Source organism: Gadus chalcogrammus, chromosome 10, assembly GCF_026213295.1.
Source record: "Gadus chalcogrammus isolate NIFS_2021 chromosome 10, NIFS_Gcha_1.0, whole genome shotgun sequence".
Lineage (NCBI taxonomy): Eukaryota > Metazoa > Chordata > Actinopteri > Gadiformes > Gadidae > Gadus > Gadus chalcogrammus.
This window is the reverse complement of record NC_079421.1, coordinates 19,661,067-19,732,852: the sequence shown is the minus strand read 5'-3', so window position 1 is coordinate 19,732,852 and position 71,786 is coordinate 19,661,067. Positions and strand designations below refer to the sequence as shown.

The window sequence follows — 71,786 nt, the reverse complement described above, 5'->3', positions numbered from 1 at the left end:
TCTTCAGGTGATCAAGGACCTCTGTGGCGATCAGGGAGCAGGCCAGCAGGGTGTTCGGGGGGTCCTTCATGAGCCCGTCCTTGGACAGGCACACACCGGGCAGGGGCCTCTCTCAGCCTATCCTCAAGGACCCAGCGAAGCTGCAGACCCAGTTTCTCCTGTTGAATGACGTGACCTTTAATCCTTCTATCCGAATTATAAAATCACATTTCTACACAAGTATTCTATGCATTTGACCAAGTCGTCCTTTCTACATAAAACAGGACCACAATATACTGTACAGCATTAAGTCATGTTTTATGAATTTTATTACTTTTCTAAGCAAATTGCCAACTTCACCTTGCAGGCATTTATTACATTAGGAAAACCATGCAGGTTAACAATGCATCGATGTGATAGAGAGCGAACCGTTGTAATGTACAGTTTACTTTACGCTGGATCACAACCGGGTCCTGTTCTACAGAGGAAGACCCCTGGACTGCTTAGCTTGTCTAAAACTAAATCAGTGGTTCAATCCTACTTTGATTTTATTATCTCGTGTTCTTGAGCTGCTGTTATGCACATGTATGTGGTGCTAGACTTGCAGCCTTGGTTTGTTGTGTCATGATAAACCTACGGTTGTGGAGACGGAGTTAGTCTCTCCGTTCTCTGGCTGAGCTGCTGGAGGAAGGAGATCTCCAGTGACGCGTCCACAGCTACTGTTCTCCATCACAGACGGATCACAACGCCTGTGGCTGTCGGGCTGCTCCTTCTGAGGGGCGTCCAGACCGGGGTCCAGAGCGACAGGGTCCTCACCCAGAGTGTTGCTTTTGACGGCTGCGTCCCCACCTCTGAGCTCCTGCTCTGCGGTGCTCATCGGTGGGAGAGCCCTGCCAGAGAGTTTTCCGTGTTGGACCCACGTGCCAAACGTCCCGTAGAGTTGCTCCCTGAGCTGCTACGAGCCACCAGGTAGACGGCGTAATGCTGGAAGATGTGTGGCGCGGTGAGCAGAGCCTTCTCCAGACCGTTCCAGGGGATCAACTGTTTCTCCAGGCGGGCCATGATGTATTTAGCCAGCTGGAAGAAGGACCCAGACGACATAAGCATGCTGCCACTTAGCATTCACACAGGACCTATTTGTCATTTTGATGTTGTTATGTTCCTCTGTGAAAGCATTTGGTTAATTTGCCAATTGATTCTATGGGTTGAATTTGTGTTTAGCACAGTCGGGATGCAAATTACACCATTAAAGGGTCAAGCAAATATTACAATATGGAAATTAAGTATGTTGCTAAAGTAGCTACAGTGCAAAATGTCTTATTTAACTTTGTGCATTCAGAATACAAAACAATGTTTTCAAATCAGCTTTTTTCTCTTAAAAAACATACAAGTCACCAATATGAAGCATCTTATTCAACAATAGAGACCTTGTGTTGAGCTATGGGCTGCAGAAGACAGTTGGCCTGTCCAACCTCACCCTGACCCAGGGGAAGGAGGACCGGAGGAGGCGGTGGGCCTCCTGGAAGATGGTGAACCACCACACAGGAGGGTGGGACCCAGGGCTGACCTGGAGAGCACAACACCAGTAGATACCTGTTTAGACCGTCTGTGGTAGACACAAGTCAACCTGGGGTTTCAGGAGTTGTTGCAGAGCTCCTCCTCAGCTTTGATGGAAAATGAGCCTTCCTTTGAACCACAGCTACCTGGCTCTAACTGAATACCTCCTGCCATATCTCAGTGAATGACTCTATCGTTGCCACGATACTGGATTCTCTAACTTCGATACAATACCTTGAAAAAAACAATATGGGATACTATTTTCGATACCACGGGGAAAACCTCAGAAAATCACGTACCCAAAGAAAAAAAATAGAGTATATCTCCACAACTGTAATGGCTACAATATTTCATCTTGGTGTGAAAAGAAAGATTGCTGTGCAAATATTCAATGCGGATACCGCTTGGTTAGAGTGAATAAAGCTGGAACACAGCATAAGGGGAAGATTACATTTCCACCTGAAATAACTATCAGTTGGTAGCCCTGAAGTAATATGAGACACAAACAGTTAGATATCCTGAGAATAAAATATACAATTTTGACACTCGACCCCTCGATTGAAAGTTCAGGGCAAATTTAATTGAATGACGCCAAGCAGAGCCAAACACTCGCAAATACACCAGATTACCACCAGATGGCGATAAAGGACATGTATTCGGATTAAAGGAAATTGTCCTTTTTGATTCATTGATTGTAAAAATCATCATGTTTAGATGCAAACCAAGACACTGGATTATTTTATTGTGGTTTTATGCGATCAAATCAAACTCAAATTCGGGAACATAAACAACAATGGTAAGACATAATTTTTGGTTGTTAAACGATAAGGGGAAGTATTTTCTTCAATTGTTATTTGCGAGCTGTATTTTGTGCAGGTCAAATTTCGTGCAAAAGATAGCTATTGTTGTGCATTTGCACATTTATGAAACACAAAATCTACTTCTGGCATACGGGTGCTAGCCTGGCAAGCCAGACCCATATCGGAAAGATATTGGGTCTGGTCTCGTACGGTGGCAGGCAGTGTGGGTGGGATAAACGGTTGTCTTTCAAGTTCTCCCTGCACGCACTAGGACAGAGCTACAACCAATCAGAGCAACGAAGAAGTTGACGTAGTCAGAGCGACGGAAATTTCCATGGGGAAGTGTTGCGAATGGTGGATTGAGAGAATGGAGACCAACGACGAAACTTTTACCGTATCCGGTCGGCAAAACTCTGAATACATCTTTCTTTTCCAGGAAAGACTTCAGTGCAGTTCTTTGTTCATTTCTCAAAGAAAATGATAACTTCAAGTCTTGAAGAGTCGCGGCAAAAGCCGAGTCGAAAGACTGCTGCTGGCTGTTCGCCAGCAGCAGCAGCCATTATTGTTTACCTTTAACACGGAACCGTCGCAGCTCTGTCGTCATTCGGCTCGATACCGCCCCTCACGATCTGATTGGACTGTCCCATTTTCTGTTTCCAGCAGCGAAAAACGACGACAGAAGGCTAGACCTCCCTGGCTGCAAATTAAATTAGCTGCCGCTAGGGGCGTCTAGATTACTCCGTCTTTGACAATTCTTGGGTATTCAAAAGTCAAAGTACTTCTAAAAAGCACTCCTTCTCTATCGAAAACCGGTCACGGAGTCGCTCCACTTGACATGCTAGCTGTTGATTTATGGCTAACTTTGAGCTAACACCGTCTCACAGAGCATTGAGATATGTATCTATTTAAAAAATTATATTTTTGACAACACTACTGTAGACAGACACTGTGTGGGACAGTAGCCTGCTGACAACTTACCTGAGTCAGCAGCTGGGAGATGACTGCTCTGAGGGAGGAGCCAGACACCACCACCCGCCAGGGCGGGGCCGAGGCAGGGGTGAAGTCGACAGTGGCCATGACCTCAGAGTTGGACGTCCGGAGGGAGGGTCCAGGGTCCGGTTGTACTCCAAGATGACCTGAAGGCCAATAGAATTACAAAGTTTAGTTTTTCCAACATACATTCTACCCTCCAACATCACGGCTCTTTGCGGTAATGGTGACCTTGGGTGTTTTGAAAGGCGCCTCTAAATTAAATGTATTATTATTATTATTAATGGTACAGCTGATAAATTGAAGTAACTAACAAATATTTACCTTCACAGGGTCTTGGAGAGGGTGGTGAGACGACAATGCAATGCATGTTGGAAAAGCAGAAGCCAAGAAAAGGCACGGAGAGAGCAGTGAAAAACACGACGTACTCGCACGGTACCAGGTAAACTGATGAAGAACAGAGGAAACCACGGAAACCAGTCAACATAGCATATGGATTCCATCACTGGGCATGGTGACATCATGTCAAAGAGCCTGATGGCATAAAGTGTGAGTGTCAACAAGTTATGTTACCATAGTGACAATAATGCACATTATACATTTTAATGCCTAGCATCCTTTTTTCATCCTTGAATGGATGAAAAAATGTAAATATTGCATGGTTTTTCAATAGTACGTTCTACAATATTTATTACTGTAACATATGAGGTTATTTTAGCTGTTAGAAATACTCATACTCAAAACTTGTACTTACCTACTTAAAATATTAATGTTACTGCAAGGTTGCAAAAGCTGTTATACTGCTCAAAAATGCTAAAGAAAAGGTCCCTTATGAAATGTCATTATTCTGGATTATTATTTTTAAGATAATTATAGAAATGGCCATATATATATATATATATATATATATATATATATATATAGTTACACCAAAAAAAACTGATGCTGCCATCTTTTCCATTTCTGTTGCCCGTGTATTTGAGTACTGCATTCAAAATTCGCAAGTAATGACATTCTGTACCGAACTGAACCTACGCTTCAGAAATTAGCTGTATTCAGTACTGTTTGACGACATATACTGAACAATGGCTTTTCAAACTGTTATGTGGGCATTCTCGCTTCCATCCTTTTTTAATAGTTGTGTCTGGCATGGTTTACTGATTGGTGTGAAGTCTATAATATATATATATATATATATACAGTATATATATACAATATGTATATCTTTTGAATATTTTCGTCTTTCGGTTTATTCGTATCAGAAATCTTGTTAATAGCTTAGCTTTTTTAAATCTCTTGTATGTGCATTGGGAATTTGACAATTTTCATTACAACTGTATTCACATAATAAATAAAATAAAATCCCTTGAATCTTGTATGTTGAACTACATAATCCCGACATCAATTTTGTACAATATCTTGCATGCAATCTGCTCTAGCATCAGTAGAGGCTACTGCTCCCACTGTTTAACTGATCTGGGACAAGCCCAGTCAGCAGTGAGCTCTCTTTGCCCCTTCATCGCCCGTATAATTGTACCATTGATCTGCTCACAGGCGCTCCCTTGTCATTCAGCAAAAGCAGCTTCTGGCCTTTGTTTATGTCTACAGGAGGTTTGTCATAGACCTCTGTTGTGTGGCAGCGCCTCTGACCAACCTAACCACTTCAGCTACCCCCCGATCCATGAACCCTAAAGCAGATTCCTCACTTTAAATCAGCACCCTATGTTCACCTGTCCAATCAGTCCCTTCACGTCAATTAATTGTTGAGTGAATGAGTCACCCACTGGGGTCTGAGTTGTTCTGTCCAAGCACTCAGCGTCTGAACAGAAACTATGCACAACTGATACAACACAATTGCAATTAAAACACACATGACGCACACACACACACACACACACACTGACACACAAATAGTTATGGGCCCCATGCTTCCTTCCCAGGGACTACAGATGTAAATGTTCCTATATAACTCTGGTACTGCTAATGAGCTGTGCATTGTCCCTGTCAAATAAATAAATTAATAAACAAACAGTGAAGAAAAAGCATAGATTTAGATTTCAAGAAAAAAAACTGCTCGTTTTGCTTTCAGCAATTTAGTCATTGCACTTTAGTGTTTTGCGGCTGGCTGGTTATCTGCCACTCTGCATCAGACAGAAAGCACTCAACTATTCTTCCCTAAAAAATGAGTGGATTCAACAGGATTTTAAAGAATTGAAAGCCATATGAGCGCTAGTATTTTCCATGAGCATCAGATGACAGATTTTAAATGAAAGATGAACACAGATCCAGTTGAGCTTTCTTGCTTTGAATCCCCATCCTGTCACTTCTCGTCATGTACCTTCAACAACTTTGTGTTTCCACAGACGCCACAGAGTCGAGCCTCTGTACTCAGATGTACAGTACTCTTGTTGAGCAGAGTGGTTCATGCAGACAGTATTCTAGACACACACACACACACACGCACACACACGCACACACACACACACACACACACACACACACACACACACACACACACACACACACACACACACACACACACACACACACACACACACATTGGGTGTCAACATAATTCTTTCACAATATTTTCTTACACTGCACACTACTGTTGGTATTTGTTTTATAACACCATAAAATGGTTATTACCATTTTATGGTTATTAGAGGTCTTCTAAATTTATAACCCTGATTAACATGTTGAACCTGTGTAACCGTGCAATTTAGTTAACGCTTGTTTTCCCATTCCATTTAAGCCCTTTAAAGACAATAAATATGGTTGGCAATCACAGGAAATTAGTGATTATGCAACAACCTGTAGGTTTACAGTACAGTATGGAGCTCTACTCAATAACTGGGAAACACACAAGTAAAGGAACCACCGCTGCACCTGAGAGAGAGAGAGGGGGAGAGAGAGGGGTAGGGGGGGGGAGAGAGAGAGAGAGAGAGAGAGAGAGAGAGAGAGAGAGAGAGAGAGAGAGAGAGAGAGAGAGAGGGAGAGGGGGAGAGAGAGGGGGAGAGAGAACGATAGAGAGAGACAGTGGGGGGTGAAAAGGAGAGGTAGATAGAGTGGGGCAGAGAGAGACAGATAGCGAGAGAAGGAGAGAGTGAGAGACATAAAGATAAGGGGACAGAGCACACAGGGGGGAGCTGGGGGAGGAAAGTCATGGTCGAAGAGCGAAAGAGGGAAAGATGGAGTAGCAGCTGCGAAGGGACACAGACAGACAGGGACATACAAAGGGACCAGGGGTCCGCATTCAGGACCCCTCGCCGGTGTCCGAGTCAGCCCTGTCTTTGATGTCCTGATATCATGCAGCACTCAGAGAGTCATGGGGCACACAACAGCAAGAGAGAGAGAGAGAGAGAGAGAGAGAGAGACAGAGACAGAGACAGAGAGAGAAACAGAGACAGAGACAGAGACAGAGACAGAGACAGAGACAGAGACAGAGAGAGAAACAGAGACAGAGACAGAGACAGAGACAGAGACAGAGACAGAGACAGAGACAGAGACAGAGAGAGAGAGAGAGAGAGAGAGCGAGAGAGAGAGAGAGAGAGAGAGAGAGAGAGAGAGAGAGAGAGAGAGAGAGAGGGAGAGAGAGAGAGATATGACTGATATATTTAGGCCCTTGTTTTGTACGTGACTTTAGGTGAGGTTTGGAAAGTGCATTAAGCTGTACATGAGAGTTACTGGTGGGTAATCTTGCGATACATATGACATATCTTATAATTGGAACTCGTATGATGGGGGATGAGGTAGATAACGGCCCTCTGGCTCGATCTCCCATAAACAAATATTTATTTTCTATATCCATCCATTATGTTAATAAAGAAACCTGCAACCTGATGCGAGCAACGTCTGGATATGACCCCCCTCTTGGGATGATGTAACCCGAGGTTCGAACATTTTGAAAAATATATTTATTTATTTTTTATAATGGGCTGAAATATTTTATCATATTATTTCATGTGATTATATGAATGAATAGTAAACCGAAACGAGGCTGTTCCGAGCCCAGGGCTGCCTGAGAGGGCTGCGCGCCGTCACGCTACCAGCAGTCGGTGGTGTTTCTGTGTCTGTTCGCCTCGCCGAGCGTCCACGCTGCCGCTGCGTGAACGCGGGCATCATCACATGGCATCTTCATTCACTTGCACCTGAATGGCAGCTTAACGTCAGTCCTGTTCTAGGGAGTAAAAAAAAAAGAAGAAAAACTGCGCCGCGGCCAGCGCAAGGACGCGGTGATTCAGCGGGCACACACGCACAGCACAGCAGGCAGAGGAGAAGGATGCATCACAGCAACTGTTGATGGGATGGAATTTGCATCGCTCCCAAAGGATTCACTCGATAGCACAGAGGCACCCGACGATAAAAACACAAAAGCAAATAATTGGTTGACTTTTGGACGACGCACGCCAGATGTGGGATATGGATTTACTTTTGCCATAGGGAAGTAGAATACCGACCTCCAAGCAAATATCCGGCTCATGCTGATTGTTTCAACTTGCTCCTAAAGCGTGAGTAGCCTAAGATAACAATTATAAGTTTCAAACGGAGCAGAGCAGCGTATGCAGGTTTTTGTTTGTATTTTTATAGGACCGACACAAATTAAAACTTAATTAAAATCTCATCATAAAAGAAGCTCTGCTATACAATCGTTTGTAATAAAAACGCTTCGTTCTGATGTATAGATATTTGCACGTAAGCCTACAGGGAATATGCATTACATGTCAACCAATAAGCTGTTGTTATATCAAAACATTGAGGCAATACAAATGGATATTCTACAGAACAAATAATTGTAAATTAAAGTAGAGGGGAGGTAAACAACTGTTCCTTCTCCATTCCCCAGTTCTGCTGATGAAATCGGTAAGAGGACACCGAATCACCGAAATAATGGATATTTGGCACCCTATGAGGTGGGCACAGGACCAGTCTAATATCCAGTCGTTTCCCTGAGGGAATAAGTACCACAATCACTCTGGGCAGAGGACGTCCAATCGCACCAACAAAGATCACGAGAAAATGTCCTGACCAGCTGGGATCTGCCTCCCAACATCTGACGCCTCCTCGTCCATCTAAAGACAAAGATTCACGCTCAGGAGAATGACTCGCATGGATGGAGCTGAACCCCCTCAGAGATTGACTGTTATCTAACTCCTCCGACGACATGCTGTTGTCCGTCCCGACGACCTGACCGAGAGCGCCACATGCTCCGGGGGCGGGAGGACGTGATGAACTACACCACGGCCGACAACAGCGTCCTGGAGGAGGCGCCGTCCAGCCGGGTCCTGACCGGCTGCTTCCTCTCGCTGCTCATCCTCACCACCCTGCTGGGGAACACGCTGGTCTGCGCGGCCGTCACCAAGTTCCGCCACCTGCGCTCCAAGGTCACCAACTTCTTTGTGATCTCGCTGGCCGTGTCCGACCTGCTGGTGGCCATCTTGGTGATGCCGTGGAAGGCGGTGACGGAGATCGTCGGCTTCTGGCCCTTCGGCGCCTTCTGCGACACGTGGGTGGCGTTCGACATCATGTGCTCCACGGCGTCCATCCTGAACCTGTGCGTGATCAGCGTGGACCGCTACTGGGCCATCTCCAGCCCCTTCCGCTACGAGCGCAAGATGACGCCGCGCGTGGCCTCCGTGATGATCAGCGTGGCGTGGACCCTCTCCGTGCTCATCTCCTTCATCCCCGTGCAGCTCAACTGGCACAAGGCCCACGCCGAAGACCCGCCCCCGTTTAAAGGTCCCTCCCCCGCCCCGGGGTCCAACGCCACCGCGGGGGACAACTACGGCCGCGGCGGCCCGGAGAACTGCGACTCCAGCCTCAACAGGACGTACGCCATCTCCACCTCCCTCATCAGCTTCTACATCCCCGTGGCCATCATGGTGGCCACGTACACCCAGATCTACCGCATCGCGCACCGGCAGATCCGGAGGATCTCCGCCCTGGAGCGGGCGGCCGAGAACGCCAAGAACCGCCATGGCAGCATGGTGGAGGGCGGCGGCAGCATCGCCGAGTCGGAGAGCTCCTTCAAGATGAGCTTCAAGCGGGAGACCAAGGTGCTGAAGACGCTGTCGGTGATCATGGGCGTGTTTGTGTGCTGCTGGCTCCCCTTCTTCATCCTCAACTGCATGGTGCCCTTCTGCGAGCAGTCCGGGGGCGGCGGCGGCGGCGGCGGCGGTGGCGGGGGAAAGAGCGGGGGGGAGGCGTTCCCCTGCATCAGCCCCACCACCTTCGACGTGTTTGTGTGGTTCGGCTGGGCCAACTCCTCGCTCAACCCCATCATCTACGCCTTCAACGCCGACTTCCGCAAGGCCTTCTCCATCCTGCTGGGCTGCCACAGACTGTACCCTGGCGGCCACGGCGTGGAGACGGTGAGCCTCAACAAGAAGTGACTCACCCCCCACCCCCCCCCCCCCCCCCACCCAACCCGACGGTGGCCCTGACTCAGCCCCGCCACACGCAGCACGCGCGCGCACGTCACAAGCGTCAGAGGTCTCCTGTTGAACGCCCGGCGCGCTTTGACTTCCGTCGGAGGAGAACTGCTCCGTGCTGCTGACGCGCTGAGCCTGAAGGATACAATGACCCCTAGTGTTATCCTGCGTAATCCCGTCGGTCTGCGTGGGTAGGAATAGCCAGAGTTAGCTCGCCCATCTTGGCCTGACTGCCCCCCCCATCCCCCCCATCCTCACTCTGTTGAGCTGGAGGACGCTCCCCTGAGAGATTAGGACTCTGGTCTCTGGTGTGCCAAGGCAGTGGGCACCCAGTGCTCATGTGCCTTTTTTGAATTGATAATCCCGAGCCGGGGCAGCGTGCTCTGTAATGCTATCAGACGCTGCTGCTTTTTGCAGTACTGTCGTGAGCACACATACACACGCACCACACACACACACACACACATAGCGACATCATTGAACACGTGAACGTAAACACACACACACACACACACACACACACACACACACACGCACACACACACACACACACACACACACACACACACACACACACACACACACACACACACACACACACACAACTGCAATGCAACTACTGTATGCACACAGCAGACTGTATTATTATTAAAGTCCTAGGAATATCCTGACTCTGGAAATATTGTAGACATCAAGGCCTCAAACCAAAGATTCTCACATCTGTGACTGGGCAATATGTAGGTGAGGTACATCCATAAGTGGCTTATATAATGTATACACTGTAATTAAGAGAGATTTGTTTGTTTCATATTGTTTTATCATTGAACATGTCACCTAGGTCCTAGCCGACCTACCAGGTAAAAAGAACCCAACAAAAAATCTGGACCTCTTTTAAATTATTCACAAAAAAAAGATCTGTTCCAGTGAAAAATGTTTTATGAATGAGCATCTCGTATTACAGCATTTTCACTGATTGTTCCGAAACAACGGCAGATGGCCTGATCTTTGATACGATAAATCCAAAAAAAAAGAGTAAAGAAGAAGAAGTACATTGGCTTCAGCCTAATGTGATGATCACAGGATTTAACAGAGAGTGACTGAATGAATACACTAACTTAATCATCCCCAGACGTTGCCTACCTGCAATTAGAAGCACGGAAACTTTGCGTCATCAGTTGAAAGGCGATCACGTGATTATTTATTTCTGTGTCTTGCTCTGCCTAGAGTAGATTCGGCCACAGCACGACCTCAGTGACTGTGTGTGTGACACATGGGGTCGACGTTACGTGACGCAGTAGCACGTGACATCAGTCACAAAGGATAAAAAAATCGTTCGGTGCACCTCTTAATTCAATTAAATCTGTTCATTTTCATAAAATTCCTGTGTGCTTTGTTTTGTACTGAAGCTGATAAATGTACCTCCCTCGAGCTGTTATGACACCTCAATCTGACTTCCCCAGCTGTGTCTTCCATGGGTTATATAAGACAGTGAGTCTCTGAGCATTGCTAACATATGTGCATCAGCGAGGATAACTGCACAATGCGTTACAATGAAGCATAGCTTCACATCGCTAATGTCAATTTTATGAGATCATTAAATTAATTACGTATGTGATTATTCAAGGGCGTACAATCTTTGATGCCCATCTGTGCGTATAACAAAGCCCAATCTAATCAGCCATGTCCAATGTATATTTCATTTATGGAAATGCATGGCAGAATTTAACAACATATGAGATCCTTCCTCACTTTTACCTCAAACTCTGGTAAAGCTGCTATCTATAAACCTACAATATCTTCATAGTATTGTTTGTTGTGCCCTTACTGGTTTGTCAGTTTGAACAGCTTTGCTCACCCGTCCTAAGAAGTAGACCTTTCTGCTGTGTGGTTATGTAAGACCATGTATCTATTGTGGTAATGCATTACAGACACAATATAAAAAAATAAGAAATTCTAAAGAAACATTGGAGATAATTAGACTCCCAGGAAAGATTTATGGATCTGGTCTGTCAATTATGTTATAAATTCTTTTTGATGGATTTCGAGTAAAGAGATTCCAGAAAAACAAAACATTTTGTTTCACGTTAGCCATCTTGTTTTTTTATTTGTCTCTTTAAAACATTGGTCTGTCCACCAACCAATCAGGCGTCTACTGCCATTTAAGAAGGATGGTCGAATCTCTTCCAATGAACTCAGAACTCCAATAAGTGGATGTAAAATAATATCTGCCAGAATCTACAGGGGGATTTAATGATTGTGTCCCCTGTCCTTGATGTCTGTCCTTAAGACAAACAGCACTGAAGCTGATTTACTGCTCATTACGAATTGGAAATACTTCTCACATCAACATACAATGTCAGCAGCCCCTATCTTAACCAACGCTTGCAGACACACACACACACACACACACACACACACACACACACACACACACACACACACACACACACACACACACACACACACACACACACACACACACACACACACACACACACACACACACACATACATGCACACGCACACACACAAACACAGTCCTTCAAATTAACATTTGCAGTGCACAGTGCACCTTAGTAAGATGCACTAGTTTTATGCACAAGGTTAGTGCACAATGAATAAGAATTATATATTACATATAATTATCTCGATGGGCAAATGATGTGCATTCAAGTATATAGTAGATTAAAGCAGCGCAAAGCGGCGCACAGTGTTCCTTTACATCATTTTGTGGCTCTGAACTGTCCTTGTCTCCGTGAAACCTCCTCAAGCATGCCAGGGGACGCAACCAGCAATTAATGTGACTGACATCATTCAGAGTGATAGCTAAGGTGGTTGCCATACAGGGTGTGTGTGTGTGTGTGCGCGTGTGTGTGTGTGTCTGCGCGGGCGCGTGTGTGTGTGTATGTGCGTGTCTGTGTGTGTGAGTGCGGGAAAGAGAGGAGCGCATGCAAGTCAAGCCACCGTGGTCAGAGTAATAGCTAAGGTGTTTGGCGTACAGGGTGTGTGTATGTGTGTGCTCAAATGTATTTTGTGTGTGTTTTGTTTTTGCTGTGTGCACGAGCAGAGAGAGGGGCGTGCGAGTACAGCCAGCATGAGGTAGTGCGGGGCCACTGAGTCCAGAGCCCTCTTCCCACGCTGTAAACACACCGACTGGGTCCCTGCTCCCCCAAAGCCCGGGTCCCCTCTCTTGTGAGATGGTCGTAGTAGTGCTGCTGCTGCTGCTGTCTTTTCACATCAAGCCATCAGAATCGGGACGCAGGACTGCTTAGATAATGCCTAATGAATGGCCTCCAGGGAAGCGCTTCAACTGAGACACGCGTCAGGGAGAGGGGACTCTTACATAAGCATTCAGTAACCAAAACATAACATAAAAGATAGTTTTTAAGGAATCTCTCAAGATCATTTCGAGTGGTCTTTATTTGTCACACACACAGAATAACTGATAAAAACACTTTGAGAGATAAGTGACTATAAGAAAACTATAAGAGAGAGTGGGTCAAATACGTAGGTAAATAGAGCAAATACGTGTAACTTAAATATTAGATTACAGCTTTTAAAAATAGGTGTACATATGGTGCTGAGCAATAAACAATACATAAATCAAAATATTGATTCAATCAATATTGATTATTGCTCAGCACCTTCGGTACATCTATCTATAAAAGTATTAAAATCAACCAATTTGATTGTACAGTGCAGCGTGTAGCAGCATATGGTTAAAGTGACTGACTTCCTTATTTCACTGAGTTAGCAAGAGTCAGTTATGAGAGTCTATTGGGCATTTGAGCACAAAGTCCTCAAGGCACGGTCGTCACTCAGTATCACTCCTTGTTCTGTCAAGGTGACTAACTTACGACAAGGCATAATGTCTCTAGTCAGGTCGTTTGCTAGTTCTTAGTGTGTCTAGTTGAGTCTGTTTAGAACATATCAGACATGCAGCGACAGGTTGACCGAGCCATGGCAGTGTTTGAATTGAAACATTTACATTTAAATTATTTCTCCTCCCCTTCACCTCGGAGCAACATCTCTGGGAATTTAAATGTAATTAAAGTGTTTGCAATAATGGATATAGCTCTCCAATAAATATGTATTATTCACAGCTGGCGGAGCCGATGTAATTGCACTGGAGGCTTAATGCATAAATAATTCTTTGCACGACAATGCGATAAGGTGAATCGAGGCCGACCGGTGGTTTCGGCTTTTGGTGAGAACGCCACCGACGGCGCTTCGAGGGGAGACGAGCGCGAGTGCAGCCTGCAGGTCGGGGCGATGGCGTGGCCAGACACGGGAGGAGAGCCGTCTTCTGGCCACCTCGATGGACGTGGTGTGATTACAATAGTAATCAACGGAACGGCCTGAGAGCACGCCGAACGCGACGGCTCAATCCGTGTCCATCATTGCGTGTTTAAGGTTGTGTTTAAGTTGTACAAGTTGTACTCTGTTGGCCCAAAGCAAATAGGTCTCTCGTGAGAGAGACAATAAAATACTTACTTACTTACTTACATAAGGGAATAAATCTAAAATATTGTCACTCGATGAATGCAAAAAAATCTGATCTAGCTACTAATGAAGATGTATGAGCCCACGTGGTCTTCGACGTAAGGGGGGGGCCTCTCCCTGTGCCATCTTCTACGTCTGCCATCTTTGTCGTTAACCTTCACGTCTGTCTGTTTTGATGTGTCCTCCTGTCGTCACCCCGACTGTATTTACTGTTTGGGCCGTGGCAGTTGCTGGCTGCTGGCTGTGTCCCCGGCGGTCATGGATCACCAAGACCAGAATGGGGCCCTTAACCCCCCCCCCCCCAACACTCCCCAAACCCTACCCCCGGGACAGGAGAGAGAGAGAGGTAGAGAGAGTGCATGAGAGCAAGAGCGAGAGTATTAGAGAGAGATATGGACAACGAGAGAGAGAAAGAGAGTGCGAAATGGAAAGCCAAAGAGAGAGAGATGGAAAGCCAGAAAGAGAGAGGGATGGAACACGATAGAGAGAGAGATGGAACACGAGAGAGAGAGAGATGGAAAGAGAGAGGTAGAGAGAGGGCAATTAAAGTAGAGCCGAGTCAGGGCCAGTTAGGATGAAGAGATACCTTGTGTCTTGCTGATTACAATGCAATGACCACATTCTGATTAATTTCTTTTTCTTATTCCTTTTTTCATGTTTTTTGCATCTCCTATCCTACATGGTGAACATGTAATTATATTTTAAACTATTTTCCGTATGGACAACGAGCAGCTGTTTGAATGGAGGCATAAATATCATTCCAGCAAAGGATGAGCCCCATGTGAAATTATCACGGAAAGGATCCTATTTGTTCCACCACTGATCTATTTAGTCTAGCGTACATGCCCACAATGTTTGGGGGCTGGTAAACATTGGACAGCGACTGCTGATACAAATCTCTCCGACACCTGAGCCGACCGTGCCAGGTAGTGACCCTTAAGGATTGGCCTGAAGCCAAACCCTGAGAGGAGCTGACTTGGGCCCGCTCTAGATTTCACTGAATCACATCCCGGGGGAAATGACGACAGGAATGATTTATTGACGATGTAATTGATAATGTGGGCAATTCGGGCCAATAAACAATGTCATTGCTCCGAAAATAAAAAGGAAAAGCAAAGCGAGAGAAGAATGTACAATGAATGCCGAAATCGAAATAAGGCTGATTGCAGTTCCACAATATCATGCACATGGCTGGGGGTGAAGTGCCCCCTCCCTAATGAACAGCATGTGTCCACTCCAAGTCCACTCCAAAACAACTGGGCCTGTCAGGCCAAGACGGCTCAGAGAGCACATCATGCTAATGATGAGAATACCATTGCCAGTAGGATGTCCAGTAGGTGAATGGAGAGGATGCTAATGCTTATCAGCTCGCCAGTTTGTGTTGGAGGTGGGGGGGGGGGGGCAGATGGGTTGTCTTGCACGTTCAGGCCCACTGATTCAGCAGCCGGGGCTGACACCGGAGCGACCCTGTGACAGAGAGACGGACTGACAGCTCGACGGAGCCGACTGTCACCCTCCCACACCTGGGTTAGGTGATAGCCTGTGCTTGTTTGGTTCCAGCGTGCGTGTGTGAGGAGAGGCTGGGTGTCGATGAGCTGACCGACAGCGGGTGACCTTGTAATTTAAAGCCCTGCGATCTCTCCGCAGCGCTGAGCCACATCGCACTGTACGCTCTATTCCTGCGGTATTATATCTCAGTCGCGGGGGGAGAGACACGGCCAATAAAACCCACCGACACATTAAATCACGGGGGGGTAAGGTCAAAAAAGGAGCAATGAGTTTGCACGTTATTATCATTATTATTTATCCCAGGGCATTTAAGGACACAAGCAATTCCAGGAGCAAACCGAATGTGTAACTGTTGTGTGAACGGTTGTGTGTGACACTCATGTTTCCCACAGAAGCAGAGCATGCGGACGCAACATAAACATCAGTATGGAGTTTCCTCCGACGCATTGGTTCCAACGCGAGGCCTCTGACCTAGCTCTGCTCGGCTTACGTAAAATACAGAAAGTAGGCCAAACATTAGGCTATGGGCACTCTCTCTCTCCCTCTCTCCCTCTCTCTCTCTCTCTTAAACTCATACACATGCAAACACACAAAGGATGACAATTGCATCACCCTGCATGTTTATTTTAAATAAATTGCATGGGCATATAATATTTATCAATTCACTAATTATTTGCATACATATTTTTATTTTCAAACAAAAATGGCCCTTGCAAGTGTCAAAAAAGCCCCCGAGTCTGAAGTCTCTAACACCCTCTCTCTCACACTGGATAATGATATCACCCTGCATGTTTATAACCATTTAATATTCAGCAAACTAATTAATTAGCTGTTTTTATAATAAAGTAAATAAACTCTGCAGTATGTTAAAAGCGTCAAAAGGCCCCCAGGGGTCTCTCTCTCGCTCTATCTCCCCCTCTCTCTCTCTCTTTTTTTTCCGTTTCTTTCTGTCACCCTTTCTCTCTCTCTATGTCCCTCCTTATCTCTATCAGAGGATAACAATGTAAACCCTCCATCTTTATTTTTTTATATTTTATGGAAATATATTATATACTATAGCAATAATATTATGATTATTATATTATTGCTTATGGACTCATTAGTTATATAAAAAAGGAAAAGTCCCAACTAAAATTCCCGTCGAAAGTGTCAGTCAACGATTAATAAGTTGTAATGTTTTATTGCGTTGACGTATGTTTTTGTGTCACACCGAGAGCCAAAGACAGAACATGTGTCACAACACACGGCCCCAGAACGGGCGGACAGAGCCGTTCTCAAAGGACGTCTCAGGAGGAATTAAGGGGGGAGCTTGGCACACTCCAGGTTGTGTTCTGTGGATGTGAAGGGGGAGGTAAGGGGGGGGGTAAGGGGGGGTAAGGGGGGGGGAGGGGGTAAGGGGAGCGGCAGGAGCACTCAGCATCACACGCTTCCCCAGCCCGTGACAAGCTGAACAAACATCCCCGGCGGAGGGACAGAAAGAGCAGAGAGCGGGGAGAGGGCGAGAGAGATAGAGAGAGGGGGGGGGGGATGGAGGGGAGAGAGAGAGAGAGGAAAAGGTGGGAGAGGGGGAGAGAGACGATAAAGTGTGGAGAGAGAGAGGGAAGAAGGAGATAGAGGGTGAGACGTGGAGGAAGAGAGAGAGGAGACGTGGAGGAAATTGTCTTCAATTGAATTAAGATAAGAGAGAGAACGGAGGACCGAAGGGAACATAGAGAAAGAGAGAGAGAGAGCAGCAGAGAGAGCAGGGAGATACAGGGAGAGGAGAGAGAGACAGAAACATGGAGGCATAGAGGGAGACAGAGAGGAAGATGGAGGGACACAACAAAACAAAGAGGCAGGGGTAAGAGAGATGAGAAATAATGAACCACGGGCTCTGATCTAATCCCAGACAGAGACTGAGGTATGTCGGATGATCTCAAAATAACAACAAACAAAACCAACAGCAGTAAACCACACGCTCATGCTGCCAGAAGTCAGCCTTGTTATGTGTGAGATGTTTCATTAGGAATCACGCCTGTCTCCATCTCCAAGTGGCACACTGATTGCACCCAAAAAATAACCAAAAAAGGCAACAATGACCAATATTTGTACATCAATATATTGGGAGCTGCAGTACGCAAGGTTATAAAACAGTGGAAACGAAATGAAGCACATGGTCAACAATGTTACATCCTCCATCCCCCGGCCCCGGAATAGAAAACACCTTAAACATTCATTAAACTGCTGGTGCAGGCTTGTGCACAGCGCTGTGCATCAGTGCATCCTCCTGGATGCCATAGGAAGGAGGCGGGGGGAGGCAGAGAGGCAGACAGAATGTTTGGGGGTTCTATTTTAGGCCGGAACCTTGTCAAACCGCGGCAGTGCCAGATAACTCCCCCGCCCCCCACTCGGACGACGACAATAGGTTCTGATGCCTACCACTGGGACTCAAAGGGACACGGTCGTGCTGCCGCGTGCGTGAGGCTGCCTAACACGAGCATGCGTGTGAGTATAGATGCTAGCGCAGTGATAAGCCAGTGGATTCGGTGAGCATGGATATGGCATGAGAGGCCTACATTCTGGCAGGGGACCATACTGTAGCTTCAGGACATTCAGGTCACGTTACCAGCGACACCCCCTATGTGACAGCAAAGCTTTTGTAAAACAAACACAGAGAGGTCATTAAGAGGTATTACAGCATGTCTCTACAGCATTACTACGGGGGAAAACTCCACAATTAAAAGGACACCTTTAACCTCTGGTGTGGCATTGCAGTGCACTTTGGCTGAGGCGGCATAAAATGTGCACACGACGACACAACACACACCGGCTCATCCACACACTAAACCTTCAACCTCCAATACGAGGACAGCTCGCCAGAGTCCTTTCAGCGCGGAAGACTGTTGTAATTACAAGGCCAGCCGACAATGCTGTGTCAATAAGCCAATAATAGACCTCTGTTAGCGGGGGACATGCCACTTAAAGACAACCAACCAAACACTTCATCATTGCTGATACATATTTCATAACTCTGCCCTGCAACTCTGGAAGGCAAACGAGGAGGTTATATCACGTGCGTCTTTTGTACGCGTCCCCATTTTTCAACCTTAATCCCCTGTGTAATATTTGACCTTGCCATGTGTGCTTGATGCAATTATGTATGTCATAGTGTTGGACACTTTGGAAAGGGCTGGATTCACTTCAGTACAATAGAAGCCTTGGGGCGGCTGGGGTGGTGGTGGGGGGGGGGGGGGGGGATGAGTCATAAGGTCTCGGGAGACGAAGCGGCCACTGCAGGACAGCCAGGCGGCGAGAGCACCAGAAAGCGCTGCTCTCTGTAAGGGCAGCGCGGGCCGCGTGCGAGAGTGGGGGGGCCGGCCGCTAATAATGTTGACGACGACGACTTCAGGATAAGAAACAACAACAACAACAAGGACAATCAAATCGTTATGTTGTGGGTGACGCACCACACTGTTTACACGTGGCTTCGTGAGAGTGGAGGGGAGGGGGGGGGGGCTTCTTGCCAATGGTTTCTATGACGTCTAGAGGCTCATCGCAAGGAAGTCCTCGGTGGGTTGCTAAAGGTGACCCAGAGGTCAACAGCACGACGGGGAACCGACATGAACATGCCGATGGATCTCCAAGGAGGAAACAAAGATGGAGAGGTTGAGGAAAAGGCGGTGGTGAAAGATGAACCCCATAGTGTTTGTTTTCACTGATGTGTGGATCGGTTGTTCCTCTGCAGGCCGACGCCGCCCCAGAACTCGGGTTTTCTCTGTTGAATGCCGCCGTGGTCCCTGAGGAACCTCTCGATGATATAACTAGGAGAACAAAGCAAGGCCCCTGGCTGAGGTGTGTCTCCTGAATAGCTTGTGTTGTTCTGTCGATATGGCAGAACAAAACGGGGGAAACACACACACACACACACACACACACACACACACACACACACACACACACACACACACACACACACACACACACACACACACACACACACACACACACACACACACACACACACAAACTAGTGAAACCAGTGTCATATGCCGGACCTGGGCTCTCGTATCCCTGGGCGTATCAGGTGAAATACGTGTGATCCTGCGATCGCTGCTCCAAGCTGCTGATGTCTGGTGACATGACTAGTCTCCACCGATAGAGCGCTGCAGCTCTGGGTGTGAGTGTGAGCACATCTACGTTTTATTGCATGCAAGGTTGTTGAATGTGCAATTTAAAGTCTGAATGATAATTAAGTAGCAACAATTGTTGAGCACTTTTCTAGGTTCTTCATTGGGATTTATCATGGAAAAAAGTTCATTTTTAAGTGTTAATAATCGTTTACTCTTGTTGTTCATAGATTAAAGCTTTAAAGTTAGCCCTTCAAACCCACATTCTTTAATAAATATATATTTTATATCCCTTGCAATGGTCACTTATGAATGCAGTACAATAAAATATGAAATATATGTATATATAGGTTTGATCTAATGAATGGTAAACAACAGTGAAAACAGTGAATTATTTCCTGACCCCATGCATATCCTCACTGTAACATCTTTAAAAACGCAAAGTCATTCTGTCCCATTGTGGAGAAAGAGAAAACAAGAGACAGAGATAAATGCAGGTCAGGCTTGTGTTACATTGTGAAAACCACCTGTTTTATCTTTGAAAAGACACGAGAGCATCTTTAGTTATGTCAGGCCCACTACCAATATGTCTGTATGTGTTTCATCATTCTCTATAGATCCCGAATACTTGAAGAAAGCCACCTTTACTCCATCATATGTGTAGCTCCATCATATGTTTTGCTCCAAAGATAACCCTTTGCATCGATACGTACGCACACTGAACAGCAGACGAGCTGGCAGCTCTTCTCGACTCTGGGCTTGACTCCCTTGAGAAGGGTTAGCATAGGTGTATCTGCGCTGCACGGATGGACCAAAACAGACCACTGATGCATGTGGAAGGACTGCACTCCTAGCGGCTCGACTCGCCGGAAGTCACACAATTTGTGCAACTCGGCGCCGGCACAACGGAGGAGCTAGTCATCTTTTATTCAGAGTTGCACTCATGATGAATGAATTTAAAGGCATCATCTATTGGTCCATGTGTTTCCAGGCGAATGACATGCAAAACCCTGTATGTAAGACAATGTGGCATGACTTGAAGTGTGCTATACTATGAATGTTAGCAGTAGCTCGTGTTTTGTATTGTTGTTGAATATGGCGAAAGTAAAACCAAAACCGTCAGGGCAGGGAACTGCTCCATCTAGTGGATATGTTGCAGCACTGCAGCTCAGATTTCGGAACACACGCAATGCATGACTCTATTAGAGGTATTAGACCTACAAGGTCGGTTTAAAATCGTTAGGAGGTTAAATACAGAACAACTTTTCTCATTTATTGAGGAATTATCATTGAGCATAACTTTATCTCACAGGTCATTCTGGAATTCTGGAAACTAACAAATACATTGTCAAAAAAAAAAGTTATGTTTACACTTTGCCTTTCCTTAGACCAAGAGCTGAGCTTACAACACTACCAGCTTCCTACATTAAAAAAATAATAATTTTCAATGTAAAACAGTGATCCAAGCATTGGTAAGACCCCACATACACCAGTTTAACGCTTGGTTTAATTTCCAATTTGAGGGGAGGAAATGGCCTTTGAAATATAAGCAAATGGAAACAATAGTTAAGTTATTAAGGGGCTGAGAGAAATAGGAAAAACAAATCACAATTTTCCCATTTAGTCTACACATCATTTTACATGCTGTTTTGCAACCAAAATCACAGGTGAAGCACAATTAAGCCAGAGACTGTTTGACATTTACCCTGGAAATATGTCAGGGAGTGAAATAACAATGGGAGCGAGTACATTAAAACATGTTTCCACTTGAAAATTAATAGCAGTCATGCCGAAAATTCCCGGGGATGTCAAACCCTATTTCTGTTGATATCCAAATGCGAAATATGGGAACACATGTTTGGAATTAAGTCATTCTCAGACATGTTAACACTTCTTGTGGATATTATTCAAAGCTTTAGCCATATAATGGACATACTTGGCCACCCAGGCGATCCCTGAAACAAAAGCTCCAAACCGCGTTAACATTGTGTCAGTCACGGTTTGAGCCATGCTTAACCACATTCTTGTGTAAACCCTTAAAGGCGATTAATAAGCTAAATAGCTTAGTAACTTATGCTTTGATTGATTGATTGTCTTTATTTCGAACATGCAAGCAATAAAAAACATGGTTATTAATCAATTAATGATTATCAATTGATTATTAATAGATGAAAAAAAAGAGACAACAAAAAAACCCCACAAAAGAAGTAAAATTAAAAAAAAAAATTGCCTTGTGGATCCTTTCATTTCTGCAATTGACCGCAGCATTAAGACCTGCAAGCCCGTGGCTGGCCTGCACCCCCTCAGGACTCCAGAGGTCAAAGACGTAAAACCTCAAGTCTGCATAAATTCACCAGATTTGCTTTAATATATGATTTAATAATTTATTTACTAATATTCTTTTCTTTGTACTGGCTGGTTTAATATTGTTCAAGTGTTGTTACTTTATCAGAGGGGATTGTAATCATTGACCGGCTGACATTTTAAGCCAACATGAATCAACAGGAATGTTTTTCTCCAACTACATTTTCCAAAATTAAGAACAATAAAAAGTAAAGCAAGACCCACTTGCTTGATTGCGTTTTCAAAGAAAAAAAATATGTATGGCTTTTAGATTTAATTTTGGAATAATAAATTGCATACCTACATTTGACAAGCCACAGTATATTTAGTAATCGAAGTTCATGATTTAGGGGACTTTATGAAAACATAGTCTTTCCACTAAGTAACAGTAAACAAATGTATGGAAGAGGCCCACCGTACTGCACCCTAGCTAGGACTGCATTGTACATTAAACAGCAGAGGATTAAGGCTGTATAAACTTAATCTGGCATTGAATGAAATTATCAAATACAGGGGCCCAAAATCAATTTGAACTCCATTACCGTAGTTCCCATGGCTGCAAAACTCTTCTGTACAGGAAGAGAATCTCATTGCTGCTGGCCGGGTTTCATAGTCCTTCAATCCAACCTGGAGGAACCCAGAGGTTGTGAATTGAACTGTGTATAGTTTTATAATAAAACAAACATAGAAAAAGACAGGTCATGTACATGCAGATTCAAATCCACCTACGGGTCCTCTTTGGATAAAGTGATGAGGCCAATAGAATCTCTACTAAGGTGCATAATTCCATAATATCCCTATATCCAATGAGCATATTGCTAGTCCTCACGGCTGGGTCCTGGTTCAGGCACCAGACCCCCCACGTGTGTCCCCTCGTCTCAGGAGAGGTGGAACAGGTTGAATCCCAACGGGGCTCTGAACATGGCCAGATGTGCGGCGGCGGCGGCAGCGGGCATGATGGGAGTGCGTGCGTATGAAAAGCTGTGTCCATACAGCAGAGATGACCCCAGCTGCGGGGGAACGCGGAAAGGGAAAGGAGCAGAGGAAGACGAGTAGCATGAGCTCGGGAACACGGCTTTTCCCCCTACACAGGCGGCCATCTTCAGCTTCTCCACCTCTGCCTCCTGGAGTCGCTTGGCTTTGGCTCTGCGGTTCTGGAACCAGATCTTCACCTGGGTCTCGGATAAGGTCAGCACGGAGGAGAACTCGGCCCGCTCGGTGATGGACAGGTACTGCTTCTGGCGGAACTTCCTCTCCAGGGCCAGGAGCTGGGAGGTGGTGAAGGGAGTGCGAGGCTTCCGGTTGGTCTTGTGTTTTCTCAAAGAACACACTGTTGGACTGAGCTGCCCTACAGAGAAGGAGAATAGTTAGTAATAAAATAGGCCTACAACTAGTTGTGAATATACACTTGAAATACAATAGCCTGCAAAGTACGATCAGAAATAGGGGCTCGTTTACAGTAAGATAGGCCTATAGAAAGCTGATTACATTGAATATATTGTTTTTATCAACAATAACAATATGAACCCCAAAAACGTGATCAAACTTTCAAAAATGTCATTTTTTAGAACGGTCGGGCTATTATAAATTATACGCGTTTGATAATAGTTTTCAATGAAGGTGCCAACTTACGGGGCGGTGTAGGGATCTCCGAGCGGGTCATCCAAGGCGTGCAGTCTCCCCTTTCCAACGACTGAGATTTGACTGGAGCGTCTCGCACAACGCGTTGTGGTAACTCGTTTGAGGCAGGAGACCGTATTTTAGTCGAATAACAACCTTTCCTCGTTGTGTCAACATTTCCCGGTCGTATACGTGGGCTCTTGTCTGAAATAAGCGCTTCCACGCTGAAAGGCAAGCAGGTCTCCTGTGTTGTAAAATTATTCAGTGGTTGTGGACGTACATCCTCTGGAAACACATATTTTGAGTCAATTTGGGAAGTCATACTCTCCAGTATGACAAAAATCGAACGCGGACTAAAAGTAACATTTGTTAACGAGCGCAAAAACGCGTTGCCAAAAAGGTTGAACTTCAAAACCGTCTCGCAAACTTGGGAATGACTAATAACTTTTCTGCGACTTTCATCCTAGTGTACTTTATCTAAGGACTAAGTAGCCGTCTTGTGATTGGACAGTTTGTTAAGGGGCGCCCGGATGATTGCCCGGTGCGGTAAACCGCAGGGCCACCCCCCCATGTAAACAACAGGTTTAGTTAGATATCAGCCGAAATTACCACTAATTAGGATACCCGAAGGGGCCATTGTCGAGGAGACACAGCCAACATTTCATATACAACTTTAAATGAAATATTGACGATGTAATCACTCTATAATGAAACTTAATGGATATATGGAGAAGCAAACGTTTCTTTGGCAATATATATATATATATATTCCTGTAGCCTACATAGATAAATCCTATACTAGCCATTAAAAAAGTAGAACAGACAGCTCCATACTTTTATATACTTTTATTTTTTATATAGTAGGTAGGAGGTTATATATATAGTGTGCTTAGTAGTACCTATAGGCAACAGTAGCATTGGAATGAAAAGTAAGACGCATTTGGTTTGCAGTCGGAAAGGCCAATACAAGCTGTGTCTAATTCATGCCCTGACTTGTAGTAGCTGACACACTTACTCGGCCGTAATCACAATGGTAATCAATAAGAATTATGGAGCTTCTAAAGTTCTGAGCTAGAACACTAACCATGCACTCAAAAGTTCAAGACAGTTGGAAGATGGATTATGGTTTTGGGCAAGCTTTAAAATGACTGTCATTACATTGTTATTATTAACACCTTGTAATTAGGCCTGTGGAATCCGGTTCTTTTAAGTGGGATTTAACGGTAATGACAGAAAATTGCTACCTTCCTGAGGTGTGTGGCGCCCGATGCGATTGTATCAAGAGAGTAAACAAAGGGAAACGTAGACACACTGCTAACCTCACAAATCTCATGCATATTTCCTCCAAACCAAAAACAACCTTAAAGCCTATCAACAACACCATCAAGATGGGTCTACTTAATGTTAGGTCTCTTAATAACAAATCATTTTTAGTTAATGATTTTATTACCACCTCTAAACTGGATTTTATGTTTTTAACTGAAACATGGCTGGAACAAAATAACAGTGCAACCGTTCTGATAGAGACAGCTCCTCCCAACTATAACTTTTTTGATGCATGTAGATCTGGAAAAAGAGGTGGAGGGGTTGCTGTTATATTTAAAAATGATTTTCAGGGGAAACAGATGTTATTTGGTGATTTTCCATCATTCGAATACCTTTGTGCTGTATTGAAATGCTCCCCCAGAGTTCTCCTATTAATTATTTACAGGCCACCCACATACTCTGCAAATTTTTTCGATGAATTCACAGAATTATTGTCTAGCATCTCCACAGACTTTGACTGTCTAGTTATAACTGGTGACTTCAATTTTCATACTGATGATTTGAATGACAAGTGTGCAAAAAAACTTTTTACCATTTTGGACACATTTGAACTGTCCCAACATGTGAAAGAGACTACTCATTGTAAGGGCCACACTCTAGACCTGGTTATCACAAAGGGCCTCAATGTTTCTGATCTCTCTGTGACTGATCCTTCCTTGTCTGACCACTTTTGTGTTTTCTTTAATATATCGTTTATTCCCGACATACAGACAAAATCAAATACTGTCAAAAAACGGTATATCAATGAAGAATCGTATGTACTTTTTAGAAAGGCCATCTCCTTACTACCACCTCTCAACCCATGTTCTGCTGATGATCTTGTAGAAAACTTTAATTTGAAAATTTTGAAAATCATGGATGTCATTGCACCTTATAAGGTTAAAACGATTTCTGGAAAGCAAAAGGCACCCTGGAGAAAAGCTGCCTCTGTAACAGCACAGAAAAAAGAATGCAGGAAGGTTGAACGCATCTGGCGTAAAACAAAACTTCAAATTCACCATGATATCTACAAAGAGAGCCTCCGTGCCTACAATTCAGACTTAAAAAGTGCTAGAGAAACATTTTTCTCCAATATCATTAAATCCAATAATAATAATGCAAAAACCCTATTTGCAACTGTTGACAGACTGACCAACCCCCCAACACAAATTCCACCTGATCTCCATTCCACGCAGAAATGCAATGAGTTTGCAGCTTTTTATACTGATAAAATTGAAGGCATCAGACGCGCCATCAATATCTCCACTTCAAACAAAAATGTTGGACTACCACCCTGTTCAGGCAAAAGTAACGTGGCAGGGATGGCATGCTTTAATGTTATTGACTCTAAAACTCTTGTGGAAACTGTTACACAACTAAAGCCATCCACCTGTTGCCTTGATTCTTTACCTACCAACCTCTTTAAGAATGTTTTTGACTGCCTAGCAATAGACATATTGCAGATAGTTAACAACTCTCTCCAGTCAGGCAACTTCCCAAAAGCCCTGAAAACTGCAGTTATTAAACCCCTTTTAAAAAAGCGGAGCCTAGATACCTCTATTATTAACAACTACAGACCAATATCAAATCTGCCCTTCATAAGTAAAATCATTGAGAAAGTTGTCCTCCAGCAACTTAATCACTTCCTGGCATCAACTGGTTGTTATGACTCCTTCCAATCAGGATTTCGACCCCTGCACAGCACTGAGACCGCCCTCATTAAAGTTGTAAACGACATCCGTCTTAACACAGACTCTGGAAAAACCTCAATACTAATGCTACTAGACCTCAGTGCTGCATTCGACACTGTAGACCATACAATACTTTTGGACAGGTTAGAAAACTGGGTGGGGCTTTCAGGCACAGTCTTAAATTGGTTCAGATCCTACCTACAAAATAGGAACTACTTTGTTTCCATCGGCGACTTTGTATCAGAATCAACCAACGTGATGTGTGGAGTCCCACAAGGTTCGATCTTAGGACCCTCTTTATTCAACATCTACATGCTCCCACTAGGGCAAATCATGCATAATAACAATATTGACCATCATTGCTATGCTGATGACACGCAAATCTATGTATCGCTATCACCAAATGACTATCGGCCCATAGATCTGCTGTGCCAGTGCATTGAGCAAGTGAAAGACTGGATGTGCCGAAATTTCCTTCAGCTAAATGAGGATAAAACAGAGATAATTGTATTTGGTGCTAAAACGGAAAGGCTTAAAGTAACCCAACACCTTCACTCTCTGTCCCTGAAAACCTCAATCAAAGCCAGAAACCTAGGGGTTATCATGGATTCTGATTTACATTTCGAAAGTCACATCAAATCAGTTACAAAATCTGCATATTATCACCTTAAAAATGTAGCAAGACTTAGAGGGCTCATGTCCACAGAAGACTTACAAAAACTTGTACATGCCTTTATCACTAGTAAGCTTGATTACTGCAATGGTCTCCTTACAGGTCTCCCAAAACAAACTCTAAGGAAGCTTCAGCTTGTTCAGAATGCTGCTGCTAGAGTATTAACAAAGACCAAAAAATTTGAACATATTACACCAATTCTTAAATCGTTACATTGGCTTCCTGTAGGTCCGAGAATTGATTTTAAAATCATGTTGCTAACCTATAAATCCCTACATGGTTTAGGCCCAAAATATTTAACTGATATGCTTCCACTACATAAGCCTTCTAGAACACTAAGATCTTCTGAGACCAATCTGTTAATTATCCCCCGAGTAAACACGAAACATGGGAAAGCAGGATTTAGTTACTATGCAACAAATAGCTGGAATAAACTCCCTGAGGATTTAAGACTTGCCCCAACTCTGAGCACCTTCAAAACAAGATTGAAGACTTTTATGTTTGCTTTAGCTTTCTGCTAAATCTTAAATACTTTAGCTTTATTTTACTAAAATGCCTTTTTAACTCACTTTAAATTTTACTACTAAAAAGCCTTTTTAACTTTCTATTTAACTTTGCCTCTATTTTTTTATTTTAATAATCTTAAAATAATCTACACACACATAACTGTGATTATTATTATTTGTTTTACTATTAGGCTGCACTACATTTGCTGAGTAATGAAGTTGTGTCATTAAGAGCTTGACGAAGTGAGAACCTGTATTAGTGTTTAAGAGCTCAATAATCACTGAATATACGCTGTATGACTGGGAAAGACACGTGTATCTGGGTTAGATTCCTAGAATCTGGGTTAGATTCCTAGAGTCTGGGTTAGATTCCTAGAATAGGTGAATCTGGGTTAAATTCCTAGAGTCTGGGTTAGATTCCTAGAATAGGTGAATCTGGGTTAGATTCCTAGAGTCTGGGTTAGATTCCTAGAATAGGTGTATCTGGGTTAAATTCCTAGAGTCTGGGTTAGATTCCTAGAATAGGTGTATCTGGGTTAAATTCCTAGAGTCTGGGTTAGATTCCTAGAATAGGTGTATCTGGGTTAAATTCCTAGAATCCGGGTTTGATTCCTAGAATAGGTGTATCTGGGTTAGATTCCTAGAATCTGGGTTCGTTTCCTAGAATCTGGGTTAGATTCCTAGAATATAAATTGTCAAGTGATTTGTTCATCTTTGCTAGTTTGTCAATGTTGATACGTGTCCTGAATATAACTTAAGACGTTTGGTCTGCTCAGGGGTTTTGTTTTACAACTTCAGACAAGGAGTGAAACCGTATTTGTATTGAATTCACTGGTGAGGTTACATGAATCGCTAGAGTTTTTTGTTTGTGCTATGTTGACTAAAATGCCTTTTTAATTTACCCATTTTTTTGCATATGTTTTTCTTTTACTTATCTATTATTATTTTATTTTATTGTATGACAATGTTTATATGTGAAGCACTTTGAGTCTGCCTTGTGTATGAAAAGTGCTATATAAATAAAGTTGCCTTGCCTTGCCTTGCCTTGCCTACTAGTCTCTGGTCTGTCTTAGTGGAGACATGGGCTTCCTTGGCCCGTTTGAAGCTCATACCTGTAGGGCTCGGCAGCATTAGGAAACATCAGCCAGACTCTCCTGTTTTCCAACACACACACACACACACACACACACACACACACACACACACACACACACACACACACACACACACACACACACACACACACACACACACACACACACACACACACACACACACACACACACACACACACACAAAATGTTGCTCTTATTAAGGTCCCAACAACAAGCACTCACAACCAATATATAAAAAAAACAAAATCAAAAGATACTGAAATGTTTTTCTCTGTGTACGGCCGGCTCTCGTCTCGGTCTGATTGCGACCTATATAGGCGTAGTAGACACATACTCACTCAAACACATCCTTAACACAAACACGCTTAAAACAACAACTGGCCGACAGAGCATCCATGGGTCGTCTGCTGGACGTCGGGCCAGTGCTCTGTGATCAGGACGGAGGCAGCAGCAGGGTGTTCTCTGTAATCAGCTGGATTACACGGTGGTGTTAGGGGGCTCAGCCTCTGGCTGCTCAGCACCGTGAGGGCTCCTCACACAGCACAACACTCACAGCCGACTCTGGTCCTAACAACAGCAAGTGAGTTCGCTGTAGAAGATCTGCTATACTGCAACCATTCGCAGTCTCCTTTAACAAACATATATACGGCATACATATATACACAACAGCTCTAGATGTCTGCAGCTTAATATTACCAACTTATGGACGTAATTATAGGTTGTTTTGTCTGAAAGCGCAAATGTGTTGATGTTTGTCTTGAAAAGTGTTGTTTTTTTTAGGGTCCTGGGCGTCGGCCTATTAGTTGTTTTTCATCAGGCCTGCTGCCTGCCGTAGGTTTGTGCCATGGTTCTGCTTTCTGTATGTGAGAGGAAGTACACCTGTGACAATTAAGATAAATAAGGCAGCAGACAGTTGTGGCAAAATCGCTGCGTCGCTTTAGCTCACGTACATCTCTCCAAAAGGATGCAAAACCTCACAAGTGGGGAACCATAAATGCGAGCACCGGCCTATAGAGGCACGGCGGCGTCTTGACACAGAAGAACAATTCAACCTTTTCTCTTCCAGAGACAGACTGAATGGGTTGATGTTGAACACACTAGGCTTCTCATATCATATATTTACTGTTGATATTGTTTCCTGATGCTTTTGACACTGATCGCTGTTAATGCTTTATAGGTGTTTAATTTGACTGTAATCTGTATATATATATAACATTTATATCTTTTTTATTGTTTAAACTGTCATTAATTCACAATTCCTTTAAACATTATGATTGAGATGATCCTTGAGATGGCAAATCAAGGAAATTTAGATGAAGGTAGATTCTATCTCAATACAGCTTTTTTCACAGAGTAGAAAAAATTATTAGCACCAAATAATTGAGATGGCAATGAAGAGAAGGGTTCCATTTGGTACTGATTTTTTTTGATCATTTTGCTAATCACAGATTGCCTCCCCATTCTCACGAAAAACAACTGAAATTTCAATCGACTTATAATTCTTAAAAATATAAACAACATTTATCAAAACATGAAAGCCAGTCTCTCAAACTACATTTTAAATGTCGTTCACCACAGACTGAAGACGTGGGTTTGAACCCTGGGGTGGAGACTCATAACATTTTCACTTTAGCCACAATGAGCCAATCAAGACATAAAAGCTCAATATTTAATCTCAAAACAGTCAAAATAAATCTACAAGGCCCATTAATGAATGCTTTCAGCTGTTCAGCATAACCAATGTTTGATGCACTTATAAGAATAGGCTCCAAAAAGAGTTCTGAAGGGATTTTCCCCACACCAAAGCCATAGGAAAGAGAGCCTTCTGGGTAATTTTGGACCCAAGTGACAAGCATGGCTTTTTTATGTCTCCTATGACAAGAACAAAGACAACTGGCAGTAATAATTTGGCGTTTTCAATCACGAGGACTATCAGGCTGTAGGGTTTGGGTTGGGCATTATGGTTTGGAAGTGAACTGTATTCATGGCTACGGTTTCTGTTCAGAACGCACAAAGCCATATATACAGAAATAAACAACAGCTCTAGATTTCTGCATATCAGCTTAATATAACCAACTCATGGTAGTAATAATAGGTTGCTTGGTCTGCAAACGTAAATGTGTATTTGTTTACCTTGAAATGTTAAGTGTTGTTTTTTGAGGGTCCTGCGAGTCAGCCTATTAGTTGTTTTTCTAATACATCAGGTTTGATTCATAATCAAAGACCACATTACATAGACAAAGCTCCACATGCTTCCAAAAGAAAGCCAGGAAGAAGTGTCAAGCCTCAACATCCCGGTACATTGCAACACCAACATAAAACTTTTTTTCCTAATCCGTTCAGAGCCATTTGAACAGGCTGTGAAAGTTATGCTTATTTAAGCATGTTCACGTTTGTTAGTCGCCTTGCTTCTGTTTTCCATTGCATTTTCCCTTGAGATGACATGCTTTATTTAAATACTCTATTTCTCTCTCTCTCTCTCTCTCTCTCTCTCTCTCTCTCTCTCTCTCTCTCTCTGTCCCACACAAACAGGATTTTCTTAAATATAAGGATTAATATAAAATGTATTGATGTGTTATTTAGAATATGTCAAGTCTCAATAATTGAAAGATTCAGATATCAGATTACCATCGATGAATGTTTACCATTTGAAATGAAAAAAAAATTGAAATTACATCTGCAAAATGAGGTGTGTGTGTAGAGAAATAAGGTTTTTGAGGAGTAAAAGAAATGTCCATAACATGAACAGGAAGAATCTTTCTCTCTAATCTGTTTATGTACACTGCATGTGGTTCCTCTTTGTCCAACACTGATGAACAGTTAGCTTGTGGCTTCAAGTTAATTGGGCCATGTTTCCCTAATTTAAACTATTGTAAATAACTGCAGACTAATCTAGAGTATATGCTTACAGTAAACAACTCAACTGTGGATTATTCAATCGTGTTTAGCTTACTTTGAATTCATAGCCACATCATTTTATTTCAATAATAACAGTGACAAATGTAATATCATAAGGTATCTGTGTACATTGGATTCTATTCTATTTTGTGATAGATTATTTAAAAAACTCAATGATTAGGAAGAGAGGGTCGAAGTAGCAAGCTTCCAGCTACTGGAAGACCTGCTCTAGCTGAGCCAATGCCCTGTGTCACCATAATCAACGTTAGCAATGCCCAGGACCATTACAGATTGGAAATATTTCCTAAATGGTAGCCAAACAAAGAATCTACTACCCCTATAGTTTTGCTTAACTACAAAGTGATTTAAATGAATATTAATAAATTAAAATAATAACCTTCATATTGCATTCAAGAACCAAGACATGCTGCTTATTGCATTCCAGTATACTTATATTGCCTTCTGGAACGAAGACATGCAGCTGAATAATGAATTCTAGAACCAAGACAGGCTGCATATTGCATACAAATACAAGACACGCTGATTATTGCATTATAGAACAAACACTCGCTGTATATTGCATTCTCATCCCCAGACAAGCTACATATTGCATTGTACAATCAAGGCATGCTGCTGCATATTGCATTCTGGGACCAGGACAAATCAGGCAGCATATTATATTCTAGAACCAAGACGTACCATGTATTGCAATTTTAAAGCTAAGCCATGATGCATATTTCATTCTAGAACCAAAATAGAGTTTAGTTTTCATAGTTTCCAGCACACCCATGCCAACCTATTTATTTTGAAGAGGGAAACATGCTACCAGTCTGTCTCCTTTATGTATCACAGCTCTGATTAAAAGACTCTGATTAAAACTATTAAATAAATCATGAGTTACAATTCTTTTGCTCGATTCTATTAGGACTATAGTATAAGTACAACCATTTATATTTTACATACTAGAAAAACAAAATAGTTTAAAATATGATTATAGCACAACGAAGGTCAATAACAAAAGTTATATTGTTTAAAACAAATTACTATTTGCACCGCCATAGACTGCAAATTGACTTAAAATATTAACAGAGCAATTCGTAGGACTGTGTTCAATATTTATGCCACTAAAACTAATGTAATTAAGGGATGCGCTGTAGGCTGGCTTAAATAGATTGCAGGTGAACAGCAATAAACATCAGAGGGAGACCACTGTTGACATTTCAGAACAACTAATCACTGATCCCAAAGCCTTTGCTACTATTTAGGTAGTAGACACTTTTATCCAAAGAAGCTTACTGCAAAATTAGGTGTCATTGAGGTGCAGGTAGAGATACTTGCCAAGTTGCTAAGATGCCTACAAGAAACTGAACCTGGGGATCAAACTGGGACTACGCTATCATGCGTGTTGAGAAGCAAGCTACATAGGGTTCCTATACAGCATGTTCAGTACATTATACTGATCTTGTGTTCATTCAATAAGCTCTGTTGTGTTCAGGGAAACAAAAACAAGATGGGGTAAAACAACTGGACTGTAAACACAGTAATGAGACCAATCAATCAAAACATTAGGAAACTGGAGGAGCAATTACATCAAATTGTCCATGGTTTAACATCAATTATTTTACACTGAGAAGTAATGATAGCCACATGGTTTAGCAAAGTGAATGAATAAACAAACTATAAAAAGACTTGCGACTTCATGTCTTGTCCCATGCTGTTTTTGTGTTTCGTTAAAGCAAGTAATAAAAATTAAATGTTGTTCTGTATTTAGAACTTAATGTGATTATTGCAAGAACCTCCAATAAAAACAGACTAGTGACAGATAAACATAAGAACTGCCAGTGGAGGATTCTTTCAAATCAATAGAATAAAGTGAACAAAAGAATATCAGACAAAACATGGGCAATACAGACCTGAAAGGCAGGAGCCATGCCCAAATCAGTCAGATCTTAAATATCACTTGGTGTATCTTGCAACTTCATAATACCCGGCACTTCAAATATGTCAATGACTGACTCTCAAACTCTTGATTCATTCTCAGACAAAAAAAAAAATTCAACACATATCATTCATTCTATGAATTCCTTTGACAATGTAGGACATTGGATGGAAAGAAACTTAACCAGTGATAATTGCCCCCCCCCCCCCCTTAAATGCCTTTGTTGCTTTGTTGTGCCATTTAATAAATAAATAACGTTTTTAATCAAAGTTATGATCACTTAATCGATTGTGCAAGGACCGAACTGATCATTTGAGATACTTTAGAAAAGATTGGAGAATTATTGTAATATTTAGACCAAAGCCAGAAATGAAAAAGTGGCGCACCCTGGTGGGGAAAGATAAAACAAATAGTGAAGACTCTAGGAACAAAGACAAAAAATGACCCTTATTTACGAAAGTAACACTTTAATTTCCAGTACCAAACAACTTTGCAGATTGTTTCCGATACAATAACATTCATCTTTGGGTAATATCTTCCACCTTCCCGACCTTATATATAGGCCAACAAGATGGCCTAAATCGAGGTTTATTACAATATGAAGGAAATTACCGGTGTTGGTCAAACTGTGCAACTGGCAACAACAGACATCTGCAACAACTAAATACCTACCAACACATTCGGTATAGGCATATATTAAGACTATGTATTAACTAACCGGCCTTTGGTGGTTACGATCAACATGTAGCCTACCAACAATCAACATTTAGCCTAGCATTTGGTCTTACAGCACGGCCTTATTATAGTTCAGGTTAAGCCTTTTTAATTAAAAGTAGGTCCAACTGACAACTCAAATCTGAAACAACTAAATTCCTAGTGAAACATTAAAGGCATACGTTAGCGGGTTAAGGAGGTGTCCCTGCGGTGGGAGCGCCCCGCCGGGACTCTGGTCAGAGGGCGACTGGCCTGGCTGAGGGAGAGAAGCCTCCTCCGGATACACCTGTTCTCACGCAGCATCTTCGCGATTGTTCTCAGAACGGCAGGTTTGAGCTGCCGAGAACCCGGGAAGTTTTTAACCGACATGTGTAGTTTAACTATCTATAAAAAAAAAAACACCTAGGAAAGACATCTAGAATATACTTCACTTACCTTTTCATTAAGAGTATCTGTTTTGTGGCGTTGGCTGGGTTCAGAAAGAGGAAGTTCTTCTTCCCAGTCGGGGTCGAAAACCGTCCCTGGAAATGGACATTTAATAGCAAGTCATTGTTTGTTATCAATTAGGAGTAAGAGCAGCTATACTATAGCTCAATGCAAACAAACCATACCCTGGCTCGTCGATTTGGATTCCTCTTTTTCGCAGTCCAAAGCCCTCCTCGTTTGAGACACAGACCTACAACTGTATTGCAGTGTAGGTGATGCTTCAGATTTGTTGTCATTGTTAGTTTGCTTGTTTTTAGCGTAGTTGCGAGATCTTGTAAATTGTCCCTTTTTCGATGACAAACAGTTCTCGTATTGTTTCTTCTGTGTACAAGTGGGTGGTAGATCTATCAAATATTCCTTTGGTTCGTTTGTTTGGCTGCCATGCAATTGAGAGCCAAATCGTGGCACATAAACGGTCTTCGCCATTTTTGACAATCTCCCGCGCCTCATTTCCCAGAGCAACGACTTTCCTGATGGAGTCATGTCACGAGCTCAGCGGTCAGGGCTGACGTGCCAGTGCAGCACATGGTGCAGCACCTGCATATGGGTCACATCCATCTCTTAACTAAACATGACCAGTAGATGGCAGTGAAGTACCTCAATGGCACCATTCTCAACACACAATATTGAAAATCAATATTTGCTCGAGGTAAAAATATCATGACATTTCTTTTTGCGAAGTCACAAACATACCTGGAATGTAGCAAATGATACGTTTGTAGTTTGTTTATCTTAAACAAGCACATTACATCTGCATAGTACTGATTCTCCCTCTCTCTCTGTGTCTGTAAAAATCATTGACTTCAGTTCTCTTAGCAAAAGTAGGCCACGAGAGGGTTCCTCACAGTTGTTTTATTCATTCTACATCTCACATTACAAATACTTCAAATGTATGCATACAGTTATAGTTGGCTGCAAATGAATGACATTGGATCTTCGTCTCTTACTTCAATACTACAAACCAACTGTAAAAACTGACGTCTGTATTGTAGCGCAACGCAATCAGGAGGAAAATAAAAAATTAGAACTTATAAATGTGAAATGACTTAATAAAAATCCAAATGATAAAAGTAAAAAAAGTTAATAAATAAAACCTTCCCAGCATACAATTAAAAACTATTGAAATTTTTGCAATCAAGTAATACTAACAAACATATCAATATTCTTTTCATCTGAAAACGTGGAGCACAGTACAGCAATTAGAAAAACTAGACACAAGTTTAACACAACACCCCAAAAAATATAACAAAGATCTGCTCAAAATTAAAGTTATACATTTCAATTGAAAAAATAGCAAATGCTTAATACATTATCAACCTAGTATTTACAATGTTTTCAATCACAGTAGCATGGTAGTAGCAAAATAAGTAAATAAGCACAAAACTAATGTTTAAAAATAAATTCAGGTATAAATTAGTAGAAAGACTTATTTTTTTCCTTGCAGACACCAGCATAAATTATAGGGGAGGAAAAGGGGGATAAATGATTGCGCGATTTGTGTGAATTAAATGATTTACACTGCGAATAACTCTTCTGGAAAGGATAAGTATTGCACATAATGGCTCAAAGTTAACTTGCAACATCAATCACATTCAGGTTATGTCCCAAAGCATGCCACATCACAAGAGGAGGGTGGGAGGTCGGACGCCCGTCGCCCCTTCACTAACAAGACACCCCTACATACCGAGTGTCCTCCCGAGTTGAGGCGTCGTCGAGGTGGGGTCTGCATTAAACGACGTGTCTATGTGTGAGCAATGCAGACGATACCGGTGTATACAGAGAGAGACAGAGACAGAGAGAGAGAGAGGATAGTGATCGACGAGGATTAAAAAAAATAAAGAAATCGGTCAAGTAAAGTGAGACGATGGCGGGAGCTGTAGTGCGTTACAATAGGTCCTGTATGAACACTAGCCATGTTACTCTGCTTTATCATCATGCATGCCGAGAAGAAGATCTAAATATTTAAACAGGCGTCATTCATTCTGGTGATACAATGAGGGGGCGTAGGTGGGGGAGTTCACATCGACCGAAAAGCCAAAACATTTACCATATAATATTCTTATCAACTACGACTAGAAGCAAATATCAGAATATATTTTCAAGACTATCAAAATCCATTTAGAAAGATCTTGCCATGCCATAGGATCCTGTAATTATATTCATTAGGACTGAGAAGAATTTGTATACGGTTGGCCAACGCTAGCCTCTTATCTTTTTTTTTTTCCTCTACAGAATCACACCAATGCACCAAACAACTGAGATTTATCAGCACTTAAATATATAAAAGCTAAATTGAAAATTATATTATCATTTTTCTCTTTTTAAATTAAGTTTACCATAAATGCAGATCTCTTAGTAACAAAGGTATAAAATTATTTTTACCAAGTGAAAAAAATGAGGTATTGCAAAAGGAGTTCTCCCATCTGTGAAAAATGTGCCTAAAATGACTATTGAAAAAAATATTTAGAAAAGTAGTGCATAATAAATGTATATATGTTCATGACAAAATAATCAGCTATAAAAACACTGTACAAAAATCAGCAGGCCATGTATAAAATAATATCTTTATCTCTGTGACAGCAAATTCTTCAAAGAGTGTCCAGCTACTACTGTATTCAACCACAACCTCAGTGACACAAGCGCCGGCCCTGATGGAGCGTGCAGTGGAACGCCGCCAACAGACAGCTCAGGGGAGACTCGGCTGTGCATTCTCATTCGTTTATACTACATTAGCATGTTAGCTTCCAGTGCTAATATCCCTGACAATATAAAGTGAGCAAATACTACTGCCAATACCTGAGCCCCATGTGAGGGCTATGCCTTAATCCACCGAACCCCCAACCCCCCCCCCCCCCCCTCCCCTCCCCCCTAAACGATCATAAACTCAAAGACAAGGTCCTCTGCTTGACGACGAAAGCATGCGCCGTCCCTCCTGATATACCCCTCTGGTCAACATCTGCTTTTAATAACTTGTTGTAGGCCAATCTTTGGTTTGCCCTTTCTGGTCACAAAGTGTTTAGTTAGTTTTTGTATTAACCCAAGACCTAAAAGCTCTTGCAACAATCTAAAAAAGAGGGTGGCCGGGACTAAGAAGAGATGTTGTTTTATGACGTAGCGTTATGCTATATATCTGGACCGCTTGAGGAGTCCAGTCATCCAGCCCTCTGAAGTCTTTCCCTACCCAACGATTTACGCTCAGCCTTTGGTAAGTTGTACAGTTGTCCTCTAGTCCTGCATGCAAAAAACTAACAAAATGCACTCTTCTTAAACGCAACTTCCATAGTCATTATACTGATTTAGGTACGACACACCTCACTCAAATTGTATGTTACTCTTGACAAAAAATGTAAGCAGCTTTGCCAGCTAATGCAAGAAAATAAGGTACAGTTAATCAGAAAAAACATCTAATTCCAAATCTAATGCATCCAGAAACTCATGCACACCTTTAACTTAAAACTCAAAAACATAAATGAGATTTCACTTTTTTTTTCTCTTAGCAATTACTTATTTTTGTAAGGCCTGATTAAAAAAAGTCAGAAAAATAAATTAAATTACATTTTGAAGTCTTTTTTTCCTTAAAAAAAAAAAAAAAAAAAAAGGAACCAGCAAAAGAAAAGTGCATTAATTTCTATAGAATAACCCAGAAACCCCTCCCTAAATTCCCCTTTCTCTTTAACCCTCCTCCCATTGCACCTCCCCGCGCTCCCCCACCCGCAATCCACCCGCCCCCTCATCCATCCAACTTATCCCACTCCCGGTCAGCTTAGCTCCAGCGGAAGGAGATGTGTCGTGGCCTGTCCCCGCCCTCCTTCACCAGGGGCTTGTGGAACTCGCGGCCGGCCCGGGAGTGGATGGCCGCCCAGCAGTACTCGCAGTAGTACTGGAGGCAGGTGACGTTGGCGCAGAAGAACGGCGCAAACTTGCCGCCGCAGCGCGTGCCCTGGCACTCGTCACACAGCTGGTCGTCCAGGACGTATGGCTTCACTTCCACCTGGGAAGAGGAAGGGAAGAGCACAGCAGCGAGAGGATAAGAAACGATGGATTAAATGAAGGCAAGAAACAAGAGGACACTGCAAAGATGGACATTTAAAGACAAAAAAAAAGGAGCAGGTTGGTCGGGTATTCACCCCTTGAGACAAGAGATGCCAAATTTGATCCCCAATGTCCCGATGAGCCGACCCCAAGCTACCACTGAATGGCATGCATCTGAATTTGATCCAAGTTGCTTTTGCTACGTTGCAAAATAGTCAACAGTAAATGGAGAGAAGCGAGAGCAAATAAAAGACAAAATACAAGACAAAAATAAGCGACGCCATCTTGTGTGGATACATTTGTGAAAACAAGGGATTCAGAGAGAAGATGACCAAGCTTACGGCGACCCTTCTGAGAACCTAAACGTGGCTACTACTCACCCGCTTATCGATCTCTCCGTGCTGCAGCTGAACGAATCGAGCGCTGATCGCAGCGATGTAGCTCTGCTGATTGGAGAAGGCCACGCGGCCTGCCCCTTTGGGGTACTTCAGCTCAGGGTCCGTGTCGATGCCGGCGTAGCAGACGCCACCATACAGACGGTCCATGATCATCGCTAGCTCCACTGTCATTCAAACAAAGAGTGGTCCGTCTTAACACAAATATGTTCTGAGATTGTGTGAAAAACAAACCTTGAGTTGACCTTCTGCTTGTATATTACCTGCACGCAAGGGACGAGGGACCCCCCCGACAAAGATGGTCTTCCTTGGGTCTAGTGGCTGAGAACCGTCCATTACAAAGTCACTGTCGTTCAGGTTCCAGGGCCTGATTTGGACCTACAGAGATTTACAACAAACCCACAAACAAATGAGTTTCAATCCAAATGAACCTATAACAACTGACGACCAAGCCAGCTAACAGATTAGGCTTCATTTGAACAACTATGTAACACATGCTGTTAAATAGTCATCTGGACCAGGGTGAATTTCCGGTGCCTATTCTGTGGAAGACGCAATATGTTCCTCCTGGAACATGAGGTCATTCTACTTGTAACGGTCAAGTGGATAGCTCAAGTCCAAATTTCAGATAAACTGTTAGAAGCGTAAGACTTGGAATTTGATCCAACACATCACACCAAGGTAACTAGAAGAATAAAGGCAAAATAAAGATACTTTTTCTTAAACCATCCACATATGTTGCCTCGAATATCCTTTTCGGTGTGGGCAAATAAATATCATGAAACAAAAAGTTCAGCAAGGTGGATGATAGGTGATGGCTAGATAGGAAAAGAGGGCTTTGAGGGCTTTGAGTCTAGTGAATAAAGTGTCAGGGCATTCTAGAATTCTAAGAAAATTCTCATGCTTGTTTCTAGGAGGTAGAATGATCTTTACGTCACATCAAAATGATCACCTTCCTTTTGGAGGCAGCGGAGAATTGGAAATGTAGATATTGTGCTGGTAGCCTTTGTTTTGTGGTCATTGGTTAGTAATGAATATTGAAATGATGTGTCAACATGGAACTTATTGTTGTGTTTGAAACTGCTGCCATAGTTTATTGTGTGTGAGAAGTGGCCAAATACAGCCACTAGTTTTAATTTGTATAGGCAACAGTATAGCTACATTGATTTAGGATTTCACAGTACTACAACTCTCCTCTTGATTTCCCCTCAATATTCCACAAAAAGGTAATGCCTGCAAAAATGATGATGCATGTGATGATTCTGATGTACATGCACTGTATACTTGCTTTACTGAGCACAGAAAGAAATGCTTGCGTGTATGCATGCTGCACTAACATGTTGACGATGCATTTGACACCCAAGGTGATTTTAGGTTACCATGGCAAACAGCCATTGGCTAAACCTTATTATAGCACATGAGCCGGCAACCACACAGCATCTGTACTCTGAGCACAGCTCATTTACATAACAGGGTCAACAACATCCGGCAGCCATTTTGAGTGTGCTTGTCTTGCCATGGCAGCAGAAAGCTCACAAGAGGGGCTTGCTTTGCTGTACTACGACACCAGCTTGGAAAACCCATCAGGGTTGGTTTAACGCAACCAGGGGTGGTTCACTGCGTCCGTTACTGCGTCGTGGTTGATGAAGGTTATCTTTCCAATTCGTTTTCCAGGGTCATACTTGTTCATTTTCTTTTTACACAAAATAGTCCAAGATAGCAACCAAAATACTGAAGCTGAACTCTGAACAAACGGAGCAGCCAATGACGCACAAGTAACCATCCCGAGTTGTATATAAAAAGCCAAGCAGCTAAAAGTAGACTTATAATGATAATAAAAATGTATAATTACACACTGACGCAGCCACCACCAAACAACAATTTTGTCACAGAGAGGACCTGGCACAGAGACAGCGGCGGCGGACACGGGACACTCACAGGCTTGTCCTTGATGGTGGGGCTGGAGACGCAGAGGTACAGCTTGCCGTCCTCCTCGATGCAGGCGTCAATCAGAGCCTGAACAGAGCTCTCGTCCTGGAAGAGGAGGAACGCGTACCCTGGGAGAAAAGATAGTCGCCGGGTCATGTGCATTCGCCCCTCAGGAGGCGGAGTCGGGGCGTGCTACAGCGGGATGAGGAAAAGATGGGTTTGCTCGGGATACCGGCGGCCAGCTCACCTTTAGGTGGGAAATACGACTTGCTCTCGGCCTTGTGGGGCCAGTCCACAAACAGGTGACCGAACCGACGGAAGCTGGCAGTGATTTCATCTGGAAAGAGCCGATGCATGACAATCAGTGGCGGAAGGTGTTCAAAGTACATTCAAAATGTATCCATCCATCTATATCTTACACATATTCTGAGCACTATTAAGTTCATAAATGTACAACACATTTAGCCCACACTTCTCATAATACATCCCAATACTTGGAAATTAATGCATAAATTGCTGCCTGTAAAAGTGCACTATAATCTATCTAATTCTAGCCAATATTATTAATGATAACACTAGAACGTTATTATGGTAAATAAATACATCATCATGATATAATGTTTGCCTTTCGCCCACGCCAACCCTCTCTAGCCATTGTGTTTCAGTGCGGTGGGACCAGGTGTGTTTACCTTCGTCGATGTCCGGGGGTAGCCCTCCAACAAAGACCTTCCGGGAGTAACGCTCCACACGCTCTCCGTTGAGATGGGGGAAGCAGTGGGCCGGGCCCAGGCCAGAGAGCCCCTGGTCGCCAGGCTCCTCCTCTCCAAAGGTGCGCTCGTCCTCCATGGGGAAGAGAGAGGAGTGGCCTGGGGATGGTGAGGGAACGACTCGTAAGGCCCACGTAGACTTGAACCACGCAAAAGAGTTATTTGCATGTGCTCCATTACAGCGAGAAGGACAGTAGCTTGAATTTGAACATGGTTCCCAAATCAAAATGGTGGTTTTGCCTTTGATGACACAATTAACATGAATCAATTTACATTAGAAGCACTGGCTTGGGGCAAGCAACTAGAGCAGGGCATACCCAAGCTATCTGCATACAAAACAAACAGGCCGAACCAGACAGTCAGCTGACGAAGCCGTCAAGGCTGCTTTGTAAATAGACAAACAAGGGATTTTCTTTCTTTTAAAAAGGGACAAACATTCACACTTTACCTCGTCGTCTGCCATAACTCCTGGCTGCATGTAAGACAATACAGAGCACCGTTCAAATCAGGGTTTTCAGGAGAATGTGGCAGAATCCTTGCAAATAAAACACTGGTCCTTTTGATCAAATTATTTGCATGAATGCTATTTACATACCATTCATAGGCAGGGGCCCTTCGGACTGGTGAGTGAATCCATAGCGACCTGTGAGAGACAGCAGAAAGGAAATGTAACCCGGATGACAAAGACCATCTCCATTTACGTACACACCGTCCTTAAACCGGATACGTGTATGGAGTTCACTCAGAAACAATGCGAGCAGCCATGAAGACTCCTCCATCATTGAATGGGTCAGGGATCTTCATCGAGTGCCAATGTTACGTTTAGGGTGATGGCAGTTTCCAGAAGGATTACAATGGCTCATGGTCAATCAATTAATAATTTGGTCTATGAAATATCAATAATAGCAAATCCCCACCCATGATGAGCAGACAAAACGACTACCCCATCTAGTAGTTTAGTCTAGTAGCAATACAGCAAATATATAACTGTTGATCAAGGTCAATCAATTGACTAGTTGTTCAGACAAGAAAAAATTATCTCTGCTACGCATATTATTGGCCAATATAAAATTATATTTGAACTATATTGAAATAATTTGCTGATAGCCCATTCATTTTCTCCCTTTAATTGAGTAATGATATGGCACTATGGAAAATAAATGAAAGTAAAACATATCCTCCATTACAGAACTATTCCCCTTCAGGCCTGCGGCTATCAATGGCATGTGACCACCATACCGCCATCTCATCCGCCATTACAATTTCACCGCATAAAGAAGAAAGAAAAAATCTCTGCTAAGGAAAACCAACCTTTCAAGGAATCCTGCTCAGCCCTCATAATGTCAATCAGAGAGTTCTCCAGAGAATGCATGCTGAAACCATCAAAGGAGCGGGTTCTCTCCTGCTGTAGGAGGAAGAAAAAAAAAACATAAGCCTGGTGTTCTCAATAAAACCAAAGAAGCAGCAGCACAGGATGGAGGAACAAGGTGGGTTGGTGAGACACCACACATGTATTGACCAGTGTGCAATGCAAAATGGGGGAACCATTGCCTTGATGTGCAAGTAGTACTGTATTGCTTACACAACATTGGTCACCAAAGTATGTGTACACAACCAACAGTGGCTTGATGTATTCACTTAAATAATGAATTGACTATATTAGATAAGGACAACGACCCGCCTGATAAAGCCATCCACCGGAGGGTCAGAAGTGGAGGTGGTGTTACGACTCTAGGGGTGTAACGGTACACAACAGTCACGGTTCGGTACGTACCTCGGTTTTGAAGTCACGGTACGGTACAGGACGGTTCGGTTCATAGTTATGGTGAAAAAACTGATTGCTTGACAGAACGAACATAAGTTTAATTAGTTACGAATTAAACAGAACAGTTTTAGCTGTCAGTATGAAAAATACAAATAAAATGATGCAATTCTCCAATAACCCTAACATAAAATTAATGAAAAATCCAGTGTTAATGCTCAGTCTAGGCTCTTAAAGCTGGTATGTAAACATAAATATAAATATCAATCATTAAATAAAAGTGCAACTGCAGCCTTAACTTAAATTACAGCTTATGTATTTTATAATCTATTGGTGTTTTCATTGCCTCTCGTAGGTCAGAGGCAATGAAAACACCAATAGACCTGGTGATGGCATTTGCCCGTTCTGAATTCCCAGACAGGTGTAGGGGTTGATTAAATAGTGTAGGGAGCTGGGTTTGAACGGTTTGAACAACTTTTGTTCATTTCGCAGCGGTGACAGTAACACCTGGATGGTGCTGTCACGTTAAAATTGTACCGGGGGCGAAAATTTTGTGCAAGTTCGATGTGTTTCCATTTGCATAGACGATCGCTGTTGAACAATGTCTGCACACAGCTTTCGAATTGTCCCCTCGTCTTTCCCCATTGTGATAATTAACCTGGAATCCAAAGTTCTCCCACACTTGGGATTTAAATGACAGGGGGGCATCTTCAAGCTCCGGTTTTCTGTTGTCGCTCGCCATGCAGTTCGCTCTCAGTTCGCTAGTAGACATCAATCCACACACAGTCGCGATCGCGCTCTGCTACTGCTACTACGCGGAGTTCACGCACGTGGGAGCCGAGCCTAACAAGGCTAAACGGTCCGGGGGGAACTCCGACTTCAAGTTTTAAGTTCCGCACCGCAAAACAAGCCTTTACATTCGCCATATTAACGCTATGTACGCCACATTTACGGACCGCGGTGCACCTCTGTAACCGCACCGAAGTGCCTGTACCGTGACGGTTCGGTTCAAATACGTGTACCGTTACACCCCTATACGACTCTGTCACGCATCTCAAAGGGGTCGTATATACTAAAATGTGAGGAAATTCAACACTAGTCGTGTTTAGAAGTGAGGCGCCCACATGATCACAAGATCACCAGCCTTCTGACGACTGCGACTTAAAGCCAGGGGCCATAGTCTTTTTCGTTTTTAGTCACGTTATAAAATTATTCCCCATCAAAGCTATAACGGAAACTGATGTTCGATGATTGATGTCAGCCAGAATGTGTACTGTCGGTCAAATGGCCTGATATTAACGTCAGACGTTTTTGCGCCGTTTCATTAGAAGAATATATAATTTTCATACCATGCGTTTGTGTTCCTGTGGCAAAACAACCACCCAAATGAATATCGGCCTTGGGTAGCCTTGGTATATCCCTATCAAACATACCATTGTCCTGGTCGGTATATGGTAAAGAATATTTACTGCAAATAAGCTGCCATTTTCTGTTCTCACCTGAAAAGGGTAGCCACTGTCGTTGCGGCCCATCGTGTCCTCCATCCAGGATTTGTGGTTGAACCCAGATCCGTTCCTGGGGAACTTCTGAGAGGGCATCTAAAGAGCAAGTTTTGTTACTTTTTTAAATGGATGAGTAATATAACATTTAGCCTCTGAAGTATGTCCAATCATCAACCATGTACAAATAAAGAATTTGCATGTTTATCGAGCAATTCAACCAATTAGCATTGAGACAGACTCGAGCTGAGCTATTTATCAAAACTACTAGGTTTGTTGGTTGAATTTCACGTTAAAAAAAATGCAAAATCCGCATGGTTGGTGGTTACCTGGTTGCTAGGGAAGGACTTCTTCAGAGGGGAGATTGAGTTCAGGGCCGTCAGTCCCCCGTTAAGGCCCCGGCGATAGTCCCGTACCCCCTGGGTTCCTCCCCAACCACCGTAGCCCCCACTGGGACTCCAGGATGTAGAGTTGGGGGTGGAGGGACTCTGGTAGTTCCCCCAGGGGGAGGGGGGTTTGCTCTGCGCAGAGGCCAGGTGGGGCAGCTGGGTGAACGCCCCGGCGCGGTGGGGGTGTTGAGGGAAGGAGGGCTGTGGGGTGTGAGGGCTCGCGGGAGAGCGTCGGTGCTGCTGGGGCGGCATGCCCTGACTGTGGGGGTGGTAGTGTTGAGGGTGGGGCGGTGGAGGGGCGGGGTGGTGCTGGGACACCTGCCCTATCTGTGGGGAGAAGCTGCCCCCGCCGCCGAAGCCCGGTCCGGCGTGGTGGGAGAAGTTCTGGAAGAGGAGGGGCGGGCCGTTGGCGTTGGAGCCAGCCGGACCGAAGAACCCTCCCACGTCCTCGCCCACTACGGAGGAGGGGTTGGACGGCACGGCGGCGGACCAGTTGTTGAAGCTCGTCAGGGAGGAGGTGGACGAGGTGGAGGGCGCACAGCTAGTGCCCATCCCCAGGGTGTCCTGGTAGTCGAACCCGCCCAGCACCGGCGACTCCATCCTAAGCTTGTCCTTCCCCGCGCTGCTCTCCAAGGAGCCCTTCTCCAGCGTGTCATCAGGCAGCCCTCCCTCCAGGTCCCCTAGACCACTGCCGGCCTCCTGCTGGGCCGGGGCGAGGGACTGGGACTGACCCTGAGACTTCTCCGGCATGTCCTGGAGGTCCAACGCCTTGGACTTGTCAGCCTCCAGAATCTCATCTTGCATGTTACTGTGTTGGGCTACTGCAGGGAAGAGCCAAGCACTGCCCCCATTGGAAGAGCAGGTGTTATTTACGAAGGAAGGGGGGCTGGGAGGGTTGGAAGGGTGGTGAGGGGGCTGGAGGTGTGGAGGGATCCTTACAGGGAAAGCAGACTTGTTACCACTGCCGTTCTTCACCAGAACTCCAAACCCGTAGTCCCCCATTTATAATAGCTGAGAAGTCCTCAAAAACGTTTTTTTTTGTTGCCTTCGACGTTTCTTCTTTACCCTGTAATAACAGAAGAGGGAGAGGAGTAAGATGGATGGAGGAAAAAAAACGCAATGGGTGTTGTAACACCTACATTTGGCCTTTGCTTAAAAACAAGCTACACTAACTGCAGCGGCTCGGCGAGAGCTGCACCCTGCTTAGTCTTGTGATGCAATCAATGAGATTAAATCATTGACTCGTTTAGCAAGCGGTAGGCCTAGATGAGAAACTACTGTCACTGTAAGCCAACGTGGAAAACACCCAAACGAACCACCATAGGCTGACGACGAACGCAGCTAACAGCTTGAGCTAGTGAAGACGACGTCTCCAAAGGTCGTTATGCGGCTAGTAACAAGCTAACAGCTGCTCCGCCACCTTCCATGTGCCATATGAATCATTCCGTTTGCAATTCACGATTTTGTAGCCCGACCGTGCACCGCGACGCATCGGTAAACGCTAAAGCGAAGTCGACGAGTCAATGCGATGAAACCTACCGAATAAATCTGCCCTTTTTAAAGCAATGACCTCTTCATTCGCCACCGTTTAAATAGAGGAAAATGTTGATGACGTTTCTTGCCTGTTCAGAAAATCGGGTAGTTCCCTTTCCCTGCACGCCAATAGGCTAGGACGATATCCTATTCGCTACCACACCGACGTTAATGTACGTTTTTATCGTCGTTGTGGAACAACGTCGGGAAATATTCGCACAATTCGCTACGACGTTGTTCATAAAAGGCATGCAATAGAAAGCCTTATCGGTTGCAGGACGGCCGAGTTTTCCAGGACACAAGTTGTAAAGGGTGTATGGCTCTTTAAACGACCTCTTCGGTTTCGTGTCCTGTATGTTCAATGTCATACAAGCCTTACCAATCCTTCGCATCGTAGTAGCTCTGAAAATGGGTACATCTGCCTTCGCCTCAATTAGATTGATAATCGTGAGTATCACAAAATAGACCGAGCATAACTACCTTTAATTTGGTGACATGACCTTATCGTTTTGATGTTGCCATACTCTTAGCTTTTTTCCCTTTTCTGCATTTCGTGGGCAGCCGGTGTAAATGGTCTCTTCTCTTCTAAATGACAGCTGGGCCAGTCGGGAAACACTTCCGTCTCTAGCCCCGCCCCGGCCCGAATCTACCAGGGGTTCCCTTTCCATCCCCGCCCACTTTTGCAGACGAATCACATCTAATTGGATATGTGTTTTGAGGACACGCCCACAGCACTCCTTTTCAATGAATGGCAAATATATTGAGACGTTGCCTTTCCAAATATGGATGCCTTCGGATACACGCAAGGGGTGTAATAAAGCAAAATAAAGTCACGGACCAACTAACATTTTCTTGACCATCGATCTTCATTTGAATGAGAATTAGAGTTGTGCAATCAAAGCCACACGGGGATTTAAATGTGAACCCTAATGCTTGTTGTAAATGTGCGGTAGGAAAATCAAGACATTCGGAACCAAAGATATTCTCTTCGAGAGGAGTAGTTTGAATGATTATTTTCCATTAGTGCATCCGCAGAAAGAGAGCTTAGCGTATAAAACACGGATACCTTGAAATGATAGATAGATATAGATAGATAGATAGATAGATAGATAGATAGATAGATAGATAGATAGATAGATAGATAGATAGATAGATAGATAGATAGATAGATAGATAGACAAACAGTAGACACAGACACAGTAGGCCTGCATTCGAGATATATATAGTAGATATACAATTGCAATCTAGTTATATGAGATGAATACAGTGGAGATTGATAAATAGATAGGTAATAGGTGTAGCCCACAGTAAAACTAGATCAATACATATATGAGATTGATAAAGAGAAATGATAGATAGATTATATGACACCCTTTGTTTGACAGCTAAAAACCGAGCCCACAGCAGCGCGGCGATGCAATCTCATTAAAAATAAGCCGCTGCTATTTTTGGCTTGTAATCGAGCTGCAGAGCTTGATGCATTTCGCCTCAGTCGCTCCGAGCTACGGCAGCCTGTTCTGTCTCCCTTTACCCACTGCTACCACATCGTATCCTAGCATGTTTGGTGCTAGGGTGATATACACACACACACACACACACACACACACACACACACACACACACACACACACACACACACACACACACACACACACACACACACACACACACACACAGTCAGACACATGCATATACTAGCACGCACACATGCTAACATGAACACTCATAGGGAAAACATCATGTCCTACTCACACCAATAACTCCTAGTTGATGCTCATAAAAATAGTAATAGGCTACAAATAACAATACCACCTAATACTACTAACGCACTACTGTGTGTGTGTGTGTGTGAGTGTGTGTTTGTTGGGGGGGGGGATCTTTCTTGGTAACAGGATGAGCTCACATAGAGTCTTATGCTTCAGTCTTATGAGACACGTTGAACACTGCCCCCCTTGTTAGCTATGGCCTGCTTGTCCCAACATTACTCCCCCGTAGGGCAGAGCAGCCCATCACAAACACTCTTATCAGGTTCATTTATAGATACACACACTACGATCTTAAAGAACAGTAGCATCAACTCAACCCTATCTATATGGAGCATGCTCCACCCTGTGATCTAAAGCCAATTAATATTCTAAACAGTGTTATTCACTGATTGGCCTCATAGTTTTTATAGTGTAACACTAGTATTTCCAAGGCTAGGTAATACTTACTAGAGCTTAAAAGCATTCGTAATAATCATTTATTGACTTTGAATTGTCATGAAATATGCCCTGAGAGTGATCAAATGTGAAGTTTGAAGCATTAGTGAGAATGGATAACTAGTTAAAGGCTGATAACTATTTTCGTATACATCACTGATGACCCACAGTTAGACTGTTGAGATGGTATTGTTAACTCATGATATAATTGATGTCATCGGGATTATACATTTTTCCATATCTCCCAGGCATAAATACGTAACATATTCATAATACTATTTCACTGTATAATAACTACCCAACAACTAGTACTACTTGAGCTGTAGTTAAGCTCCCATATTGATTGTTTGATTGTGTTGTTTTCAACCCCATTTGTTAGTTGTGTTGGACTAAAGTTTCTGCTAAACGACGAAATAAAGTCTCAGCCCTTAACCTTAGTACATGTGGTCAGTCAGAACGAGATGGTCTGTCAGTATCTTGATGCCCTTGTGCATGGTACTTTTGGACCTTCAGCATTCCCATGGCAGCCCAGAGAAGACACATGGAGAGCTATAGAGATCAGGAGGACATTTACAACAAGAGTTACGGTTTGATACACATAGTCTTCTTAATTGAATCACATCAATTGTGTGATCTTTATTATTTCATCATTCTTCGACTTATTCAGCCTTTTGTGCAAACTCTCTTTGTATGATGTAATTTACTGCAACAAAGAGAGACTCTCCCTTTGTGGCTTTGAATGAGGTTCCCCTATTGTTTCACAGAAGATGGTTGGAAGTAGGCTGTATGTGTATGGAAACTAAATGTCTTCCCATGATCAAGACCTGCATTAAGGGGTCATTATTTTAACAACAGGTCCGCCCATATGTATGACAGATAGATCAGCACACAAGTTGGTACACTTCAATGGCTAGGCTGGTGTCGGTTGTTCTATCTAACATATAAATGGATCTGAAACTCCCATGTGTGATGCCACTAGGGGAGTATATCTACACTAATTAAGATCACACCTGGTTGTAAAATAGGAGCACTTTAACCCAAATACATTGTTTTCTTGGAATAACGAATGTTTACCGGGAGTGAAGAGAAAAGCTGGCTCAGGGCGGACTCCTGGCCCTGACATTGGTGCTAGCATCAACATTATGGGGCTGACTCCAGCAGTGGCTCATAACACGGTGCAGAAATAGCGAGAACACTTTTGGCCAGCAAGAAACGTGTGTGCACATGGGTCATGGGTCAAGTAAAGAAGTATTGTTAGCCTTGTGCGAGTTACTTCTCTGTAATGTAGGTCTTATTTGACTGTGCTGCAGGCACTGTCCGGGTACTTCCAGCCATGCTCTGGCTAAGCCACAATCTTCCTTCCTTTTTTTTTGCATGCATGACATTGGTTCCCAGCATAGCTAGTTAGTAGTTTCGGAGCAGCATACTCAAATCATCAATTGTGTGTGTGTGTGTGTGTGTGTGTGTGTGTGTGTGTGTGTGTGTGTGTGTGTGTGTGACAGAATTGGTTACTATTTGGCCTACTAAGGACACTTCAAACATATAAACAACAATTTTGTAATGTAGACTGTATATTCAAAATATATCATACTTAAAGGAGAAAAAACTCTGATTCATATTGAGTGCAGCAGACTTTGAAATCCCAAGAGAACCAAACCTGTCAAGCTTTAAGGTTTCACTATTGTGACCACCATTCTGACAACATCCTGTATCATCTTAAGATGTAAACTGTAACATTATTATGTCAAACAAATGCAGCAGTCGGGAATGGATAGTCTACATTTACATTTCCTTCAAATAGCCTACACGGTAATAAAAAACTAAAATAGGCCTACCAATAACAATCGCAGAATAAAAAACGTGTACCCTGAGGTCCAACACGTGAAAAGGAATCGAACAAAACACGACGCTACGTTCTAAAATGTCCCCCCCCCCCCCCCGATTCTAAAAGTCCTTAAAATATTCATCCCTGAAACCCGGAGGTCAGTCATTCATTAGTCGACACCGGAACACCCGGACAGCTATCAGCGAGCACCTGGACCTTAACGGCTCAGATTTCATCTCCTCGCCAAGAGACACGACTCCTCTCCAGGCCACATCGTCATCACTCCAGCGTTGCCATACCGACCTGCCCCAGCAGGCCGATGTCTGGTTGTTAGGACGCAGACGTTTGTCCAGGCAGTCGTGTCGGACTCGGTGCTTCGTTGAAATCTAGTAGGCACTGTAGCAAAGTGTGTCCGTGCAATATAAGTTTACATTCGATGTCTCATATATATCTATAACAATCTCAATAGTTTCATATCTCAAGGTTTGCGTTGTAAAACTCGTTGTGTCCCATATTTTTTCTTTATCTATTTGCATATTTGGAAGTGGTAAAAACTCTAAATCTTTAAATAAAAACAACTGAATAACAAGCGATAGAATGCCAGGTAATGCTATTCCCCTTTCTTACCGTCATCCGGGTTGGTTATCAGGTGCAGATTATTAGGGAAAGGTTGCCATCTAGTGGTAGTTTGGCATCATAACATGTACAGGCAAGGCGTCCAGTATCTGAGTTGGCTCTGTTATACTGTACTTTAGAGGCTATTCATTCGGAAGGATGTCATCTGTGGGTTTAACATTGAGGTGCTTATCTAATCACTTAATACTGTCATAGAGCCTTCAATATAATAACAGATTTTGAATTAACTTATCTCTTAGCACTAGGCCTATATCTTAATAGATTTACTATTAATACATTTTTATTTAGTCAGTGAAGCAAAAACATCTAGGCCTAAATACAAACAAATGAGGGGAAGGGTATTTTATTATCCCCATATTTGGACATTGGGCGTGTACCTGAAAACATTAGAATGAGTAAAAGTCTAATTTTGAAGCCTGTACTGCAAAGTCTAAGTGTTGTATAAATGTTTATTCAGGATATATACAATGATTTGGCAACTCATAAAAACTGATGTCCTTGATAGAGCCAGAGCATTTCACACAATCCAGAGTCACTGACGTAATTGTTTAGACCTCCTGAATAGGCTTGGACTTGTCCAGTCTGGCGAACTTTAAACACAGCCTTAACCTCAAAGTCTGATAGGATGCAGAGAAATCGATGGTAACTGGATCTATATTCGATCTATCGTTATCTATCCACCCATCTTTTTATTTCTATCTATCTGAAAGGAGAAAATACTAACCTCAACCCTATCTATTTACTCATCTTTCCACAAACTGTCAACGTTGGCTTTCACACAAACAACATGACCAAATGAAGGGTAAATACTACCCACGTAGTTTTTATTATTCTGTTACAAATATCGGTACTTGGTTTTTTACCACTGGTGCTTACAATAACACATTCAAAGGAAAACAAAAACAAATGAAATTACAGGCCAAAAGAAAAAACTAATGTTTTAATGATAACAAGAGATACATATGAACTCGCCATTAAGTCCTGAAAGAGTTTATGATCATTTGGGCCCCTGGTCTTAGTGTGACTTCAGGACCACGTAGAGCGCACATTATGTCGGACTACACATTCAATAAAGATTCAAATAAAAGAGAGGGAAAAGAAGGAGAGAAGCAGAGATGGAGAGCTAACAACAACGGACGGGCGAGAGACATGTTCATTTATTTCCCTAGGAAAACAAAACAAGAAAAAAAAAGTAAAATCAGGATATTACAAGAGCCAATATCAAACCTATTGATGCAAACCTAAAACAATTGTGAATTTACAAACTTACAGTACATTCTCAAAACGATTAGCTTATGTTTCATAAATCCTGGGGATTACCCCAACATCCAACAGTTTAAAAGGAAAAGAAAGAAAGAAGAAGTAGCCATCAGAAAGTAAAAAAAAACAAAACAAAAAAAACATTGATAATGACTCCCCCGCCCCGAATCACCCCCACCCTCAAAACCTCTCCCACACTCAGAAAAAAGTCTCTCACTCGATCGGGGCACGTATAGTAAAAAGCTTAGGACAGATGTCCTCTTTAAGAAAGTACAACTAGGACCCCCTTCAAGAGGAGCCAGAACATGTAAACTAGTCTCCGCATTTAGTCTCAGCAACCACCGTGACTTCTACTACAACATGCGGAGCAAAGATAGAAAACATTCACAGCATGTGACGGCCCTAAAATGGTCAAATGGCTGCCAAGTGCCTGGAAGCGGGAACCTAAAAACAAGGGGATGAGGGGGGGGGGGGGTGGGGGCGGGGGAAACTGAGAATCGTATGATGGGACAAGGGACGCAGAGTTAGTGGAGTAAGCAACGCTGTGAGCCTCCCCGGTGTCTTCTGTTGCCCGCTACGCGTCTGGCCCGCTGGCCACAGACCAGAGGAATTCTCTGGTGGCCATGGTAAATATAACATTTAGAATAACAGCACCATGGGCTGCTGTCTGTGGATTTAACCCAGTTTTCCTGGGTCTTCGCTGGGCTGTGGTTCTGGAGGGATGGAGGGGTGGGTCGGGGGGGGGAGAGGGACACAAGCATGCCTTCAAGTCTAGCCCGGACCGCGTCGGAGGGAAGATGGTTCCGCAGGAATACAAGCTAATAAGGAGGAGAGCTGGAGACCAGCGGCATCTCGAGCACCGAGACCCAGAACCAGGCAAGAGGAGAAGGAAATAGTCAAATTTGGTCATGTGGACTTGGTTATTTGTCATACAAGCACAAACAGAAAAGACTCAAGAGTAATTATTGATTGACCAGGTGTGTGTGTGTGTATTGACTGTTTGTTTGCACTGCGCCAAGATGTCACCGATATGCATCCCAAGTAAGATTTCTGAAGCCAAACGTTGTGTGTAAAAAAAAAAAAAAGTAAAGAAAAAAAAAAGATCTAAATCAGCGAACCCCTGCTGAGAGCGACAGACATACCTCCCCCCCCTCCTGCTCGCGTCCCATCACCCGTTTCTCCTTCAGATGAATCGCCTTATCCCATGTCTAGGCACCTTGATATGCGTTTGAGAGTTCACAATAGAGGCTGCCGTGTGACGACATGCGAGGATCACTGTGGAGTCTTAGTGGTGCCATGACTCACCCTCTCCGTGTTGCCATTGGATGATAACAAGCCATCAGGAGGAGGAAGAGCAAACACATAGCTTATACGGACCGGTCTCTTGAATATGACCGTGAAATAACAGTTAACCATCAACGTCACAAAAATAGTTTCCAAAGATATTTCTGCTCAGTGTTCATTTCACAGGGGTGGTCAGCTTGAATTACCGTGTATTAACATTCTGTTTTTCACAAAGATGAGTTATTCTTGATGGTATAACTAACCGTTTTCGAACCAGAGGTTGTTGAAAAAATTGGATGGATACTAAGTCTCTCCTAAATTGGTCTCGCCTTCGGAGAAGCTTCAGAAAGTGGTGTCCGAGTTAAATCTAAGTTATAACAGCATATCGTTTGTATGATATATGCATTCTTGTTTGGAGTGCCGTTTCACTTCAACACTTTACTACAAGTTTGTGGCCGCTTATGGCCATAGACTCTCACGCCGGGCTATATATACTGCTATGTGCCAGAACTGGACTTCAAACCTGTACAATTTTGTATTTAACCCTGTGTGTTACATATCTACAGGCTTGGGACGTGTGATTGGACAGGGTATTATATACAATTCTGTATATAGCGTATCAGTACTGCATGTGTTAACTGTATTTATACAGGTTTATATAAATATAGATAAGTATATTTCTATGTACATTTTTCATATTTCAACATTGCATAAAGGATAAAATAAATAATACAAATTGTAATCAAATCAGACGCAAGTAGGTAGGATTTAAGAAACGCTATACGAGAGCCAAGGTAATTCTAGTCAATTGAAACGAGTTAACGATACTAACAATAATCATAATTATTCAGTCATGAACGGAAAACCAAAGCAATCTGGCATAACGGTACGAGCTACACCACAAGGACCCTGCAAGTTGACCACCAGGGGGGCTTCTGGAATGACTGGAGAGGGATGTGTGAGGGTAGCTTCCTTCTGCTCAGGGAGGGGGGGGGGGGGAAGGTGGAGCACCTGGGTTCTTCACCTCCGGATGTCCCCGGCCCCTGGGGCCTCCTGCTCCGACACCAGCCCAGCCTCTGGGCTCTGCCGGCGGGGACCCTGGCTGCGGTTGCGGGGGTGGGCGTTCAAACCGCCCTTGCCGGGCTTGTCCTTGTCTCCTTGCCGAGGTGGGCGTGGGTGGCTGGGGTCGGGGTGCGAAGGCGGAGGCGCCTGCCGGCGGTGCTCCGAGGCGGGGGCGGCGGCGGCGGCGGCGGCGGCGGCGGCGGCGGGGGGGGCCGGGGCAGTAGTCAGGGGGGAGCAGAGGCTCAGGCTGTCGCACAGGGCGCCCCAGTTCTGCTCGCACTGCAGACGCACACTGTGGGTCAACGCCTCTTTCACCTCCTCGCCGCAGCTCAGAAGGATGTTGACCAGCTCCACGTACGGCCTGCGCGCACACACGCACAAAAAAACAAACTCAATCACAACGTCATGTATGCATAGACGGCACCTGCAAACACAGCATGACTATCAACAACGACACAATGTCTCGACGGTTGTTAATGTACCTCAGAACACAACAAGGAAACAGGGATGGATACCGGAAAATAACATCAAAGTTAATGGTGGTGCGGGGAATAAACCGAAGCATTGACTTCATGACGTGTATGCATTTGAGTTGTGTGAGTCTATGTGAGCTGGCATGCAGGCGTAGCCATGCATGGCTCTGTGTGATGGCATTCAGGGGCATCTAGTGGAATGCCACATGCAGGCGCATGCAAGCGTGTGTGGCACACTCACCCTTTAGGAAAGAGGTCCTGGAAGTGGATCATCTCCACCATGACGGCGACGTTCTCCTTGGCGGCGGAGCAGAGGTTGTGTTTGAGGTAGCACTCCCTCTGCAGCTGGAACACCATCTCCTTGATGGACACACACTTCCTGCTGATGCAGCTGAACTTGTGCCGGAGTCCGTGTGCCATGCACTTTAGAGCATCTTTGATGAAGGACTTTCCCTGTGCATTGCAGCACACAAACACACACGCAAAAACACACACACACACACACATGTGGCCACGCAAACACCAACACACACACACACAGACAAACACACACACACACACACACACACACACACAGATTCACGGCTGTTAAGTCTGGGGTTCTGCAGCTGATGACCGCATGGAATTCATAGCAAGGATTGTGAGGAATTTTTTCCATGAGCTCAACACAAAAGCGACCTTTTCATTGTTGGTCGGTTATTGCATTAATGTAACTGTGTTACTTGTGAGCATCAAGCACTCTTTTATCGATGTGCGAGTGTGCGTGTGTGTGTGTGCGTGTGTGTGTGTGTGTGCTCTAGCTACACTCAACATTTTGTTAGAGAGTAAAAGCTAGACTTTCTGAGAAGCTGCTCGTGGCGAAATAGGGGGGTGTACGATTTTACTGAAGCATATAACCATCTAATAAAATGGGCTAAATTTAACCCCTGGGTTCTCCATGGGTCCAATATGTGAGGCGGACGGACACGTTGAGCGCTGCGGGGCCCGGGTGGATGAGGGCTGGACCCGGGCCCTCGTCTAACCAAATGAAAGGCGAGCTGACCATGGAAGACGGCCAGCTGGCTAACCCCGGCCCGGGCTGCATACACACACACACCCGTCCAGCACCAGTGAACCAAAGAGATGTTCTGTAAGGTTGCGTGCCTGTTCCTGTGTGTGTATGTGTGTCTGTGTGTCTGTGAGTATGTGTGTATATGGGTATGTGTCTCTGCGTGTGTGTGTACTTTTGAAAAAAACAAAAAACAACCAAATCTCTTTTGGCAGGAAGATTGAATGTTACACTGATGGGAACAAATAGTGCGAGTCAACTATTCATCGTGATTAAAGACCCGTAAACACGTCAGCGGGCCGCATGGCGAGCGCGTGACGCAGCGCAAGGGAGGGGGGGGGGGGGGGGGGGGGGGGGCGAGGAGGGGAGGAGGGGGCTCACTCCATTACCTGAGAGTCAAACTTTCCGGCGTTGTGCAGGAACGTCATGCAGATTTCCTGCAGTCCCCGGATCTCACACGAGTTGTTCTCGAAGCACTCGAACACGCCGCAGCCCACGTCCCCCGCGCTCACCAGACAGTGCTGGATCTCCGCTGGACACACACACACACACACACACACACACACACACACACACACACACACACACACACACACACACACACACACACACACACACACACACACACACACACACACACACACACACACACACACACACACACACACACACACACACTTCAGGTTTGGTGTCATTCTTTACTCTTAGCGGAGTGGACATGTCCATATGCGTGTGAGTGTGCACAAGTATCTATATGCATGTGTGGCTATAGTGTGTGTGTGCATGCATATACACATGTCTCTCTGTGAGTGTGTGCGTGTGGAGCAGTGGTTTCAGAGCTTGGTCTTGCAGAGGAGCGCTGGGGGACAGAGATATGAATGTGTCATTCTGCGCCAGGCTCCGTCTGCACCGCCAAGGCGACAGGTAGGATGCTGCATTGCAGATAGGGCCACCAGGAGGGACAATAAACACACACGTTAGCTCGGTCGCCTCACTAGGTATGTAGCAACACGTTTGCCATTAAGAGGAGAAGCTTCACAGCAGCGGGCTGATGCAGTTACAGCACGTGACTACCACGTTGCTGTGGTGACAAGTTAAATATCAAAAATGGTTGGGAGATTTTGCACCCGACCTAGCGAGAGCTGGTTGCAGACTGTATGCAAACATATGGAGCGGAGAGGAATAGAAAACAAAATGTTGTGAAAGTGGATCAACACCCCATTGTCGGCTGTTTATATTATGGTGCACGACGTGTTCTTGGGGCGAGCCAGAGGAGTTTGCCAACATCTTTGGAAACATCTTTCTTCACTCAAACTTCACGATTTTACATTTATCAAAAAGCTGGGGGAGTGGGAGGAGGTTTAATGTGAAACACAAATCCTTTAGGCAATAATAATCCACTTGACAAAGCGTTGACTTGAGTGTAATCGAACATGGGTGATTTAACTCAGACCTAACGGGTGGGCTTGAGGAAAACACTTTTAATGTTATAATCAGTCCAAAGTGTGCAGCGCACCGGGCAATTGTAAAAAATCGAATCAAACAAAAACAAAAACGTTGATTTTACTTTGTCACAGCAATTCAGCATTTACATTTGATTCAGGGGTTATGCTTCTCTACAAAGAGCCTGTGTTAAAGCCATCTTCGAGAGGAGGAGTACTGCTTAGGAGGTTTGCAGGCACTTAGTTAACTTGTAGTGGGCAGCAAAAGTGAGCCGCTGGCGGGTTATGCTTGTGTTGTTGGCATCGCGGGAATGTGCTTGGATCGGAACGTTGCTCGCAACGTGCATTGCGTTACGCATCGGTGGTAACAGTGTGTACAGTGGACCGTACTACTGTTAAGCCTGCGTCGGAAGTGTCCCGTGTACGGGAGGGGAGACGACGACGACGACAGTAGAATAACCGTTGGCTCCTTGAAAATCTTATTTCATTTTTTGACAAAAATCTCAGGCGCGGGGCAACGCAGTCATTTGTGGTCAGACTTGATTTGCTGCGTTTCTGTATTGCAAAGCGAAGAGTAAACAGCACCACGTGAGGGCTACGAGAACATAACGGCCTGTCAGGTCCGATAGTAAACTAAAGCAATATGGTCGATGCATATGATTGTTACCGATGAACTGCCAATCTAACTGCGGAGAGTTACAAATATATCAATCGGCTTCTGTTGACACACACGCACACACGCGCGTATGTGTGGTTTGCATGTAGTCAATACGATAGTCAAACGAGCATAACCTACATGCTGTCAAACTTTATTTAGGATTATCTAACGTTCCAATATGCAACACACAGAAACGCGTTTCCAAATAGTAGCCTACGCCAATGCCCTGAAACGCTCACACACGCATTGGCACACACACACACACACACACACACACACACACACACACACACACACACACACACACACACACACACACACACACACACACACACACACACACACACACACACACACACACACACACACACACACACACACACACACCTCAATGTGCTGCCGATTTCATTACCTGTTAGGCTACCTTGGGCCGTTCTATTAATAGTTAACTAACATATTGAATTCCCGTCTCCGATTATTTACAAGATATCGACTTCCAGGAAGGATAGAAATAAGAAAAAAAACCAAATGCAATCATTATCTTTAAATAAAAAACATTAGTATTAGAAATAGATGGAATTAGATCGCACGTGCAAACACAATCTGTCTCCACTGTGAGATGTGTGGTCAGTGACAGCACAACGTCGACCCAATGCTGTCAACACACACACACACACACACACACACACACACACACACACACACACACACACACACACACACACACACACACACACACACACACACACACACACACACACACACACACACACACACACACACACACACACACACACACCTAATGTAGCACATATTAAAATCTTATCTTACCTGTGTTCTGGAGGGAGAGGCGTCCTTTCTGGCTGGCGGGCTTCTCGGGGGGGCTGTCATGGAGGTCGATATTATCCAGCCCCACTACGTTCCCAAACACCGTGAAAACGAGCAAGGCGGTGATCAGCTTCAGCAACATGATTGTGTCCTCATCAAGGTCCCTCCAAACTCTCTGTGGGTGAAGCGGTAAAACGGCGTAGCGGTTCTACAGCCTCTCTTATGTAGAGTGTTCCCCGTGAGGCCGGCTGCGTGTGTCTCAGGGGCAGGGAGTTGGAGCGAGTGAAGCAGCAGCGAGTGGATGCTGCTTCCTATATCTCTCTCTCCCAGCCCGGGTGTCAATTTAGATGAAGGAGTTAAGCAGGTGTTGGTCGCTGCGCCGCGACCAATCAGAGAGACTGACATCCGCGAACAGGATTTAGGGGGCGTGACCATAGTGAATGTCCCCCCTTTTATTCTTCTATAAAACTGCAGCCATGAAGAAGTAGTCATTAGTACGCGCGCTGTTTAGGCTCTGTGCGTACGTGTGTGTGTGTGTGTGTGTGTGTGTGTGTGTGTGTGTGTGTGTGTGTGTGTGTGTGTGTGTGTGTGTGTGTGAGCGTGAGCGAACATGCGTCCGTGCGCGTATGTGTGTGTGTGTGTATGTATGTGTGCGCACGCGCGCGTGTGTGTGTTGGTGTGTGTGGAGGGAGCAGCCTACAATATTCCAACTAATATAATGTATCGATATCAACAGCATAAAATCCACTTAAACGATTGTACAAAGGCCAGCCAAGAAAAAGGTTTTTCTTATTGTAACTCAATGCGTAAAAGGGACAAAGAGCACGCTGAACTATGCGTTATCTTTGTGACGAAGTGCCTTTGAGCATACCCTTGGACATCACGACGAAGGGACCAGTGTGTGAGTTTATGAGTTGAGTCCGACAGGGTACAGGGGGGAGTTGATGTTGTTGGCCAACCATCTATACTTCCTACAACTCTCAGCCCAAATCTCGTCTACGAATACATCCTAACGTCAACATGGTTACGGATGCGGACAAAAGGCTGGAGGGCATCCTCGTTCTGTGCGGACAAAGCATATTTTGCCCTGTGTAGAGCAGTGTGTTTTGATCAATGCCCCTTGGAACTATTTACATATTCTATGCCAATATGTTATAGCCTATTCAATTTTTTTCGATAGGCTATGCAATATAGTGAGCCTAAGATATGTTTGTAGACATAAAATAATATTTGTGGCCGTAATAAAGTCTAAACCCAGATCCTGAAGACTGTCAATGCCATTTACTAAACCCATTTTAGTTTCCCAGTCAATCTTATCCTAAATCCTAAGTGATCTATGTTTAGCTAAACACATGACGGTGCTGGACCGACGAGGCATCTTAAATCACTCGTAAAGGAGATGTTAGAACCATGCCGCATGAGAACAATTAATTTAATTATTTTCCATCATATCTTTCCCACAGATTCACACTGGGGGTTCTGCTGAAGCTCACGGCGATGCGCGCCAGTGATGTCTTAACCACACGGACTGGAATCTCCTCAATTCACGTCTGTGGAAAAAAGAAGAAGCAGAAAAAAAGAAATACCCACGCTGCGGACACACCCTCGGTTTGGACCAATCAGAGCGCTCCCCTGCACCACCGCCTTGTAACGCATGTCACCGCGGTGCCTGCTGAACGCACACAGAACCAAGAGAGGCAGCCGATGCAGGCTAATTCACGCTCATCTTCTTCAATAACACCCTCCTCAAACTAGTAAACATCCAAAATGGAGTTAAAAAAACAAAAACAGGAATGCTTTGTTGGTGCTATGAATCTAATTGCTAATTTAATCGCACGTACTATTTTAGGAAACGGTTTTACGAGTGTTGAATTAACTGCTTTTTTTCTCGTTTGCCAAGAATGGGTGCGCTCATTTTACACCGTCAGATATTGTTGCCAGCCAGATCCTGTAGTCTCCACACCAAAACAACTAGGCCTACGCTTAACACGACTAATGAAAACTTAAAGGTGGAGGGATGGGGTTGGGACTTTGGCTGTTAAATGCGTTCAGTTATGCGTGTGTGTGTGTGTGTGTGTGTGTGTGTGTGTGTGTGTGTGTGTGTGTGTGTGTGTGTGTGTGTGTGTGTGTGTGTGTGTGTGTGTGTGTGTGTGTGTGTGTGTGTGTGTGTGTGTGTGTGTGTGTGTGTGTGCGTGTGTGTGTGTATACGTGTGTATACGTGTCACAGTATCGTTTCCCATACACTCCGTACAGCACTCTGTGCTTTGTCTCGTTCTTTCTTTCTCTAGCGGTGACACGCTTTTTAGAGAAAAGGGACAATATGCTTCGACAGTATGCAACGATCCGTTCTTTGTGAGCCACGGCGTGACTGTAAACCCACAGAGACGCAGACATATGTTCCGCGTTGGGCCCCCTGTGGTGCTGGCAAGCTAAACCAGTGAAAGCATAACACTGCCCGGCAATATGGGGGTGGTGGGTGGTCACTCACTCATACACATTATGCCCTATAGCCCCAGAATTTAAATCAAGGGTGTGAATATTAAAAAGCGAGGCCAAAGGAGAACCGTTTATAGAATATAAGTTCAATTCTCCTTCTGGCACAAATCTGTTACCGACAAGGTGTTTCCATGACATGTTAATCATTCAAATGACTGACTGGATGAATCTGGCTTTATTATGGTGTGATGTAAACATTATGATGGTACCTGCCGTGTGAGTCCAGCATAGGTAAGATATGTATCTGTACAGTCACATGGGGTAGGTTGGCCCCTTGGTGAGAAGACGCTGAAACTGGAGCTTTCCTCTAAGAGGGGGTCCATAGAAAGACAAATAGTATCGCTACGTATAACTTTGTACCAAAAGGCTTGTACCTCAGAATGCATCATGGGAATGTTGGCATATTCTGCAATATTGAGAGGATTCAAGATTGTCAAGAAAGTATCCTTAATAAATGTAAATATTACGTTACCTAGGTTCATGAAAACTTAATTTGGCCAAGTCACAGAAACGTCATGGGACAATGTACCACATAATGACAAATATAGGTATTCCAATGCTCCTTTGCTTCCCGAAAAGCGGTGATCATTGCAATGTGAAGTTGAGATGTACATCCCTATAAGTGTGTTATGCTTATGTTATTGTTTATACACAAAGTGTTTCACTCTATGTTTATTTTTAGGCATGCCAATATACATGTAAAGAGTATTTAATGTATGGATTCACTCAAAAAAATATTCTGAGCCTCATGAATCATGTCATACACACACACAGACACACACACACACACGCACGCACGCACGCACGCACGCACGCACGCACGCACGCACGCACGCACGCACGCACGCACGCACGCACGCACGCACGCACGCACGCACGCACGCACACACACACACACACACACACACACACACACACAATCTCATACATAAACACACATCACAGAGACACACAGGCACAAACACACTCGCATACACACACATACACACACACATACACGTACCCACCGAGTGCACAAAATAGTGTGAGTGAAAGAGAGAGCATGCGAGACCGACGATAAAATGTGATGGGAAAGGTGACACTCAGGGGATGCTGAAGAAGGGACTTCGAGGAACTTAAACATGATCTGTTAGTAACTGCTGAACTGGACTCAGGTTGTGTACGTGTCTCGGGGTATGGGTATAATGTCATTCCTGCTATTTATATAAGGAAACAGTCTCACCCTATAACCTCAATCTCTCTCTCGCTGCCTCTCAGTGTGGATTTGGTGTGTGTGTGTGAATGTGTGTTTGTCTCTCTCTCTCTCTCTCTCTCGCTGCCTGTCAGTGTAGATGTGTGTGTGTGTGTGTGTGTGTGTGTGTGTGTGTGTGTGTGTGTGTGTGTGTGTGTGTGTGTGTGTGTGTGTGTGTGTGTTTGTCTGTGTGTGTGTGTGTGTGTGTGTGTGTGTGTGTGTGTGTGTGTGTGTGTGTGTGTGTGTGTGTGTGTGTGTGTGTGTGTGTGTGTGTGTGTGTGTGTGTTTGTCTGTGTGTGTGAGTGTGCGTGCGTCTCTCTATCCCTCTATTGGTCTCTATTTCTTTTCATGTTTTCTTCCAACAGCTACACACACAAACACACACAGCCACACACACACACACACACACACACACACACACACACACACACACACACACACACACACACACACACACACACACGCACACACACAAAGAAATACACACTCACATACATGCACACACACACACACACACACACACACACACACACGCACACAAGCAGACATACAAACACATGCACACCCACAGACACACCAATATGCACACACACACACGAGCAGACACACACAGACACACACTTATGCACACACACGAGCAGACACACACACACACACACACACACACACACACACACACACACACACACACACACACACACACACACACACACACACACACACACACACACACACACACACACACACACACACGCACTAAAAATGCTGTCTTGACTCACCTGACTTACGAAAATACAAATAAATAGTTTAATGAACCCCTGTATCAGCCAGCAAGCTTAGGCTCTGCTTATGAAGAAAGAATACTTCAGGCCTCACAAAAATTACCACTAACAATGTGCTATTATTGTGTGTGGGTGTGAGTATGTGTGTGTGTGTGTGTGTGTGTGTGTGTGTGTTTGTGTGTGTGTGTGTGTGCCCGCGCGCGCGAGTGTGTGTGCACTCGTGTGCGCTTGTGTGTGCTGGCGTGTGTGTGTGTGTGTGTGTTTGTGTGTGTGAGTTTCTGTGTGTGTGCGTGTGTGTGTTGGTGTTTTCTCTCGGCAGGGTTTATATTGCGACAGCGCTGGCCAATAACTCGTCTATCCTCCGTCTCATTACTGTCTATATACACCCACAGGCCCGGCCAAGCACAAAGGACGGGCTGAGTGAAAAGGAGAGAGGGAGGAGGAAGAGAGAGGAGAGGGGAGAGGACAGAGGTGAGAAGTGGGGAAGGGGAGAGGAGAGGAGCAGGAGAGGAGAAGATGAGGAGACGTGGGGGGGAAGGAGAGAAGGAGAAGACGAGAAGACAGGAGAGAGGAAAGGAGAGGAAAGGAGAGGAGGGGAGAATAGACACAAGAGGGTGGGTGAGAGGAGTAGGGCGAGAGAGGAGAGAAGAAGGAGAGAGGAGGAGGACCAGAGTTCAGCTCAGTTCATGTTTTACTGTCCCACAAGGGAAACTCACTTTGGCGCAGGTCATGATGACCTTACAGTTACATAATACACAATAATGAATCCCATAAAATGCAAATGAGATAACAAACAAACAGATAAAAACAGATACAAATAGATGACAGTGGAAGCGTAAGATAAAGTTTCGAATTATTGTCCAAATCTAGCATATTTATTGCACTTCCCTATTGGTTGTATATTTTCGGTTGGAAGGGAGGAGAACTAGCTCCTCATGTAAAGGAAGCACACCCTTATACTGCCTGAACCTTCCTCATGACTTAAATTATCTAGAAGAGTTGGCTGAAAAAGGATGTTACCAGCCACCTCACAACAATTCTGTACTCTTTCCTGATCTGCAGGCTAAGGTTGCCAGGCGACACGTGAGAATTCTAAAACGTACTCAATCAAAGAGCTGTCAATGAGCACCATAATCTTCCCATCTACATTAAAGACGTTTTGCCTCCCCTAAAAGTACATTATTTCTAGATTGTAGAAATAATGTGTTAAACCCTTGTGTTAGGGTTGAACTTTCTTTGTCAATGATGCAGACCTGATATTTGTAGGCCTCGACACATTTCAAGAGGAGAGAGGAGAGAAGAGGAGAGAGAACTGACGAAAGAATGAGGCAGGAGACTTCAGGGGATGAAAGAAGAAGAGAGCAAAGGAGAGAGACTAGATATGAAGGAGGAGGAGAAATCATAGAGGAAAGAAGGAGAGAGGAGGAGGAGGAACCAGAGAAAGGATAGGAGAGTGAATAGAGAAAATAAGCAGAGGAGAAGAGAGAGGAGGAGGGAGAATATAGGACGGAAGGAGAGAGGAGGGGGAGTAGCGAGGAGAGAGGACAGGGGAGAGAAGAAAGAAGGAGAGGAGGAGAGGAAAGCCCCCAAAGCTCCCGATGAGGGTAGAGGTGATGTCATTGCGGCCACAGGCCCAGTGGTCGAGCCCTCTGATAGGTGGACACGCCGGGACAAAAGGAGATCCGCGCGGGCACAAAAGAGCCCTCATTTAATGAGTGTGAGACGTGGGGGCCACTCGCTGGGTGGGCCCGGGTGTCATAGCCTCTGCAAGGCAGTGGTGAGCGATTCAGTATTGGGGTAGGTTATTTTCTGTTGTGACCCTGGGCAGGGAAATTAAGATTACGTAAGGGCTGTGTATCACAGTGGGGGGCTGAGGGGGCTGTTCTCCGGGTACCCCAGTATCTCCACTATTAATCAAGGCGAGGAGCCAGGCGCAACAATGGTACGACACAATGTGACACACTTTACCCCTCATTAGAGATGAAGGGCCCTCTGTGTAGGGCCCGGGCGGTCATTAAGACCTGTTCCTCACGGCCCCAGCTCTGTTTACTGTTTATGGTAATTACCAGGTGGATGTGTGGGTGTTGTGACCCACATTTAGAGTCAGGTCAGCCAAGACACTGGGGATAATTGATAACTTTCTGAAAAAAGTGCACGTAGATGGTTTGTGTGTGTGTGTGTGTGTGTGTGTGTGTGTGTGTGTGTGTGTGTGTGTGTGCGTGTGTGTGTGTTTGAGAGTGTGTTCCTGGCCTCATTAAAGCGTGTGTTGGGTGGAAGATGGGCAGGTTCACAGTACCCGAGCCACGCACTTCACGTTTGAGAGACCACTCTACTCTTGTGTGCAAGGATATGTTCACCGTTTGTGTGTGTGTGTGTGTGTGTTTGGGTGTGTGTGTGTGTGTGTGTGTGTGTGTGTGTGTGTGTGTGTGTGTGTGTGTGTGTGTGTGTGTGTGTGTGTGTGTGTGTGTGTGTGTGTGTGTGTGTGTGTGTGTGTGTGTGTGTGCATGGTCTGAGGTGAGGTATGTCCAACTCTTGTGTTTGCATTGTCTCGGTTTACTCAAGAAAAAAAAGTTTAAACCCTATGAAACCAACAAATATCACATACAGTTATATCAGTGCCATGTGTTTTTTATACACATGGCACACAAAGTATCAGTACTTTTTGCGTGTGTGATATGTGTAATATTGTGTGTATTTCTATCAGTACAACCTGTGTGTATGATGATATGAGAATATAAACACCAACATAAGTAGCTGTATATTCCATAGCATTACACTCACATTTTTCTATTTTTGAGGAGTTCAATGAAATATTTTCCAACCGTGTAGCCTAAGCCTGGGGTCATGACACCAAAAACAATGATGGGAAATGTTTGTGGGTGTGAGGATGTGTATATGCATGCAGCATGGAGGTGATTGTGTATGTATGAGTGCGTGCAAGCATTTATGTATGTGTATGCTTGTATGCATAAGCACACAAGCGTGCATGCATGAATGTATGTGTATTTGTGTGCGTGCTTCAATATGTGTGTGTGTGTATGTGTGTTTGTGTGTGTGCGTGCATGCCTGTGTGTGAACATATGTGTGTGTCTATGCACACGTGGGAGCACACGTGTGTGTGTGTGCACATGCACGTGCATGTGTGTTTGTGGTGAGTGACGATATTCCTGTTTGGAATGACGATATTCCTCATTAGACATGTGTTGTTTAGACATCACTTCAGATGCCATTGTCTCCTGCTTTGGCACACATGTCCTGACCATGTAATGGGCCGACATGAGTCTAGTCTTGTGAAGACTAAAGCCCTTTAAAATACCCATATTGTCCCGGTGAGAGCACCATATGCTTTTCGTAATAGTTTTTTCCATTCGTCAGATCAAAGGGAAAGGCAACAATTTAGGTTGGTGCTATAAATAACGCGGGCGATATATTTAGAATAGTTCAGAGCAATTAGCTTGCTTGTGAATTAGCGGCTAGCTCCAGATCAAACCAGCATGATGGCCGAGCTCCGTTGCCATGAGGTTACAATTGGAGGATGTTTTGTGGTATTTGTTGTTTACGACCTGTGTTCTTACAGTTTTGATTACTGTGATGGTGTGTGTTGGACAACATCACGTTTTTCCGTGAGGCTGGGGAGGGGCAGAGGGGGGATAAGGGGGAGGAAAAGCCTTCCAGGAGCGTCCAACTTCCCCTGGAATTCTGGGAATGTTGGCTCCTAATTATGACATCCGTGGAGTGGGGGCTCTCGACAGCCCACACACACCCGTAACCCCCCACCCCGCCCCCCCCCCCTTGTACCACCACCACCTCAAACACAAAAGCCAAACCGATGCTTGAACTTAAAATACACATAGCACATAAACACACGCATACACACACGCACACGCACACGCACACACACACACACACACACACACACACACACACACACACACACACACACACACACACACACACACACACACACACACACACACACACACAGTATCTCTTCTTGGTAGGCAACGTCTGGGGAAAAAGGAAAGGCACAAAGCCTTTTTTATATTTCTAAGTAATTTGACGAAGTCAAACATATCACTTTCAACTACATTCCTCGCCTAAGTTTTCTCATCACTTTAATCCTCTTTTTTTTTTCGGTCAGTGAGTAGTAGTGGTCAATGAAGACAAATTGAAGGCCTATTTTGTTTAACTCTGTACATTTCATTCAGTGGCCGGAAATGGGAGTGGGACAAACATAAACAGTGTGTCAACTACGTTTTCATCGGCTGCGATGAAAAAAAAGTGTTCATTGAGTAACATTTGTGATAAATAGATCTACAACCCGTTCTTCTCAACTTCGGGAAAACAAGGTACAGGACCCAATCTTTTTATTAACTTGTTAGAGTCTCTACAGCATGGACCATGCACATTCACACACTATCACTCTTTCTTTATTCATTATCATAAAGGGGTCGATGTCTGTCATGCACAACAATAGGTGTGTGTGTGTGTGTGTGTGTGTGTGTGTGTGTGTGTGTGTGTGTGTGTGTGTGTGTGTGTGTGTGTGTGTGTGTGTGTGGATGTGTGTGTGTGTGTGTGTGTGTGTCTGTGTGTGTATATGTGGTTGCATGCTCGGGTGTAGGTGTGTGTGTGTGTGTGTGCATGCATTGGTGAGGGTGTGTGTGCATGCGTTGGTGTGTCTGTGTGTGTGTGTGGGTATGTGTGCGTGTGTTTGCATGCGTTGGTGTGTTTCGGTGTGTGTGCATGCGTTGATGTGGGTGTGTGTGTGTGTGTGTGTGTGTGTGTATGTGTGTATGTGAAACCTCAATACAAATAAAACATCGAGCAGAACACAGTTGGTGAAATACAGATGTATTACTGATGTATGGCTGCTGAAGCTCTGGGTCTCATCTGTTGCTGGGAAAGTGTGAGTTTAAAAGGGCCCTTTATTAAAGATGGCACACAGGGGGCCCTTCATAGGGTGCACATGAGTACTTCATAACATCTGACATAAGCATTTATGAGTGTGGTTACCAGCGGTTGTGGTTTCATCTCAGGGGCTGCATGGTTTATGGGGTCTATCCAATCAGGGGTTGGATTGGGCCATCTCTCTCTCCATCTCTCTCTCTCTCCATCTCTCTCTCTCTCTCTCTCTCTCTCTCTCTCACTCTCTCTCTCTCCCCCTCTCTCTCTCTCTCTCTCTCTCTCTCTCTCTCTCTCTCTCTCTCTCTCTCTCTCTCTCACTCTCTCTCTCTCTCTCTCTCTCTCTCTCTCTCTCTCTCTCTCTCTCTCTCTCTCTCTCTCTCTCTCTCTCTCTCTCTCTCTCTCTCTCTCTCTCTCATGCTCTCTCTTTCTTTCTCTCTCTATCTCTCTTTCTCCGTCCATGCCAAGGCTCTCGTCCACTCATCAGTGGAGTAGGAGTTATATCGGAGGGCTATAAAAAAAAAATATATATACATAGCTGCAAGCAACATAACCATTGTTAAGCAAGTAGCTGTGCCAGAAGTTGGAAAATAATTGATCATTAAGGAAATGGGGAATTCAGTGAGACAACTGCTGGAGGTCACTTGAAGATATTCAGACAGAGTAAAGACTATGCCAACTTCCTACGACAGTGATTTAGTTTCATCCCGTTTCTCTGTACAGACACCAGGTGGAAGTAGCTTCAATGTAGACCAGCCCATTACAGGCAATGCAGACCAGCTCACTTCAGGCAATATAGACCAGCCCATTTCAGCCAATTTAGACCAGCTCACTTCAGGCAATATAGACCAGCCCATTTCAGCCAATTTAGACCAGCTCACTTCAGCCAATTTAGACCCGCTCACTTCAGCCAATGTAGGCCAGCCCACTGCAGCCAATTTAGACCAGCCCATTACAGCCAAGTGCCCCAAAGTCAGCTCAGTCCCACATATGTGTTCGAGGACGGTGTCAACACTGATGGAAGTAGTAGAACTATTGCTTAGTAATAAACCATTGGCAAGCTCAGCTGTTTCCTCAGACAATACTCGGGACCTTATGTGCGATTTGACCTACTTGTTTTAGAGATGGGCGTTTTCTACACACTAAGTTGTTTTGTCATTGACTCAGGCATTCAACATATGTGTCTTTTGGTTATAAAGAAAGATAAAGAGATTTTTTTGGAGCAGGACAAACTTATCCAGTAAATATATATATTTAAACCTGAATGATATAGCATATGGTGATAATTTCAAACATTGACAGGTACAGGGCAAGCTACAGAACGAGAATTTAACCGCAGACCTCTGGAATAGGTCTGCGGTTAACACCATGCACTCAAACCAAAGAGCGGCGAGAGAGAAAATGGTTTGGAAGGTATTTGGAATGATTGACCCATGTGCCTTTCCGTACGAAAAGTTAGATGATTATTGGCTCAAGTAAACTACGCCTTTTGGCTCCTTGAAGATCATTGGATTCATTTTCAGGGCATTAGCCATCATCTCACTTGACCAAATAGAGCCCTCAACCGTAATACAATTGGTTCCACAGAAATCCGACATTTCGGCTGAGAAATTTGGCTATTTTAGAGAATAGTTGTATTATAGCGCCCCCATGAGGATGATATGTCTCATCTTCTGGCTGTCCCATCTGGATTCTAGCGAGGTTACACGAATTTGGAGGGAAATTACGTCTGAGTCACTGGAGGTCAAACGGTTTGGAGTTTCAGAACTGTTCAGCGTCCTTCATTCTTTGGGATATTTGGAGTCTATTGGAGTCGGATTGGTTCGAATTGGTCAATTGATTCGGGAGAAGATGTGGAAAGCACATTTTGCAGAAAACGAAGAAAGTTGGAAGATGCATAATTCAACTTCAAATCCACGAGTAGCCTATAGGGCAAATTTGGCCTGAGATATGGCATTTCGAAATGTTACAACTTTGACCCATTGGTGGCGCTAGAGACTTGGGCCGGTTAGTAACTGTTGAGGTTTGGCAGCTTGGGCCTGCTGTGGACAAGGAAAAAGTGAGCCAGGGGAACACACCGAACCAGTGATGTGGCGAAATAATAAATAATCTAAAACTGCAGATTACCAAAGGTGCCTTGCGTTTTTGGTGCTTGACAACTAAAAACAGAAACTGTTAACAGGAGAA

General features: G+C 44.1%; 4 protein-coding genes and 2 long non-coding RNA genes across 10 annotated transcripts in view; 1 reads left to right on the top strand and 5 right to left on the bottom strand.

Annotated features, from left to right (window-relative positions):
• Positions 1-2,920, bottom strand: part of LOC130390990 (uncharacterized) — a 6,029-nt gene extending 3,109 nt beyond the window's left edge. Inside the window, exons 1-4 of the long non-coding RNA XR_008896838.1 lie at positions 2,730-2,920; positions 1,407-1,546; positions 617-1,056; positions 1-158 (exon numbers count right to left, since the gene is read on the bottom strand). The exon at positions 1-158 is cut by the window's left edge and continues 77 nt beyond it. This is a non-coding gene — a long non-coding RNA (uncharacterized LOC130390990). The remainder of the gene's footprint in view (positions 159-616; positions 1,057-1,406; positions 1,547-2,729) is intronic.
• Positions 2,921-8,551: 5,631 nt separating this feature from the next.
• On the top strand, positions 8,552-9,718 carry drd1a (dopamine receptor D1a). Its single transcript, XM_056601171.1, has one exon. It carries the CDS (start codon positions 8,555-8,557, stop codon positions 9,716-9,718), a length of 1,164 nt encoding a protein of 387 aa, XP_056457146.1. The 5' UTR covers positions 8,552-8,554.
• A 12,391-nt stretch (positions 9,719-22,109) lies between these two features.
• Positions 22,110-24,534, bottom strand: LOC130390880 (homeobox protein MSX-2-like). Its single transcript, XM_056601048.1, has 2 exons — positions 23,851-24,534; positions 22,110-23,566 (listed from the first exon to the last, which is right to left on the bottom strand). Exons 1-2 carry the CDS (start codon positions 24,158-24,160, stop codon positions 23,097-23,099), a joined length of 780 nt encoding a protein of 259 aa, XP_056457023.1. The 5' UTR covers positions 24,161-24,534; the 3' UTR covers positions 22,110-23,096.
• A 9,743-nt stretch (positions 24,535-34,277) lies between these two features.
• Positions 34,278-38,001, bottom strand: LOC130390359 (uncharacterized). The gene is made up of 3 exons (XR_008896770.1): positions 35,291-38,001; positions 35,115-35,200; positions 34,278-35,015 (listed from the first exon to the last, which is right to left on the bottom strand). It is a non-coding gene; the product is annotated as an uncharacterized LOC130390359 (long non-coding RNA).
• An 891-nt stretch (positions 38,002-38,892) lies between these two features.
• Positions 38,893-48,079, bottom strand: LOC130390606 (cytoplasmic polyadenylation element-binding protein 4-like). Of its 5 annotated transcripts, none has more exons than XM_056600659.1 (12): positions 47,952-48,078; positions 45,879-47,004; positions 45,550-45,648; positions 43,600-43,693; positions 42,884-42,931; positions 42,737-42,760; positions 42,211-42,387; positions 41,769-41,858; positions 41,531-41,649; positions 39,856-39,970; positions 39,578-39,759; positions 38,893-39,156 (listed from the first exon to the last, which is right to left on the bottom strand). In XM_056600659.1, exons 2-12 carry the CDS (start codon positions 46,938-46,940, stop codon positions 38,929-38,931), a joined length of 2,238 nt encoding a protein of 745 aa, XP_056456634.1. In that variant the 5' UTR covers positions 46,941-47,004; positions 47,952-48,078; the 3' UTR covers positions 38,893-38,928. The 5 variants fall into 5 exon arrangements, with proteins under 5 accessions (XP_056456634.1, XP_056456636.1, XP_056456635.1 ...); XM_056600661.1 differs by lacking the exon at positions 47,952-48,078 and adding an exon at positions 47,851-47,930; XM_056600660.1 differs by lacking the exon at positions 47,952-48,078 and adding an exon at positions 47,478-47,844.
• A 4,386-nt stretch (positions 48,080-52,465) lies between these two features.
• On the bottom strand, positions 52,466-60,504 carry stc2a (stanniocalcin 2a). The gene is made up of 4 exons (XM_056601057.1): positions 60,192-60,504; positions 57,650-57,792; positions 56,454-56,665; positions 52,466-56,100 (listed from the first exon to the last, which is right to left on the bottom strand). The coding sequence occupies exons 1-4, from the start codon at positions 60,328-60,330 to the stop codon at positions 55,698-55,700; spliced, it is 897 nt and encodes a 298-aa protein (XP_056457032.1). The 5' UTR covers positions 60,331-60,504; the 3' UTR covers positions 52,466-55,697.
• Between the last annotated feature and the right edge of the window lie 11,282 nt (positions 60,505-71,786).

Bases quoted from the DNA above. Each gene is read 5' to 3' on its own strand.
- stc2a (XM_056601057.1), bottom strand. From the start codon at position 60,330: ATGTTGCTGAAGCTGATCACCGCCTTGCTCGTTTTCACGGTGTTTGGG. The intron at 57,793-60,191 runs GTAAGATAAGAT...GTGTGTGTCCAG, and splicing joins CCTCTCCCTCCAGAACACAG to CGGAGATCCAGCACTGTCTG. The intron at 56,666-57,649 runs GTAATGGAGTGA...TGCAATGCACAG, and splicing joins CCGGAAAGTTTGACTCTCAG to GGAAAGTCCTTCATCAAAGA.
- LOC130390880 (XM_056601048.1), bottom strand. From the start codon at position 24,160: ATGACTTCCCAAATTGACTCAAAATATGTGTTTCCAGAGGATGTACGT. The intron at 23,567-23,850 runs GTAAGTTGGCAC...CCTTCTCTGTAG, and splicing joins GGAGATCCCTACACCGCCCC to GGCAGCTCAGTCCAACAGTG.
- LOC130390606 (XM_056600659.1), bottom strand. From the start codon at position 46,940: ATGGGGGACTACGGGTTTGGAGTTCTGGTGAAGAACGGCAGTGGTAAC. The intron at 42,388-42,736 runs GTAAAGTGTGAA...CACCATCCCCAG, and splicing joins GAGTTATGGCAGACGACGAG to GCCACTCCTCTCTCTTCCCC. The intron at 39,157-39,577 runs GTGAGTAGTAGC...TCCTCTTCCCAG, and splicing joins ACGGAGAGATCGATAAGCGG to GTGGAAGTGAAGCCATACGT.
- drd1a (XM_056601171.1), top strand. From the start codon at position 8,555: ATGAACTACACCACGGCCGACAACAGCGTCCTGGAGGAGGCGCCGTCC.